The 71,764-nt window shown below is 34.9% G+C and overlaps 5 protein-coding genes, 1 non-coding gene and 1 pseudogene across 9 annotated transcripts in view; 3 read left to right on the top strand and 4 right to left on the bottom strand.

The window, feature by feature from the left end:
• The window catches only part of LOC120195819 (cell division cycle protein 27 homolog B-like), an 8,488-nt gene extending 1,090 nt beyond the window's left edge, over positions 1 to 7,398 (bottom strand). Inside the window, exons 1-15 of the mRNA XM_039197755.1 lie at positions 7,222 to 7,398; positions 7,046 to 7,118; positions 6,828 to 6,937; positions 6,667 to 6,713; positions 6,004 to 6,101; positions 5,458 to 5,759; positions 4,525 to 4,644; positions 3,251 to 3,413; positions 2,927 to 3,153; positions 2,755 to 2,820; positions 2,409 to 2,528; positions 1,454 to 1,530; positions 899 to 1,018; positions 586 to 805; positions 1 to 195 (exon numbers count right to left, since the gene is read on the bottom strand). The exon at positions 1 to 195 is cut by the window's left edge and continues 87 nt beyond it. Of these exons, the coding sequence (XP_039053686.1) occupies positions 1 to 195; positions 586 to 805; positions 899 to 1,018; positions 1,454 to 1,530; positions 2,409 to 2,528; positions 2,755 to 2,820; positions 2,927 to 3,153; positions 3,251 to 3,413; positions 4,525 to 4,644; positions 5,458 to 5,759; positions 6,004 to 6,101; positions 6,667 to 6,713; positions 6,828 to 6,937; positions 7,046 to 7,118; positions 7,222 to 7,326 (2,043 nt within the window). The 5' untranslated portion in view covers positions 7,327 to 7,398. The remainder of the gene's footprint in view (positions 196 to 585; positions 806 to 898; positions 1,019 to 1,453; positions 1,531 to 2,408; positions 2,529 to 2,754; positions 2,821 to 2,926; positions 3,154 to 3,250; positions 3,414 to 4,524; positions 4,645 to 5,457; positions 5,760 to 6,003; positions 6,102 to 6,666; positions 6,714 to 6,827; positions 6,938 to 7,045; positions 7,119 to 7,221) is intronic.
• A 14,451-nt stretch (positions 7,399 to 21,849) lies between these two features.
• On the top strand, positions 21,850 to 24,127 carry LOC120195879 (nuclear pore complex protein NUP35-like). Its single transcript, XM_039197817.1, has 4 exons — positions 21,850 to 21,956; positions 22,149 to 22,750; positions 23,137 to 23,248; positions 23,618 to 24,127. Exons 2-4 carry the CDS (start codon positions 22,185 to 22,187, stop codon positions 23,921 to 23,923), a joined length of 984 nt encoding a protein of 327 aa, XP_039053748.1. The 5' UTR covers positions 21,850 to 21,956; positions 22,149 to 22,184; the 3' UTR covers positions 23,924 to 24,127.
• Positions 24,128 to 31,649: 7,522 nt separating this feature from the next.
• LOC120195880 lies at positions 31,650 to 33,926 on the top strand (annotated as a pseudogene).
• Positions 33,927 to 36,672: 2,746 nt separating this feature from the next.
• TRNAK-CUU lies at positions 36,673 to 36,745 on the bottom strand. Its single transcript has one exon. It is a non-coding gene; the product is annotated as a tRNA-Lys (tRNA).
• A 1,463-nt stretch (positions 36,746 to 38,208) lies between these two features.
• Positions 38,209 to 41,640, top strand: LOC120195878. Of its 3 annotated transcripts, none has more exons than XM_039197814.1 (9): positions 38,216 to 38,440; positions 38,941 to 39,017; positions 39,561 to 39,789; positions 39,888 to 40,042; positions 40,137 to 40,182; positions 40,270 to 40,361; positions 40,495 to 40,591; positions 41,142 to 41,198; positions 41,347 to 41,640. In XM_039197814.1, the coding sequence occupies exons 1-9, from the start codon at positions 38,291 to 38,293 to the stop codon at positions 41,455 to 41,457; spliced, it is 1,014 nt and encodes a 337-aa protein (XP_039053745.1). In that variant the 5' UTR covers positions 38,216 to 38,290; the 3' UTR covers positions 41,458 to 41,640. The 3 variants fall into 3 exon arrangements, with proteins under 3 accessions (XP_039053747.1, XP_039053745.1, XP_039053746.1); XM_039197815.1 differs by lacking the exon at positions 38,216 to 38,440 and adding an exon at positions 38,662 to 38,746 and having other exon boundaries at positions 38,875 to 39,017; positions 41,347 to 41,638; XM_039197816.1 differs by lacking the exons at positions 41,142 to 41,198; positions 41,347 to 41,640 and adding an exon at positions 40,689 to 40,792 and having other exon boundaries at positions 38,209 to 38,440; positions 40,495 to 40,630.
• A 613-nt stretch (positions 41,641 to 42,253) lies between these two features.
• Positions 42,254 to 47,004, bottom strand: LOC120195877 (protein MODIFIED TRANSPORT TO THE VACUOLE 1-like). Of its 2 annotated transcripts, XM_039197813.1 has the most exons (6): positions 46,686 to 47,004; positions 45,573 to 46,316; positions 45,161 to 45,316; positions 43,394 to 44,347; positions 42,625 to 42,680; positions 42,254 to 42,589 (listed from the first exon to the last, which is right to left on the bottom strand). In XM_039197813.1, exons 1-5 carry the CDS (start codon positions 46,890 to 46,892, stop codon positions 42,639 to 42,641), a joined length of 2,103 nt encoding a protein of 700 aa, XP_039053744.1. In that variant the 5' UTR covers positions 46,893 to 47,004; the 3' UTR covers positions 42,254 to 42,589; positions 42,625 to 42,638. The 2 variants fall into 2 exon arrangements, with proteins under 2 accessions (XP_039053744.1, XP_039053743.1); XM_039197812.1 differs by having other exon boundaries at positions 42,258 to 42,680; positions 46,686 to 47,001.
• An 11,861-nt stretch (positions 47,005 to 58,865) lies between these two features.
• On the bottom strand, positions 58,866 to 60,001 carry LOC120195788 (aquaporin TIP2-1). The gene is made up of 3 exons (XM_039197709.1): positions 59,789 to 60,001; positions 59,449 to 59,699; positions 58,866 to 59,337 (listed from the first exon to the last, which is right to left on the bottom strand). The coding sequence occupies exons 1-3, from the start codon at positions 59,913 to 59,915 to the stop codon at positions 58,969 to 58,971; spliced, it is 747 nt and encodes a 248-aa protein (XP_039053640.1). The 5' UTR covers positions 59,916 to 60,001; the 3' UTR covers positions 58,866 to 58,968.
• Between the last annotated feature and the right edge of the window lie 11,763 nt (positions 60,002 to 71,764).

Below are 71,764 nucleotides of genomic sequence, written 5' to 3'. Positions count from 1 at the left end.
TTTATAGATTTCACCCATCAATGCATAGATGCTACTTTCATGAGGGGTGCTCTCTTTGAGTTCCTCCAAAATTTTCAAAGCCTCATTCAGCTTTCCTAGTGTCACCAGCAGTTTTGCTTTGCTGTACTTTGGAAGTGGGTTTTTCTTGTCCGTGACAATAGCTTTCTCCACCATCTCTAAAGCTTCCCCACTCCTCTGCAAAACGAATAAAAGAACATTTGTCAATTGGAAAAATAATATAAAAACAGGACACTGCTACTTTGGTCCTCTTATCGTTTAAACACTAATATTTGCGTTACAATGTATTAAAGGATGAACTTAAAAACTGGTTAGAGAAGATCGGATAAGAACTTTTGTACGGTCAATTACACAAAAGAAGGCACACATTACACAACAAACAAGATAGACCAAAAAGGGTAGCCAGTACCATGGACATAAAATATTTAAACAGATCAAACGTATGTAAGATGCACATGCTGAGCATTTCAGAACTGCTCATTGATAAGAACATATCGGGTTCACTGAGTCCTAAGGTAGCACAAAATGATAATTCGGTACAGAATGATAACATAGAAGTGGTCAAACCTTTAATGCTTCTAAAGTGGTTCCCAAATAGTACATTATAACTGACGAGAAAGGATTTATATGATAGGCCTGGCGGAAATGGTGCTCTGCAAATTCAAATTTCTCTTGGTGGAGATAGATCACCCCAAGCCCATACCAAGACTTATATTGTCTTGCATCAACATTAAGAGATTTCTCGTAGCACTCCGCTCCATGTTTGTAGTCCTCCATAATAACATACCTGCAACAATCACATAATGGGATCCCCTTCCTTTTCTTGAGTCATTCAATTAATGGAGATGAATCTAAAAAACATTCGAGTGTAAGATCATACTCATGACCAGAAAGAGTGAGTGCATATGCAAATCTAGAATTCAACTGCAACGCTCGCTGAAAACTTTTGAGTGCAGTTTCATGATCTTTTCGCAAACTATAGCAGTTCCCGATAGCACACCTGCATTAGGCATTCCATAATTGAAATCATCATAAATAAATAAAAAAATCATTCATAAAGTGTAACTTGAGGTTGTATGAATCCACTAGTGATGTACTTTTCTGTAATCCATCGGATTATCTTGTTACCCACGACCACCAACAACTCCAACCCCACCCCAACCCCCCACCCAAAAAAAAACCCCGCCCAATAAAATAATAATTAAAAATAAATAGACAGCTGAAACATGTTTCTTGACTGTAAATAGAATAATGAACAAGAAAAGTAATGACCGAAGCAAGGCACTAATCTTCAACTACAAAGGGAAATCTAAAGGAATAAATTATTGGGAGTAAAAATGAACTAAAACAGAAGATAAACGTTCAAAACATGCATGGGATTAAAATAACATGATTTTAACTGTTTTAGAGCCTCATAGAAGTCTACAAAAGTTACCAGGTTTGTGGAGCAAAACGATCAACTAATAGCAACTCCTGAGCTAAATATTTCAATTTCATTTCTTCCTTCAAATGCTGCAAAAAAAATTGCGGTAAATATAAAGAAGTAACTGCATATCATCTTATTTTTTTGTCTGCCCTACAAACAGAGGTCATAAAACTATGTATGGGAGAACTGATGTTTTTTTTACGAAACAAACAGACTACACAAGCCATCAGTAAGTCAACTTTCCCATCCTTTCCATAGAAATCACGACGCTGATCCTGAAGAAAACATTGGCAATTTCTCCAAAAACATAGCTTATGGTCCAATATTTGTGATGAAATCGCGTACAGTACAACTAAAGAGGAGGGACGTGGTTTTATTTCCAAAAGATCTCCTATGAAATCAAAGATAGTCTCAAGGGTTTCACAACCCATAAAACTCTCTCCACTCTATAAACTTGGTAACTGGTACGGTGGTTTGATGATTGGAAATCACTCAGGGCTACCGATAGGATGAACAGCAATTGAGAGAGAAAACCAAGAAGATGAAAAAAAAAAAAGCAAATGAGAGTTTAAGAAGAAGAATGAAGTTTCATCATTCATGTCTGTTACTCATGACTTGTTCTCAGAATTTATTTACAATAGACAGTTTCTAACAGAATCAACAGAATAATACAAATCAGCTATTAATAACAGTTGAAAACAGTAATCTGTTAATCCTTACATCAGTAACTATTGCTGAATGCTACTTAAACTCATGCACCTCAGAAAGATAAGAACTTTGCAAAAGAAAAGGTTTCAGAAGGAGAACGAAAAATAAAACAACATGGACCCGTTACTTATTTAACAGAAACTAAAGGATTTCAAATTGCATATAAAATTGAATAAATTTGCATTTAAATGTATAAATTGAAATGGCTATCATGAATTATCTTCGCAAAGCTAAAACAAGGGTAAAGAGTACTCACATAAAGAACTGTGGAGTATACATCCATCTCTTCCACACTGTGAGGAGATATTTGGCGCGCGAGACTAAAGGCATAATCAGCATTTAAATAGTCTACTAGCTCAAAATATGCTTTTCCAACCTGCAATAAAAGATAACTTGAAACTATGAATAAGACAACTGTTTCCTCCAGTGCACCATTTGAAATGAAATAATAGAAATTCTAAGGATGGAAGCATCCCAAAAGAGAAGAAATTTTCTGCTTGACATTCTCAAAGAATTAAATTGCTCATTACTTTTTTTCAAAAGCCAGCAGATAAAAAAAATACAGATTCACACAATGGACAGTTAAGGTACAACTAAATCACCTGTGAAAGAACCCAGCCTGTATTATACTGCTTTGATGAGAGCTTTTGATAGACATTTAAAGCTTCCTGTAATATTAATAAGAAATTATACTCCATCTTTCTAAATTAGAAAATAACTCAAGCACACCATTCAGAATAATAGAAAAACAAGTTTCAGCTGACAGACCAATACCTTACATCTAAACATACACAAATGTCTGTATCCCTCCCCAAGAATTCTCAGGAGCGTCAACGTATCTGATATACCAGAATTAATTGTTGCAGTATCTGAGACAAATCTCCTTAGTTTTGTATTTACAATCTCATGCTGAATGGAATTAACATTAGCAGTTGAAGATGAAGAAGAAGAAGTTGTTTTTAACTCCGATACGGCAACCTCAGAAGTTTCCAGCAATTTCCCTAGAAATGACATCAAGGTGTTTGACTTTAAAAATGAGGCACATATTATATGTAAGAAATAGATCTTGATAAACTTCCTCTTAATTATGAAATTGACCTTGACGAGATGTTGAAGTGCAAGTCTCAGAGTTTAATTTAGTTGAAGCATGAAAACTTTTTTCTTTGTTTTCTGATCCTTTTGAGGTGTTCAATCTTCTCACGGATGCAGCTAATCTTGCACTTCTACGAAGTCCTGAATTGAAAAATAAACTGCCACGAATCTTCAGAATCAAACCAGAAGAGGCAGCACATTTTAGAAAAATAAAAATGTAAGTGGAGAAGTATGATGTACGTTAGCAATGTTGCATAATATTTCTAGAATTAAAAACAAGAAAATAAGAAGGAAAAACTACAGCAAAAAGGTGATTGTTAAAGAAACAAGAAAATATTAAAGTGATGGAAAAAAAAAAGAATGCACACGATCAACAGTAGAGTAAAATTACAAACAAGCGAAATGCCAGCAAAATTACAAAGACAATTAAAGATCCTATTCCCGACAGAAAACAAAATGTGACTAACACTTTCCAATACAACCAAAAATATGAATAGAATAAAATAAGATAGTAAGAGTTGAAAGCAAACAGACAAAACAAGCTCAATATAATAAATAGGAATAAAAATTAACATATGAAATAAAATCAGACAAGACAAGGAGAGTAGAGTAGAGTCAAGAGTGTTAAACAAAACTAGTAAGATTCTCAATTATGACAGGTTTAAGGGATCCATGAAAAGGAACAAGTGAACTTACAGCCTAGGTTTAAACAGGCTGCACGCCAGTGCTCAGCAGCCAGATCGTTTTCAGAATACACTTATTTCCTAATATAGCAAGCTAAAAGTAAAATACCTACCAAACCCATGCATGCAAAGCATACATTCTCTCCTAGTATTTTTATTTTCCAAATAACTAAATGGATTTGAATTAATCTAAAGGTTGCTAACAACTAGACAAAAAGATTCTGATGTCAAAAATGCAATCCTGTATGTATGGCAAAAAAAAAGGTGACTCTTTGATGTCAAGGGCAATCATGGATATCTAGAGTTTTTCTTCATATGCCTTTCTGGGATTTCTTCATAAAAAAAATATAGTGATAATTAATGAATTATACTAAACGACTCTGTAAGACGATGATTTTAAAAATTACTACTGTATGTTGCATTATATCCAATGTTCAAGAGTCAAGCATAGGAGAGAGGTGACTCCAGAAGAATATAACGAGTAAAAATTATTAGGAATGTTTATGACTATGTGGTAACAAACAAAAATGTAGCAAACACTTTTAAAACATAAGAAGGTGATAGAAACATGTTCATAGATGAATGTGCAAATACAACCTGCTCTGATTCATTTTCACAAACAAATTCCTTTTGAGCTTGAGGTCTGGGTCTTAGAGAGCCTTCACTTTGGTGTAGTTGTATGTTTCTAACTGGAGAAGGTGGAGCTGTATCTGATATCTTAAGATTGAAAAATAGAGAGCTTAGAAAGACATCCAACATGGATACAATTAAAGAACATGTTCATATAAAAGAAGAAAGACCATAACTGGTCCTGCAGAACCTAAAGGACCAGCTGCAGTTAGTCTACTATACTTCATACATTATAAATAACTAAACTTTCTTCTATGATATAAGTAAATGCATCAAAGTTCAAGTTAATAGATCTTTCCTATTTGAATCAGCCAAGGCTTCTCATGACATGCAGTTTGAATGAGAAGACAAATGGTCCCATCTCCTTTGAAAACGTGCGGTTGTTTAAGTGATATAACATTGAAACTATAAATCAATAATTCCTCAAATCTGAACTGAAAAATAAAATCAATAATTTCTCCATTCATAGTTGTTAATATCGGTTTTAAATCTTAAAATGTTTTTCATTCTACTTACAGTGCCTTATTTTGAAAATTATGGTTAAGAATACCCTGAAATAATTTGCATGCTTCCAAACCATTCTGCATTATGTTGTAGACAAAAAGTATTCTTGCTTTAGAAGAACTGATGCATCTCAGGTCATGGAAATAGTAGGTCTAAAATCTGAATAGTGCTACTAATTTGAACAGGACAAGACTACGACAAGCTTGCTTAACTAGAATATACTCATCCGATAAAGTAACAAAAAGATGCAGTAAACTAAACTAAGCAAATATATTATATATGTAAATCTACATGCACTAAATGCTAAAGCATTAAACAGGTTAGAGCTAGTACATGGAGATGAAATAAATATCGCACATCAAATCAAACTATTTAATTACCCAAAAAATGTCTTACTTGTGTGCACACAGGGGAAGTACTTAAAGATGGTGTGTTGCAACAGCTGTTTGTTATTTGCCCAACAGCTCCTCTTAAAATAGGTCCTCCATGATTATTCTGACATATATCTCTGGGTTTTTCCTCTTCCTTTTGTTGTAAATGACACAGACTCATATCTTTGAAGCCAAATATTTGAGAAGAACCCAAGCTGTGATCGGTACCAGCAATTAGTAAACAATCGGATGGATTACCTAGGTAATGCTCTTGAACACAAGGAATAGCCGCATCACCAAAATAAACAGCGACTTCTTCTGCCTCGCCTGAAATAAATACACTTAAGCCTTGTCAACAATTTACTAATTATTGATTATGTAGATAGATCCATACGACAGAAAAATATAGTTATAAGTTAATCATAACAATATTCCGACTTTGCAAAGAAATTCATTTTTTTCTTTTCTTTTCTTTCTAAAAGAAACTTTGTTTATTACAAGAAGAAAATAATGCCAAAATATCACGGTATCACCTAATCTTTCTGACTTGATCTGTATAAACATCACTGACCTAGCATACAAAGTTCCTCGTAAGCTGCCCAAAACAATGGATCAATTGACAAAGCCTTCCTAAAGTGTTCAACTGACCTTTTCATCCTAGCGGTGTCCCTGTGGGAAAAAAAATTCCAGAACAAAGATATTGCAGTCAAAGTAGAGACTACAGCAAGCCAATACAAGTAACATCCTAGTCAACTGCGAAGGAAAAGTATAACATAGTATTATATGCTGATTTTGTATGAACAAACCCGGACTCCCTCAAACAGCTTAGAATCAGCATGATTCATAGCTATAAACTTGGCGAGTGAACAAACTAGCTAAGCATTTAGTGTTAGTGGGTTAGTCAGGACTGATAGAAAAATTAAAAGCCAACAGAGGCTGGTTTAACTAATAAGATTTTGGATTCATAAAAGTTTTTTTGAAATTTTTGCCCACTAATTAGGTGGAAAAAGTGATGGCTATCTAATTCTCCTTGGAAGAAAAATATATGATTTCTGGATTAATTTCCAACCAAAATTGAGAGTCCAGGAAAGCCACTACTCTAGTGAAGGAGAAATTTGCATTGAATCCCAGGCCTATGATACCAACTACAATAAAGATTAGGAAAAAACAGTCAGATAAAGAAGCCCCTATGTGTTATGATACATCAACATAAAAATCAAGTGGCAGAAAAAACCTATATATAATGCCAAGAAGATATTGCATAGCGGCACCGTTTGGAACCTACATGCATGTAGCCAAAATTATGAGCATGAAAATTCAATAAACATCCAAGAAGCTGATGTCCGCAACCAACATTTTCATCATTATATCGACAACAAAAAGGTGATAACATACCTCAGTGCAGAGATGTTCAATAGGCATCAATGCAGCTTCCGCTTCACTAAAGAGATCCATTTCTAAGCAGGCAATTGCAAACAGGTAACGAGACTGAGCCATTTCCATACCTTCAAATCGAGACACGTAAACACAAACATCAATACAAAACACCTGCATCATTCCCTCACATCATTAAAACGAAAAATCCAGCGAAAACATTAGAAAACAGGTAGTACCTTTAAGAATGTAATATGCAGAGTGAGGTTGATTTTTAGTCAAGTAACATCTAGCCAACAATTGTGAATTAACCTGCATTAACAGGAAAAATAACAGATTTTAAAGTCTCAAGTCAATTCCTAGAATGAATCGATTATAAAATAAATAATTGATTACAGGAAAATGGAGAGGAAACCTCGGAAGGGAACTCGGCGAAGAGGCGTTCGCTGAGGAAAACGGCGTTTCTTGTCATGTATTGATTCAAGCTTTCCTCAACGTAATTCGACAGTAATGCCTCCATTGTTTTCAGTGAGACCTAGAGAAAGGCGTTGCGATGGGGTTTTATAGTGCGCTGTGATGAGTTGGGCTGAGCTGTTTTTGATCCTACCTGATGAAAGTTGACAGTGACGAACAGAGAAAAGACAACGGAGGCGGGGAGGGTTTTTCTATTATTATATTTTGAAAAGAACCGCGCGTACGTGTGAATAGAATTTGAAGCGTGTGAATTGATGAAAATACTTTGTCTCATCTTCCTTTTATAAATATATAATTCCACTCATTTTGAGCATAACCCGTTTATATCATTAAATATTTAATTTTTTTTAAGTTTAGCATTAACTTTATGTTTTACGTTCAATTATACTTCTAATCTCGACCCTGACAATAGATCACGTAAGCCTATGAGTAGGGATAGAGCCATGATTGAATAATGAAGGGAGAAATTACTTAACTTTAAAATAAATAGGGTCATAAAAATAATTAAACTATAGAAATTAAGAGATTAAGGTTTTAGTTTTACTAAATTTAAAATTTAAAGGTCTTAAAAAGCAATTAAACCACATAAATTTGAGGTAAAGCTTAATTCCATTAATTTTAAAACTAAAAATGTCTTAAAAAGACAATTATATCAAAAATTATTGGGAGGGACAAGGACTTATTTATAATGGTTTTTAAATTATAAGTGACCTAAAATGTTTTAGACCAATTGCCCTTTCCACCTATAACGAACATCCGTCCCTTAATAGCCATAGCTCTACACTTAATACAAGAACTAAAGGTCAATCTATACATCTCTATGACAGACAGAAAGAGTCTCTCCTGACCTTATTTTTGCACTCTTATATTCTCCTTTTTATTTTAATCGTTAACATTATCGTCCAACAAATATGATAATTATATGGAGTTCGTGTTTTGATAATTATGATAGAAGGGATATGATTAGATGCTGCATTATATTATTCAATTATTATATATATACACACACAAATAAGTTTTAACCAGTTGTCTCTTTACCCTTGTTATTTCGCTTACTATAACGGATAGAGGAGAAGAAAATTTGCCAGGAAACTAGTTTTATTTAATTTCTGTCCAAGAATAACAAGTAAAAGTTGCTGGTGTTGTGACCACTTTCACAGCTCACAGATAAAGATTAAAGACTAAAAGATGACGAGGATGAACGTTGATGCATTACCCACCATGAAACTCGAAGAGGCAGCCACGGGATTTACGTGAATGACAGTAAGGCTGTATTTGACTAAAATAATTTTTCAACAATATCCGTGACTCTGATAACAAAAAGGAAATACGGGCATGTATTTATATGTGTTAAGTTATAGCTAACGGGCTGCTCTACGTATTTATGAGTTGAAAAATCAGTGCTGTTGTTGTTTGGTGTCATGGCTAACGTGTGTTGTTCCATTGAGATGGAGCCTAGAACCCTTGATCAAGGCCAACTCAATCATGTCAGGGTATATGTATGCCTCTTGTTTTGTTATCACTGTTGTTTCGAATACTAAAAATGATCAAATGTCATTCTTTGGTTGCAGGAAATGGCTGCTCAGAAGATTGAACCAAATGAAGCCGCACCCCAGGTGTGCTTTCAAATAAACCCTGTATTTTATTTAGTGTCTATTCAAAGACTTTCAACCATTTGATAAAAAACATTCACACTACGTACATAGTGCTCGAACTCGAGACCTCAAGCAATAAAGTCACGTGATTCTTGCAATAAACATGGTATCTCAATTTTAACTGATTTACATGTGGTAATTAAGAGGGATGGGTTTGTTGCAGGGAATTGGAGGTGTTGAAGTAAAACAAGTGGTGAATGAGGAAGAAAAGGATGAAAAGGCTGTGAGCATAGTGGGAAGACCGTGCCAATGTGAAACCCTACACATTGAATCACCAGATCCCCACTTGAACAATCTTGTTAAGGAACCTCTTACTGCCCCTTTTTGATGTTTCTTTTTTCTTTTTTCCCTCTTTTGGGGTTCAAAATACTCTATGAAGATTATAAAGTGTTTTATTTTCTAAGCAGGCTTTGATGCTTTAAATAAGTGTTGTAATTACGTTCAATAATAAAATCTTCGGTTACTATTTTGATGATATATAAAAGTACAGAGATGCTGGGTCAGTTTTTGTTTTATAAAATAAAGACTTGTAAACCCGAACTAAAAACACAACTTTAAAGTTAATGATAAAAAAATTAAGCTCAAAAGTTGATTATGCACGGAAAAGATCAAAACATTCTTACAATATTTAAAATTAACATCTTATTAGTTACATGTTAACTCAAAATTTGAAAATTATAAGGAAAAAAATAAAAACAATGGCGTAGGGTTTTCGAACTTTTAGGAGCACGTAGGGTTTTGTGTTTTGTATGGGTGTTTCTTCGACTGCTAGGGCGATCGGTGACCAAGCGGTGGTAATGGAGGGTATAACAGATGCTCCGATGGTGTTTGAGCAACTGGAGACTTCGATGGAGACGGGGGATCTAGACTTGTCGGGTGGAGATATTTGTGCATTGGATGAGCATCAGATAGTGCAAAATGCTCCAAGCGATGAGCAGGTTGGTAGAGTCTCGTACGTGGATATGGTGACAAGGACTAGTGGAGGATATCAACCAATTAGCAGCGTATTTGAAAACAACGATATGTCGTTCCAAGATGGGATGTTATTATTGATAGGACGAAATCAATCCCTCGAATCCAATTTTCGGATAGGGTGCATGAGTCTATCGATAAAAACATGAGCATGTCGATTATTGTCCGTTTGTTGGGGAAGACAACTGGCTATCGAGCGTTATGGAATAAGATAAAGGCTTTGTTGTAACCTCAAGGTAATTTCCACTTGATCGACTTGGACAATAATTATTATTTGGTGAAACTGGATTGTAGGGACGATTATAATAAAGTCTTCACTAAGGGACCTTGGGTTGTGTTTGGTAGCTACCTGACGTTCAACCTTGGAGTCGTAGCATCTTGACATCGAATGGCCATCCTTCGCAAGTGGTGGTTTGGATTCGTCTCCTGGGGCTTCCGTATCATTATTATACGAGGTCGTTATTTAATGTCATTGCTGCTGAAATTGGTCAGGTAGTAAAAGTGGACTACAACATTGTTGAGAAATGAGAGTTATTTCAAAAACAATTACTACAATTTTCATTCATTAACGAGTGAAGAAGTACATAATTATATAGCACTTGGTTGCTGAACTAAGAAGTAACCTTCTTAACAAACTTTGACAAATATAACCGTGCAACAACAACCTAACAACATGTGGTTCTGATTGCCTACAACACATCGTATATCATCAACTATGAGCTTAACTTCAATCTTCTTGAACCTTCTCCATGCACACCATACGCGTTATCCTGCAGCTCGATCATTCTTCCAACATTCCTCCTATTTCTTCTTCTTCTCCTTTCTTTATTAGACAAACATTCACTTGCTTTCAAAACACTGTAAAAGCTAACTTTGACAAAGGCTTTGTGAACCCATCTGCAAGTTGATGTGCAGCAGGAACATAGCTAACATATAATTGATTTCCAACAATTTTTTCCCCTAACAAAATGCACATCTAAATCTACATACTTAAATTGTGCATGTTGAACAGGATTCGCACTTAATGATATTGCACTCATGTTATCACACCAAACGATTGGTTTTTCCTGCCGTGTTACTCCAATATCATTCAACAATGCATCTATCCAAGTCACCTCTGCAACTGCATCTGCAAGACTGCGATATTCTGCTTCCATGGTGGATATGGAGATAACCTTCTATTTCTTTGTACTCCAGGACACCAAGTTACCACCAAGTAAAGCATAATGACCTGACATAGATCTTCGATCATCCACACAACCACCCCAATCAGCATCTGCGAATACAACAACTCTTAGTGCTTCCTTTGATGGCTTGAAGAGCAAATCATACTCAATTGTGCCAGCTAGGTATCTTAGAATACGTTTGGCAGCCTGCAGATGATTCTCGCATGGTTCATGCATAAATTGAGCAATCTTGCTCACGCTATACACTATGTCTGGTCTTGTGTGGCATGCATAGAGCAATGCACCAACTATACTCCGAAACTCTCGAGCATCTTCAATAAGTTTTCCAGCATCTCTTTGAAGTTTATTAGATACTACCATAGGTGTGCTGGTAGGAGTTGCCTTTGTCATACCTGACTTCTCCAACAATTCTGAAATAAACTTTTTTTGAGACAACATAAGACCAGCAGTACTACGCTGGACTTCAATCCCCAAGAAGTAATCAACGAGAAATTATTTTTGAGTGATTGAACCACTCGTTCAATTGCAGCAACTGATTGACCAATGATCACAATGTCATTGACATAGACAAGTATATAAGTTATTTCCCTTGAGCAAGTGAAATAAACAAGAATGCATCTGCCCTTGACACTTGAAACCCCATCTATATCAGGCTATCTTTCAGTTTGTTGTTCCAGTTCCTGGGAGTTTAACGCAGGACATACAAGGCCTTATGAAGCTTACATACAAGCTTGGTGTCATCCTCAGCTAGCTTCTCAAATCCATGCGGTTGTTGCATGAACTTCCTCATTTAAATCACCATGGAGAAAAGCGTTATTAACATCCACATGTCATAGTGGCCACTTGTTTATTACAGCTATGGATAGAACAACGTTTAAAGTTGGGAATTTGACCACATGACTAAATGTTTCTTTGAAGTCTTGTCCTGGTATTTACAGAAATCCCTTTGCAACTAACCTGGCTTTGTAATGTTGAACTGAGCCATCGGGATTTTTTCAGCTTAAATAGCCATTTGCACCCAACTGATGTTCGTCCAGTTGGCAATGGAACCAATGTACATGTTTCATTTCGTTGTAAGGCAGCAAGTTCATCGTGAACAGCTGATGTCCATTGACTAGACTTCATAGCCTGATGAATATCAGTAGGTATAGCAGTTTCTTCCATAGCAAGGAACACCTAGGTTTGAAAATACCATGCTTGCTTCTAGTAACCATAGGGTGAGTGTTGGTTAGTGGTACCTGATCAGGAACACTAACGTCCTCAACTGAATGATAAACTGACTCATTAATTCCTCTAGCACTGGCCATATAAGGACTATTCATGTATGAATTTTCAGCCGAGTGATCTAAAGATTCAAGTAATTACCCAACTCATCATCATGACCCGTTTCATTCTTAGCATGGTTTGCCTGAGAAGATGCACCAGTATGTTCTAGAATTGGTTCCACTGCAGTAGGACACACATTATGTCTTTGAGGAATGACCTCTAGCGATACTGATCGTGGAGATGGTGCCACGTGATGATCATTACCCTGTTTAGCAACTGCAAAGTGAAACACAAGCTCGTCAAATTTAACATGTTTGCTAATAAAAATACAACATTCGGCTCCAAGACATTAAAATCACGATGCTGAGAGCTATAGACCAGAAATGTATACTCTTGAGATCGAGGCATTAGTTTATGAGGTTGAAATTCTCACAGATGTGGAAAACATCTACAACCAAAGACTCGCATGGCTGTGTAATCGGGTTTCTTGTTAAATAGCTTCTCAAAAGGAGAAATATTATTCAACACCTTAGTTAGCAGTCTATTTACCAAGTATGCAATTGTGGTTACTGCATAGGACCAGAACTTGATTGAAAGAGAGGCTTGTGCTAGAAAAACAAGTGCCAACTCAATTAGATGTCTATGCTTACGCTCAACGACTCCATTTTGCTCAGATGAATGAGGACAAGTGACTCTATGCAAGACTCCTACATGAGCTAACTCATATGTCCAGTTTCTATATCCACCACCTCAATTGCTTTGTACGGCTTTGATTGGCAGTGAGAATTGAGTCTCGACCATGCTCTTAAACAATCTAAAGGCAACTATAGTATGTGACTTATTCTTCAACAAGTATACCCACGTATGCCTAGTGCACGCATCTACAAATGAGATGTAATACCGAAAACCAGCTGAGGGCTCAGGTGAAGGCCCCCAAAGATCTGTGAAAACAAGTTGAAATGGCTCATCATACACCGTGGTTGAGTCAACAAAAGACAGCTTGTGGCTTTTACCCAAACAATGAGCAACACACAACTGATTTGCATTATTTGGAATGTTAACAGCAATGGAATTACAAACCAATTTCAAAGTAGAAAAAGCTAGATAACCTATCTCCTATGCCAAAGCTCAAACGAGTTACAATGACTATGAACTGCATAAGCCTTAGCATTATTACAAGCACTCAGCTGACTATCCAAGGTAAAAGTATAAAATCCCCCTTTCTGCCTTCCTCGAAGAAGTACATTGCATGTTACTTCATCTCGAACACAACATGTATCAACATGAATCTCGAAGAAGATATGATTATCCCTAGAAAGCTTTTACACGAAGATAAGATGTTTAGTGATTTTCGGAACATGCAACATATCAATAAGTAGTAAGGTTTGAAAAGACGACCTTAAAACATATCGACCTACTGATTGAACATTAAGAGAGAAACCATTTCCAACCACGAGATTACTTGGTCCATCAAGATCAGTGGGGTGGTTGATATGAGAAGCATCAGGTGTGACATGATGCGTCGCACCCGAGTCCACAATCCACTGAGCACGAGATGATTTCACACTTGTAGAAGGAGCAAAAACACCCTGTGTAGACACTGAACTAGCTCCAGTCTTACTAGCACAACACGTACAAGCAACACTATCAAGGTTAACATAGTTAACACTGCTCGAGTCATCCTTATATTGTGTTCGAGCATTAGTGGCAATAATTCCTGCAAAGTCACAGTCAAACATGTACCAACATCGATCAACGAATGGCCAACCTTACAACATAAATGACATTGAAACCACGCACGACCTGTACCACCAACTCGACCACCACGCATTGTTGATGACTGTTGTTTGAATTCATGAGAAGTTTCAGATCCAGTAGATCTACCATGAATTTGTCCTTGAGCCACATTAGCACTCATAGGGAGATTCTCAAGCTGCGAATCAAAGCCAGCCAGTTGTGTCTCTGCATCAACCAGTATGGAATATACTTGATCAAGTGAAAGTGTGTCAGGTCTCGATGTTATGACAGCCATAAAAGATTGATATTCTCTTGGCAGTCCTTTCCGAATACTAACCACATGCTCCACCTGCAAAACCGGGCTGCCACATTATGCAAGTGCATCACAAACTTTTTTAATTCGAGTGAGGTACACACACATGGAATCATCACCTTTCCTCAGTGATTGCAGCTTATATTGCAAGTTCATCATTGTAGTTGTGGATTTATTAGCAAAGAACTGAACAACTATACTCCACACAGCTGCCGCAGTCTCAGCTCCAACAAACTATGGCAGGAGGGGAGCACTAATCGTCAATAAGAGCCACAAGGCAAGAGCACTATCATGTGCCATGTAATCCTTAAACGCCTCGTTAACGACCGATGTACCTTCAGCATTGACAGTAAACTCAGGTGGAACATGCATCGTGCCATTGAGGAGCCGCTCTAAACGATGACTACGCAGCGTAAGCAGAACCTACTGCCTCCATAGCAGGTAGTTCGTCTCGTCTAGCACCACATTAACCTTTTTATTGGTAAACATAATGCTCAACAGGAACTAAGGAATTAAGCAGCAACAAGCATAGGAGCCCCAGGACCCTTAGCGAAAGATACCATGTTGAGAAATGAGAGTTATTTCAAAAACAATTAATGCAATTTTCATTCATTAACCAGTGAAGAAGTACATGATTTATATAGCACTTGGTTGTTGAACTAAGATGCAACCTTCTTAACAAACTTTGACAAATATAACCGTGCAATAACATCCTAACAGCCTATGGTTCTGATTGCCTGCAACACAGCGTACATCATCAACTATGAGCTTAACTTCAATCTTCTTGAACCTTCTCCATGCACACCATGCACGTTAGCCTGCAACTCGATCATTCTTCCAACAAACATCAATGTGGGAGAGAGGGGAAAGTTTGTGCGGTTGGCTATTGTTGTTGATCTGAATAAGCCCTTTTTTCCATGTATTGGTATTGACGGGTTTGTTCAACAGATCGAGTATGAAGGGCTGCAATAGATTTGCTTTAAATGTGGTGTTTATGGACACTTCCAGGATTTATGTGGGAAACACTTGGAGGAGACGGATGGGGTGCAGGAAGAGCGGGTTGATTCTGGGACAACACGTGATCCCAATCCATCTTACTCTCAGGATGATTATTATGGTACGTGGATGGTCTGCCGAGTCGTCGTCGTAAACTGAAGAAGAGCATTGTTGAAAAGAATGATTTCAATGAGATTGGTGCAGTGTCACGTAAGTCACGTTTTGAGGCTCTTGCTGACCTTGAGAGGAAGGAAGAAGGTTGAACCTACGCATAATAATGATAATCTGCCTACAGGGGTTACTCATGACCGGCTCAATGGTAGCACGTCCAAGGGGAAGGATGTAGTGAGGGACGAGAGGTTAGGTAGTAAGGAAGGTTCAAAACAGGGTAACTCAAGGAAGAATGGTGCGTTGATTATCCATGATTCAGGTACAGGCACGAGAATGAGTGCCTTTAAGGACATGTCAGGTAATATAATGAATTCACGTTCCACTGATAGTTTGTCCAAAAACTATGTGTTTCAAGCTTCGAGAGTTAATCAAGAATTTCAAGTGACGTTTCATGAACCAATTATACCAACCGGAAAGCATGTCGCTGTCTCGATTGTTGACCAAGGATGTGGTAATCATGAGGGTAACAGGATTCGAGGGGCGTTGGGAGACCTAGTCAAAGTAAAGGTGGGTGTGACGTTTTGTTTAAAGGATTAGGAGTTAAGAAACGGGTTACCCATAAAATACCAGGACGACCTCTTTTGTCAGACTAGGTCCAATCTACTACGACCAGGATTGATTCCCGACTGGCTTCTGGAGCAAATGGAGCGTAAGGGTCTGGCGAGGTGCAAACCATTGTTCGTCATGTCGATGAGTCCATGGTTCATGATGAGACTAATGTTCAGATAGAACCAGCGGTCGAGGATGGCTAACTTTCTCGAGGTGTTATTAATGTTTAATTGTTTGTTTTGGAACAGTAAGGGTGTTGCGAGCCCATCCTATTGTCGTCATTTTAAAAGAATTATACAGAAGTTTCAACCTAATTTTGTGGCTTTAATGGAGATTAGAGTGAGTGACAAGAAACCATATATAGTGATTCGTTATTTGGGGTTCTCTAATTTGTTTCGAATTGAAGCACAAGGCTTTAGTGGGGGAATTTGGTTGCTTTGGACTGATGAGATAGACATTACGATACTCAATGTTTCGAACCAGTTTATTCATTCCTTGGTCCGAGTTATTGGGATGGATAGACATATTTTCGTTACGGTGGTGTATGGGAGTCCTCATATAACCATTCAGAAGGAGTTGTGGAGTGATCTGGAAGATCTTAACCCGGGGAGTAATTGTCCCTGTCCGTTGAGGGGGACTTTAATGCTATTTTAAGGTCGGACGAGCGTCGTGGAGGAGCGGTTGGTATAGATGGGTTAGTCGACGTTTTTCTTCTTTCGTTTTTGACACAGGGTTATTGGAAGTCCATTTTCAAGGGACTGAATTCACTTGGAGTCGTGGTTCTCTTTATCAGTATTTGGACCGATGTTTAATGAATGTGTGTTGGTATAATTTGTTCAAAGATTCGATTGTATTTCACTTGGATAGATTGGGTTCGGATCATTGCACTCTCTTATTCCGTTTTCTGTTTTCTTGGCAACACCATGGAGACTTTGGCGTTAGTTTAGGGATCACTTGGAGGTGAGACGAGGCGATTGGTACTAATTTACATCAATTGCAAAGTAAGCTTGAGTTGTGGACAGGGATGTTTTTGGGTCAATTGGTAAATGGAAGGCTCAATTGCTGGCGCGTATCTGTGGCATTGAAAAAGCTTTAGTGCATCGCCATTCGGAGGCTCTGTTGGATTTAGAGTCTCTACTTAAGGATGATTTGGAGGTTGTGCTGAGTCAGGAAAAAAGCCTTTGGATGCAGAAATCCAGGTGTAATTGGTTTATTCACGGGGATCGTAATACAAAGTTTTTTCACACTAGTGCCAAATTGAGAAGACGACAGAATACAATCGATATGCTTCGTTTAGAGAATGAAAAGTGGTGTACGAATTCGAAGGAGCTGAAACGTGGTGCAGTTCGTTTTTTCAGCTCTATTTGCTAGCTAAAGGTTTTGTAATATTGTGTATCCTGTTCAGGGCCAGTTTCTGATTGTTAGTGGGGAGTGCATCAATGTTTTTGATGCACCGATTATGAACACGGATGTGCGTCAAACGGTCTTTGATATGTGTCCTTCCAAATCACCTGGTGTGGATGGTTTTCGTGCATGGTTCTATTAATAAAATTGGGACGTCGTTGGGGGTAGTGTTTGCCAAATGGTGCGTGAGGCATTTGAGAATGGGACGTTTTCGTAGGATTTGAATCGAACCTTGCTAGTTTTAATTCCGAAGGGCCCGAATCCGGAAAGATTTTCCCAGTTTCGCCCGATTAGTTTATGTACGGTTTTTTATAAGTCTATTACGAATGTCATTATGAATAGACTGAAACCGTTAATGCCTCTTTGGGTCTCTGAAAATCAGACTAATTTTGCACCTGTGAGGAGTATTTCAAACAATGTTATTATTGCACATGAGGAGATACACTCTATGCGCCAAAATAAGGTAAATTGGGTTGGATGACGATCAAAATTGATCTTGAAAAAGCTTATGACCGGTTGGAGTGGATCTTTATTGATGATACGCAGGGTGAAGTTGGATGTCCTCGAGAACTTCGTCGTTTTATAATGTATTGTATCTCGTCTATTTCAACTCAGTTTATTTGGAATGGCTCACCGACTGATAGTTTTATGCCTTCCAGAGGTCTCTGTCAGGGCAATCTATTATCACCTTATTTGTTTGTGTTATTTATAGAGCGATTGGCTCGCTCTATTCAGATTGCGGGAAATGCAGTAAGAGGGAAACCAATTCGGTTAAGCAAACACGGACCTTTGATTTCGCATTTATTCTTTGCGGATGACTTAGTCTTGTTCGCGGAGGCTGGCTACCGACACAACTCGATGTCATTAAGCATATCCTGTCGAAGCTCTGCAGTTGTTCTGGTGAGAAGATTAGTTTAGCAAAGATAATGATCTTCTTTTCCAAAAATGTGAAAAGGGCGGTTCGAGAGTATCTTAGCAATAGGTTCCAGTTTAGTTTGGTGGAAGATTTGGGTCGATACCTTAGGTACCATTACTTCATAAGCGAGTGTCGTGTGGTACGTATAAATATTTGGTTCAAAAGGTCTGAGATCGGTTGGCAAGTTGGAAAGCGGAGTATTTATCTTTGGCAGGGTGTGTCGTCATGACGAAGTCGGTACTTGCCACTATCCCGTTTTATGCAATGCAAACATGCTATTTGCCAAAACGGATTTGTGACGAAATCGAACAATTGATCCGTAATTTCATTTGGGGCCATACTGAGCGTAACCAAGGTATTAACTTAGTTGGTTGGGACGATGTTTGTAGTTCTGTAAATGACGGGGGTTTGGGTGTTAAACGACTTTATGACCAAAATGTTTTTTTCTTAATGAAGTTGGGTTTCCAGCTAGTTGCTACACCGGACAGATTGTGGTGTCGGATAGTCTGGGGCAAGCATAAGCTTTCCCAGCTCGTGCTATCCTCTCTTAAGAGGACTATTTGCTCTCGGATTTGGGCGGGTGTCTCCTCGGTTTGGTCGGATGTTTGTACCGGACTGGCAAGGAACGTGGGTAGTGGCAACACTTTCGATTTTTGACGGGATTCTTGGGTTGGGCAATTGGGTCATTTGATGAAGTTTAGAAAAGACCAGTCGGCTGGTGACCTACCGGTAGAATCAATCGCCTCCATGGTGTCGGGTCAAGGTGAATGGGAATGGGATAAGATTCGTCCGGTTCTCCCGGATGAAATTTTATTACACCTGACTGCCGTGAAGCCGCCCTTGCCTCTTGGTGGAGCTGACAGGCCAGGTTGGGCGTTGGAACTGAACCGTGTTTTCACTGTTTCTAGTGCTTACAACAGTCGTTTGCCTTCTACGAGCACTCTGGGTTATAAGGTTTGGTCTCTTATAAAGCAGTATCCATGATTACCGAGGGTTCGGATGTTTCTTTGGGTACTTTGTAAGGGACACTTAATGACGAATGTAGAACGCATGCGGCGTCACTTGACTGATAATGGTAGTTGCGGATTATGTGGAGCTTTGACGGAGAGCCTCTCCCATATTTTCCGAGATTGTTTGGTGGCGAGGGTCTCGTGGACACAACTTGTAAAACCAGAAAGTTTGGAAGATTTCAATAGCATGCCGATATTGGCTTGGATTTGTAAAAACCTCCAACAGTCGGATCATTTCCCTTCGACTTCGATGGACTGGGTGTTACTGTTTCCTTCAGTTTTGTGGTGCATTTGGATGTGCCGTAATCGAGCTATCTTCAGTCCAGAAGAAGTGGAGACCGAAAGTGTTATCCATCGGAGTCGTCGGTTAGTCCTTGAGGCAACTCAGGCTAGGAATAAAGTGTTATCTACGACAGTCGCTCCAGTGGTGAGGAGGAATGATATTCGCTGGATCCCACCATAATTGGGTTGGAAAAAGTTAATACGGACGGAGCACGCAACTCGCGTTCGGATTGTACGGCTTGCGGTGAGGTTATCAGCAATCATCGTGGACGTTGGTATAGTGGATTCTCCAAAACTATGGTGATTTGCTCGGTCTTGGATGAGAAGTTGTGAGGTGTCCTCGAAGGCTTGGAGTTGACGTGGCAACTCAGTTTGAGACGGCTAATTATCGAGACTGATAGTAGTGAACTATGGAAGCTTTTGCTCTGTGGGGTCAGTATGGATCGGGTGTCAAGTGAATATATATAATTATCGAGACTGATAGTAGTGAACTATGGAATTTTTTTAATTTGAAATGTAACATCATACACATGTCACAACCTTATGATTATAATTTGAATATTATCTATAATATATATATATATATATGGGTTAGGATCCCTTACACAATGTAAAACGTTTTAATTTTACATAGATTTAGGACCATTAGATGAGCGAAAATAGATGGTTCAGGTGGACTCATTTTTTTCTCAAGTGAATATATTCACATATCCTACTGTTAATCTGAGTCATCTATTTTCATTCATCCAACAGTCCTAAACTTGTGTAAAAGAGTTTTTCATTGTGTAACTAGATCATTCTCCTATATATATATATATATATATAATTTGACTATTAAATTATTTTTTAATGATTTCATATATATAATCATTAAAAATATATATGAAAATAGTAAATTTAGTTTTAAAATATTAAAATCTTAAATCAATTATAAATAAATTATTAGATTTATTTTAGTGATTTAAGTGTCATTGTATTCTCAATTGGTCTATAAGTAAGTTCTCACTTTTATTTTATTTGTTTTCATATTCTCAATTGGTCTAGATGTAAGTTTTTTTTACGACACTTAAATAAAATAAAAGTAAGAATTGAAATAAATCTAGGTCACTAATTGAGAATATGACAAAACTTAAATCATTAAAATAAATTTAATAGTTTCTTTATAATTGATTTAAGAATTTAATATTTTTAAATTAAATTTATTGTTTTCATATTTATTTTCTAATAATTATATATATGATCATTAAAAATATTTAATATTCAAATTATATATATATAGGAGCAGGATCTAGTTACACAATGAAAAACTCTTTTACACAGGTTTATGACTGTTGGATGAGTGAAAATAGATGACTCAGATTAACAGTAGGATATGTGAATATATTCACTTGAGAAAAAAATGAGTCAACCTGAGCCATCTATTTTCGCTCATCTAATGGTTCTAAATCTATGTAAAATTAAAACGTTTTACATTGTGTAAGGGATCCTAACCCATATATATATATATATATTATAGTAAATATTCAAATTATAATCATAAAATTGTGACATGTGTCACAATTTGATTGGAAAAATAAATTTATTAAATTAAATTGAAATTAGGACTAATTAAAATTTAAGAATTAAAGTTAATCTTGGTAATCAAATTGATTAATTTTAAATTTAGGGGGTTTAATCCACAAATTTAATGCATGACTAGAATAAAATATTTAAAAGTTAATTCTCAAATTAAGGCATTAGACAAATTAAAAACAAAATCATGATCAAATTGGATTAAATGAAATTCCAATTAAACAAATCATATACAAGTAGTGACCAAAATGAAAGAAAAAAAATAATAGTGACAAAAACGCAAATATGTAACTTTACAAAGATATGTTCCCTAATTATACCAATAGTTTTAACTGTTTCATAAACACCCCGTTGAATGTTAACGGCATGTGGCTGTTTTAAACCCATTTAAATGTTCAGTGGTGTTATTGTCACAAATTTGAAAAGGATGGTTATTTCGCGACTTGATCTATAGTTACGTGGTCATTTATGTAGTTTATCCAATGAATAAAAGCACAATTTAAATAGATGATCGGGAAATTTAAGGATATTTACGAAAATTGAATCCAGGGCTTAGGGTTTCAAAGACAATCTTCTTTCACCGTTATTTTGAAGAGCTCCTTTCAATTTGGGGGAAATCCCCGACGGACCTCTAAGTCTACTCAAGGTACTCTCTTTTTTCTTCGTCCTCTCTGTTTGATTCCATATTTTATCGTTGTTGAGGGAATTGAGCTGCAAAAATGGTATGTGTGGGAAATTGAAGAAAAAATAATAAAGCTTACTGAAAATGAATCAAAGATAGGCTAGTTAAGTTGGTGTATCAAGTTTTGTTAAAGCTAATGACTTGATATGCATACAGAACTCTCTTGTCAAGTGCTCAGATTATCAAAAGGAAATGAGCAATGCGGTTCATACAACTCCAAAATCGGGGAGAAAGTCATTGTTTTTCCAGGATTTAGCATCACCTGTCTCTGCCCGTAGAGGGAAGTTCTCTAGTCCGGGTCAAGCAGCTGCCGTCTTAGCTTTATGGGAGGAGAATTTTGGATGTTCAGATCTTCCACCTCCTCCTATGTACACCTTGGAGGATCGATCGGATTTTTCTCCTGAAGTTGGGATACCGGATTACCCTATGTCTCCCAAAATCAAGTCAGACCCAAGAAGTCCAGTTAAAAGTTCTGGACGTGACTTTTCAACTCCGGCAAAGATCAACTCGGGGGCAAGCACTTCATTTGCTGTGCTTAATGGGCAGCAGAACTCAACGAGTCCGAGTTGGTGGTCACCCACAACGAGAAGTGGTAGTGAGCAGGACGAGAAGGGAAAGGGTTCTCCTGTCGAGGGTGTGGTTCAGCATGGCGCTTTGATCACACTTCCGCCTCCAAGGGAGGTTGCTAGGCCTGAGATACAAAGGAATTCTGTACCCACAGGCAATCTGGATGAGGAAGAATGGGTTACAGTTTATGGGTACGCTTCGCCTTACTTTCATGTTGTACTGAATAATTGACATGTTTGTCTTGTGGACCTCTGTTGTGTTTTGTAGTGTTGGTGCCTCATTCTGCTAGATTAACTTTTGCTTTTATTTATTTGACCGATCACTTCTCTGCATTTTGGCCCCCTTTCTATCATTTTCACATTGCCATAATTTGACCCGTTTATGCCTGGTTAAAATGTAATTATTTAGATGATATATAGCTCTGCTGAGATTTGAACCTTTTCACCTCATTGGTGATTTGGTACATCTCTTCATGTTTCTCTCTTTTAATAGAACAATGTGTTGGGTTAGACTCATGGTATGATCATGCTCTTATATCCATGCAAGACCTATGACTTAAATATTTGCTTCTTTCCAGATTTTCTCCCTCTGATACAAATTTAGTATTGCGAGAGTTCGAAAAGTGTGGAGTGATATTGAAGCATGTTCCTGGTCCAAGGGATGCCAACTGGATGCACGTTCTTTATCTGGTGAATCTTATTTTCTCCCAATACAAGTTTTAATCTGCTCTGCTTATCTATCTTTATGGTCCATTATTGCAGATTTGTGTTTTTAATGTCATGTTCTTTATTTGTTGCATTCGATCCATGCTTGCCAAATCAATACACATCATGAAGATAAAAGAATGTAATCCAGTTGGAGATTAATACAGAAGAAGATAACTGTAGACTGAAAAACAAGTTCAAAACCAGATTTCTATGTTGTCCGAGTTGCAACATGTCTGTTGAATCTAAAACATATATCATCTCCTTTGTTCTAGCGGGAATGTTATAGGCTAAATATCTGAATGGATTTTGCTGAAACCCGAAATATAACTGTTTGCTTTCTTCCTGGTGCAGAATCGGTCTGATGCTCAGAAGGCTCTCAGAAAGAACGGAATGCAAATTAACGGGGCACTAATCGTTGGTGTGAAGCAAGTGGATCCAATGCAACGTGAAGCCCTAAATGAAAGAGTGACCAATCAGGGATTCATGACTCTGCCCCCACCATCGAGTAGAACATCAGAGCTGAACAATTTCCGGCTGTCTCGCCCTTACTATCTTCAAAATGGCAATTCCAATGCGCGCCATTCAGGAGGCACAGCTATCGCAATCCCTACGAAATCACTGGGGACCAAAGTCATGGAATACATGTTTGGATATTAGGAGAAAATGTGTGCTCAGTCAATCGCAGGTCCTTTGTTCTATTACCTGATTGTTTGATCATGTTCCATAACAAAGGAAAGAGGGTATGCCTGAACAATAAATGTCCCTTAGAAGGGGAAGTATTGCAGATTCTGTTGTAATTGCAATTGTAAAAGACTACGGAGTTGAAATGCGAGGATCTACAAGACTTTTGGCCATTAGAAATTGCGAAAAATCATGGTGAAAAAGCAACCTTTTTTCTTTAAAAAAAACACCTGTTGAAGTAACCTTGAATAATTACAATATAAATCAGATTAGATACACACTTTGTAAGATTTAAATAAGTTTTGAATTTATAATAAATATGTTTTAACATCAAATCTAATCTCATTGATCAAAAAAGGACAAATAAAATTGGTATTGAAAATGGTTACTATGTTAAAGTGTAAACTACATTAGTGGTCACTGAAGTATAAATAATTTTTTTATTTCAGCACTGAAATTTCAAAACTAATGAAACGGTCACTAACATTACCTCAAACTCTTCAATACCATTAAATTTTTTATAATTTTTTTAGCTAGATTAATTTGTGTTTACTATAAGTGTTTTTTTTTTATTCGAGTTAAAATTTAATTGGTCTCATGTAGTTAAAAGATAGTTGGGTTTTAATCCTTGATGAGTTTTAGTTTAAAATATGTATTTAATATATTTTTATTAATTCAATTAATTAATTGATTTCGAATCATAACTATTAACCTATATTGAAAAAATCATTTGTTTCTCGACTGAACTAATTTCGATGATTAACCGTTTAACCGAATAAATTCGATTCGATCAATTAATTCAACTAAAACTTAGACTTGAACACCCTTGCAATTGATAGCTTTGGAATCAGAAACATATGTCACAATCCCCATCCCACATTCAGGGTGTCAAACTGCCATCCACCCTCAAATTAAGGTCATTTCACTATGATATCAATAATTATGGATGGATATAAGATTTTATGTTAGGGACGAATTTCTAAAATTTTACAAAGAGATGGATTTTATAAAATTCAATAACCTTTGCCTTCTAACATGAGATTTAATGTTATTTGTCTCTTTATTTTTCTAAGATCAATTAATGTGTAATCCTAGAAATTCATTTTTAAGATACTTGCATCGATAGGTTCAATCTTATTTGAAGTATGACTATGATTATATTATTAAAGAAGACATGAATTTGAACGGATCTAAGTAAATAACATATTTATTTAAGAGCTTATAAATTAAAATAATTTATATATTACATAAAAAAATATTTATTTACACCCTCGTGAACGATATATACATTCGTAAGTATTAAATAAATTCTAATTCAAATTTTTCACCTAATAAATGGCATTCACATTTTCACTCTAAAATCTAAGGTTATAAATTTTAAAAATTCTCATCGAAATTTAAAATTCTAATATATAATGAGATTCAAAATATGATAATATGTTGAAGGTTCTAAGAATATGAGTAACACCAACAGGTTCAAATGGTAAACAGTTTGATAACGCTTAAGTAAAGTCTCAAGTTCGAGTCTTTGTGTATTTAATCATTTTTCAATTAAATAAGAGTTGAATTTACTTATAAAAAAGTTGATCTCACTTCTTATTATGTTATTTTGTATAGAACTCTAAAAAGACACGACCCAATATCGAGTCTTTAAAAATTGATTGACTTAATTGATCAAATCTCTAAAAAGATTTGTAAATTAGTTTCTCAACCTCATAATTGGATGTTCATTAATATCGAGTCATCAAAAATTGATGGACTTAATTGATGTGTATGAAGAAGTTATTAAGTAATATTAAAGACAAATTTCGATCTGATAATACTGATTTGGTACCACATCAATGTGTATTTAAAAACATGGAATCTTTTCTTTAAATGTCAAATCTTTGGAGTGGGTTTACATGTTAACCCAACAGTTATAAGTTGGTGAAATAGAGCAACAACAATGGGAAAAGGGTCCAAATGAGGATGGGTCCGGCTTTGTTGGTTGAAAGTAGATTACAAAACAAACGTAAACAAGTGTCCCTTGCAATGTCTCAAACCCCCAAGTGTCGATGTTTTGTCAGGCTTTGCCATTCATCACATGTCCACGTCTCCCTCGTACTCCCTTCACCCTCTTGGGCTTCCAATCCACTCTCTTTGCCCTCTTTTGTCCTATTCAAAGTTTCATCATCAGCATATAGACGTTGCCTTCTCGTTTGTGGCGCTTATATGAAGAGTAAAATGAGTGAGAAGAGCACGTCAAGTTATCTACATCGTCCTCCGAGGGATCTTCGACTATAAATGCAAGTTTTACATCTCGGTCTACAAATATTGGCCGGAAAAAACACGAACATCGCAGAGGTTTTTAGGAAGAGGTTGGGTGTGTTATTGATTATTTCATTTATAGGGGTATAATCGATTGACTATAGTATGTCACGTGAGTCTGTTAGATATGAAGTCAGTTGTAGGATCATGATAGCTATTCGTAAGTTGATAGTCTTAATATATATGGTCGGTTGATAGTAGATTTAGCTATAATAGATCAAATGAATCTATTAGATATCATATCAAGAGGTCGCGACTTCTCAAGAGATATCAAGTGTTTTAGATCACATCTCCAGAGATATTCTCTTGAAACCACATTGGTGAACGTGTGTTGGAAACTCCACATAGAAATTTGTCAATCGGATCCAGGAGGAAGCTCATGATACCATCGGAACTTGATATTATTTCGAAGTTGAAGAAGCTTTGGCTTCAATGACCTTAAAGATTTGTTCCACTCTCATACTATGTACAAAACTAGCACAAATTTGAGTTTTCGTAACCCATTAATTAGCTGGCCTTATTCCCATATGTAATGGGGTAAGGGGGAGGTAGGGTAGTAGGTTGCCCCCAACGCTAGGTTGAGAGTAACTTCCGTGGAAGATCTCCGGCAATTATGAAGTGCCCACCGTGAGACTCAATCCTACGACCACAAGATTAAGAGTCTTGCGCTCTACCAACTGAGCTGGACGGACAATTGTAACCCATTCATTTAGCTAATCCCATGAAAACACCTGCAAGGTTAAGCGGTCTATTAAACAAGCCTAAGTCCAACCCGAAATTAAATAGGAGCCCAATATCTGTTTAAGAGAGACCTCTCTACCCGATGTTTTGACGACGGGGCTTTTGTGATCGAGTCGTTTCAATATAAACCCGGAGACCTCTTTAACGATACTAACATGAGACGATCTCAAGAGCTCGCAGATCTCTTCTAACTTATAAACGGGTGTTACTTTGTCTTCATCCGAAGTAGCCCCATCGATCATCCGCGATCTCCAATAAGATTCCACCGCTCGTCTGCTCGAATCCATTTCGAAAGGAAAAAAACAAAAAAAAAAAGCCAAATTCTTGGATTGAATTGGAAGGGATTAAGATGGATATATTTCTTGGATTGGTTGGAAGGGAAATCGGTGAATTTGAATGAATAGGGCTTTTTAATTAGGGCAAAGAAAGATTTTGGATTTCGGAAGCAAAGGCGGTGCTAGATAGAGACACAGACCTGTCAGGTTGTTAATTTTGGGCTTTTTGCCGAAATATCACCTGAACCACCAATAATTAGCTGTCAAACACCCTTACCTCTAATATTACTGATATAGCATTCTTTCTTACAATGGTAATAAAGCGTGAATTGTCATCCATTATGCACATTGAATTATTGATACTCCATAATTACACGAGCCTGAAAGCTCGAATTTTAAACCCTCTCTTTCCTTATAAATAAAAACTCCTCTGAATGCAAACATCACCAAACTAAAATTATTTGCTTATTCTCGCTTCTATAAATTCATTCTATCAAACTAAATAGATTTTATTTTTTATAAGGTAAAATTATTTTATTATATTATATTTATTTTATATTTAATTATTTGAATAAATTTTATTTTACTAATTATTTTGTATAATTTTTTGCGGTTGTAAAATTGGAAAGTGAGATAATACCTCGAGATATTTTGCTGATACGATAACAATAAGAAATTATGTTATTTAAGTTATTGTGAAATTTTTTAAATTTATTTGGATTAGTTTATATTTTAATTCATATATTATTTATTCATTTAGTCGTATTTTAGCTATTATTTTTTACATATATAAGACTCTCAGTCTTTAAAACTCTCAAAATTACGCATATTTCAACTATTGTTTACTATGATAGAGAAATTTAGAAAGATGAAATCGGTGTCGTCTTCGCATCAAATCATTATGTCAGAATATCCTTCAAGAGAAACATCACTCTTGAGGAATCGATAACTAAATTTTCAAAGAATATTCATGTTGGAAGTATTAGAAGATTGTCTTCACTTCAGTATAGATTTCCAACCGCAGTGTTTCCGTTAACTTATACAGTATTCGAACTCTCCGACGATGATGATGTTGCTATGATGGTTGATTCTCATAATCAATATTCAGACGCCAATACACAGTTGTATGCGATATTTATTGAAATGTGTGTTATTTGTGATATGTCAATATGCTCCCACTATGGGCTGACTCAGCAAGCTGATCAAGTTGACAACCCAACTCAAGTAATGTGTAATGATTTTAACTCGTTAATGGGAAATCCACATCATGATACGATCCCATCAAGTTCAATGGGGAGATATTTATCAGCAACTTGTTACGATATGTACCGAGGTGAATCCACAAACAATCTGTATGGCAACATCGCTTCTAGTTCAAGGGAAAAACATTCATCTGCCAATTTCTTTGACCTGAATATGGAGATACCCTCGACGCAACAATCTGTGTAGTACCTATTTGACACGATGCCTTCAAGTTTAAGGGGGAAACATTCAACTGAGGGCTTTTTCAATCTCAATGTCGAGATTCCTTTAAGTTCAAGTGGAAGGTATTCAACTACCAGCTTATTCGATCTAAATGTCGACATCATGGAGGAACCCTCATCTCCCCCAGAAGAACTTCTTTGTGAGCGAGGTGCGGATGGTGCTGAGACTGGACTATTCATTCAGCCAGAATCACCGTAGTTCAACATAGCAGATAATGATGATGTAGATGAAATTCCCACAAATACGATACACATCGAACCTCCAGCACACATGTATGAAGTTGACTATGGTACAATGTATGGGTCAAAACTTAAAGATATGCCCAATGTCGGTGACTACGGATTTAACTCATCACTCAATGATGATGAGTTATATAAAGGAATAGAGTTTTCATGCAAAAAAGAAGCGATGATGGCAATTAAGAATTACAACATTCGTAATTTTGTTCAGTCCAGAGTTGACCATTCCACCACCGAAAAGTAAGTCTGTCATTGTGTCAAACGTGATAACGGATGTAACTGGGTGGTTCATGTATCGAAAAGAAAGAGGAAAAACAATATATGGGAAATAACGGTATACAACGGTGCTCACACATGTTGTGTTGGAGGGATCAACAAGGATCATCCCAACTTGGACTCCGACATTATCTGCAAAGTCATCGTGCACATGGTCAAAGCAAGCTCTCAAATAGCTATTGCAGTGCTAATTTTAGCTATACAATCGTAAAATATGTATACTGTCTCATACATGAAAGCATATAAGGCAAAGCAAAATGCTATTAAAAAACTTCACAGCGAGTGGGATGTATCTTACAACGAACTACCAAGTTGGTTTAGGGTAGTGCGCAGATTGAATCATGGGACAATTTTCGACTTTGAAACTTGCCATGATACTACAATGATCGAGTGTTTCACGATCGATGCCAATTCTACTGGCTTTTTTGGACTTACCCACAGTGCATTAATGTTGCAAGCCCATGATCCAAATTGATAGGACATTCTTGTATGGAAAATACAAGCAAGTTTTACTACTGGTAGTTGTCCAATATGGTAATCGCAACATTCTTCCAATTGATTTTGCCATTGTTGAAGGAGAATATACAAATTCTTAGGTTTTTTCCTTATAAACTTACGCTTATATGTTGTCACAAGGGGAAAAATTTGTATCATTTCAGATCGTGAAGCTGAGATCAAAGCAACAATGGATTCTTTGGGTCTAATGTGGCAACCACCCTATTTTCAATATCGGTATTGTATACGACACATTGATGCTAACGTGAACTATGGAATTTTTTTAATTTGAAATGTAACATCATACACATGTCACAAACTTATGATTATAATTTGAATATTAAATAAATATATATATATATATATATGGGTTAGGATCCCTTACACAATGTAAAACGTTTTAATTTTACATAGATTTAGGACCATTAGATGAGCGAAAATAGATGGTTCAGGTTGACTCATTTTTTTCTCAAGTGAATATATTCACATATCCTACTGTTAATCTGAGTCATCTATTTTCACTCATCCAACAGTCCTAAACTTGTGTAAAAGAGTTTTTCATTGTGTAACTAGATCATTCTCCTATATATATATATATAATTTGACTATTAAATTATTTTTTTAATGATTTCATATATATAATCATTAAAAATATATATGAAAATAGTAAATTTAGTTTTAAAATATTAAAATCTTAAATCAATTATAAATAAATTATTAGATTTATTTTAGTGATTTAAGTGTCATTGTATTCTCAATTGGTCTATAAGTAAGTTCTCACTTTTATTTTATTTGTTTTCATATTCTCAATTGGTCTAGATGTAAGTTTTTTTTACGACACTTAAATAAAATAAAAGTAAGAATTGAAATAAATCTAGGTCACTAATTGAGAATATGACAAAACTTAAATCATTAAAATAAATTTAATAGTTTATTTATAATTGATTTAAGAATTTAATATTTTTAAATTAAATTTATTGTTTTCATATTTATTTTCTAATAATTATATATATGATCATTAAAAATAATTTAATATTCAAATTATATATATATAGGAGCAGGATCTAGTTACACAATGAAAAACTCTTTTACACAAGTTTATGACTGTTGGATGAGTGAAAATAGATGACTCAGATTAACAGTAGGATATGTGAATATATTCACTTGAGAAAAAAATGAGTCAACCTGAGCCATCTATTTTCGCTCATCTAATGGTCCTAAATCTATGTAAAATTAAAACGTTTTACATTGTGTAAGGGATCCTAACCCATATATATATATATTATAGTAAATATTCAAATTATAATCATAAAATTGTGACATGTGTCACAATTTGATTGGAAAAATAAATTTATTAAATTAAATTGAAATTAGGACCTAATTAAAAATTAAGAATTAAAGTTAATCTTGGTAATCAAATTGATTAATTTTAAATTTAGGGGGTTTAATCCACAAATTTAATGCATGACTAGAATAAAATATTTAAAAGTTAATTCTCAAATTAAGGCATTAGACAAATTAAAAACAAAATCATGATCAAATTGGATTAAATGAAATTCCAATTAAACAAATCATATACAAGTAGTGACCAAAATGAAAGAAAAAAAAGAATAGTGACAAAAACGCAAATATGTAACTTTACAAAGATATGTTCCCTAATTATACCAATAGTTTTAACTGTTTCATAAACACCCCGTTGAATGTTAACGGCATGTGGCTGTTTTAAACCCATTTAAATGTTCAGTGGTGTTATTGTCACAAATTTGAAAAGGATGGTTATTTCGCGACTTGATCTATAGTTACGTGGTCATTTATGTAGTTTATCCAATGAATAAAAGCACAATTTAAATAGATGATCGGGAAATTTAAGGATATTTACGAAAATTGAATCCAGGGCTTAGGGTTTCAAAGACAATCTTCTTTCACCGTTATTTTGAAGAGCTCCTTTCAATTTGGGGGAAATCCCCGACGGACCTCTAAGTCTACTCAAGGTACTCTCTTTTTTCTTCGTCCTCTCTGTTTGATTCCATATTTTATCGTTGTTGAGGGAATTGAGCTGCAAAAATGGTATGTGTGGGAAATTGAAGAAAAAATAATAAAGCTTACTGAAAATGAATCAAAGATAGGCTAGTTAAGTTGGTGTATCAAGTTTTGTTAAAGCTAATGACTTGATATGCATACAGAACTCTCTTGTCAAGTGCTCAGATTATCAAAAGGAAATGAGCAATGCGGTTCATACAACTCCAAAATCGGGGAGAAAGTCATTGTTTTCCAGGATTTAGCATCACCTGTCTCTGCCCGTAGAGGGAAGTTCTCTAGTCCGGGTCAAGCAGCTGCCGTCTTAGCTTTATGGGAGGAGAATTTTGGATGTTCAGATCTTCCACCTCCTCCTATGTACACCTTGGAGGATCGATCGGATTTTTCTCCTGAAGTTGGGATACCGGATTACCCTATGTCTCCCAAAATCAAGTCAGACCCAAGAAGTCCAGTTAAAAGTTCTGGACGTGACTTTTCAACTCCGGCAAAGATCAACTCGGGGGCAAGCACTTCATTTGCTGTGCTTAATGGGCAGCAGAACTCAACGAGTCCGAGTTGGTGGTCACCCACAACGAGAAGTGGTAGTGAGCAGGACGAGAAGGGAAAGGGTTCTCCTGTCGAGGGTGTGGTTCAGCATGGCGCTTTGATCACACTTCCGCCTCCAAGGGAGGTTGCTAGGCCTGAGATACAAAGGAATTCTGTACCCACAGGCAATCTGGATGAGGAAGAATGGGTTACAGTTTATGGGTACGCTTCGCCTTACTTTCATGTTGTACTGAATAATTGACATGTTTGTCTTGTGGACCTCTGTTGTGTTTTGTAGTGTTGGTGCCTCATTCTGCTAGATTAACTTTTGCTTTTATTTATTTGACCGATCACTTCTCTGCATTTTGGCCCCCTTTCTATCATTTTCACATTGCCATAATTTGACCCGTTTATGCCTGGTTAAAATGTAATTATTTAGATGATATATAGCTCTGCTGAGATTTGAACCTTTTCACCTCATTGGTGATTTGGTACATCTCTTCATGTTTCTCTCTTTTAATAGAACAATGTGTTGGGTTAGACTCATGGTATGATCATGCTCTTATATCCATGCAAGACCTATGACTTAAATATTTGCTTCTTTCCAGATTTTCTCCCTCTGATACAAATTTAGTATTGCGAGAGTTCGAAAAGTGTGGAGTGATATTGAAGCATGTTCCTGGTCCAAGGGATGCCAACTGGATGCACGTTCTTTATCTGGTGAATCTTATTTTCTCCCAATACAAGTTTTAATCTGCTCTGCTTATCTATCTTTATGGTCCATTATTGCAGATTTGTGTTTTTAATGTCATGTTCTTTATTTGTTGCATTCGATCCATGCTTGCCAAATCAATACACATCATGAAGATAAAAGAATGTAATCCAGTTGGAGATTAATACAGAAGAAGATAACTGTAGACTGAAAAACAAGTTCAAAACCAGATTTCTATGTTGTCCGAGTTGCAACATGTCTGTTGAATCTAAAACATATATCATCTCCTTTGTTCTAGCGGGAATGTTATAGGCTAAATATCTGAATGGATTTTGCTGAAACCCGAAATATAACTGTTTGCTTTCTTCCTGGTGCAGAATCGGTCTGATGCTCAGAAGGCTCTCAGAAAGAACGGAATGCAAATTAACGGGGCACTAATCGTTGGTGTGAAGCAAGTGGATCCAATGCAACGTGAAGCCCTAAATGAAAGAGTGACCAATCAGGGATTCATGACTCTGCCCCCACCATCGAGTAGAACATCAGAGCTGAACAATTTCCGGCTGTCTCGCCCTTACTATCTTCAAAATGGCAATTCCAATGCGCGCCATTCAGGAGGCACAGCTATCGCAATCCCTACGAAATCACTGGGGACCAAAGTCATGGAATACATGTTTGGATATTAGGAGAAAATGTGTGCTCAGTCAATCGCAGGTCCTTTGTTCTATTACCTGATTGTTTGATCATGTTCCATAACAAAGGAAAGAGGGTATGCCTGAACAATAAATGTCCCTTAGAAGGGGAAGTATTGCAGATTCTGTTGTAATTGCAATTGTAAAAGACTACGGAGTTGAAATGCGAGGATCTACAAGACTTTTGGCCATTAGAAATTGCGAAAAATCATGGTGAAAAAGCAACCTTTTTTCTTTAAAAAAAAACACCTGTTGAAGTAACCTTGAATAATTACAATATAAATCAGATTAGATACACACTTTGTAAGATTTAAATAAGTTTTGAATTTATAATAAATATGTTTTAACATCAAATCTAATCTCATTGATCAAAAAAGGACAAATAAAATTGGTATTGAAAATGGTTACTATGTTAAAGTGTAAACTACATTAGTGGTCACTGAAGTATAAATAATTTTTTTATTTCAGCACTGAAATTTCAAAACTAATGAAACGGTCACTAACATTACCTCAAACTCTTCAATACCATTAAATTTTTTATAATTTTTTAGCTAGATTAATTTGTGTTTACTATAAGTGTTTTTTTTTATTCGAGTTAAAATTTAATTGGTCTCATGTAGTTAAAAGATAGTTGGGTTTTAATCCTTGATGAGTTTTAGTTTAAAATATGTATTTAATATATTTTTATTAATTCAATTAATTAATTGATTTCGAATCATAACTATTAACCTATATTGAAAAAATCATTTGTTTCTCGACTGAACTAATTTCGATGATTAACCGTTTAACCGAATAAATTCGATTCGACCAATTAATTCAACTAAAACTTAGACTTGAACACCCTTGCAATTGATAGCTTTGGAATCAGAAACATATGTCACAATCCCCATCCCACATTCAGGGTGTCAAACTGCCATCCACCCTCAAATTAAGGTCATTTCACTATGATATCAATAATTATGGATGGATATAAGATTTTATGTTAGGGACGAATTTCTAAAATTTTACAAAGAGATGGATTTTATAAAATTCAATAACCTTTGCCTTCTAACATGAGATTTAATGTTATTTGTCTCTTTATTTTTCTAAGATCAATTAATGTGTAATCCTAGAAATTCATTTTTAAGATACTTGCATCGATAGGTTCAATCTTATTTGAAGTATGACTATGATTATATTATTAAAGAAGACATGAATTTGAACGGATCTAAGTAAATAACATATTTATTTAAGAGCTTATAAATTAAAATAATTTATATATTATATAAAAAATATTTATTTACACCCTCGTGAACGATATATACATTCGTAAGTATTAAATAAATTCTAATTCAAATTTTTCACCTAATAAATGGCATTCACATTTTCACTCTAAAATCTAAGGTTATAAATTTTAAAAACTCTCATCGAAATTTAAAATTCTAATATATAATGAGATTCAAAATATGATAATATGTTGAAGGTTCTAAGAATATGAGTAACACCAACAGGTTCAAATGGTAAACAGTTTGATAACGCTTAAGTAAAGTCTCAAGTTCGAGTCTTTGTGTATTTAATCATTTTTCAATTAAATAAGAGTTGAATTTACTTATAAAAAAGTTGATCTCACATCTTATTATGTTATTTTGTATAGAACTCTAAAAAGACACGACCCAATATCGAGTCTTTAAAAATTGATTGACTTAATTGATCAAATCTCTAAAAAGATTTGTAAATTAGTTTCTCAACCTCATAATTGGATGTTCATTAATATCGAGTCATCAAAAATTGATGGACTTAATTGATGTGTATGAAGAAGTTATTAAGTAATATTAAAGACAAATTTCGATCTGATAATACTGATTTGGTACCACATCAATGTGTATTTAAAAACATGGAATCTTTTCTTTAAATGTCAAATCTTTGGAGTGGGTTTACATGTTAACCCAACAGTTATAAGTTGGTGAAATAGAGCAACAACAATGGGAAAAGGGTCCAAATGAGGATGGGTCCGGCTTTGTTGGTTGAAAGTAGATTACAAAACAAACGTAAACAAGTGTCCCTTGCAATGTCTCAAACCCCCAAGTGTCGATGTTTTGTCAGGCTTTGCCATTCATCACATGTCCACGTCTCCCTCGTACTCCCTTCACCCTCTTGGGCTTCCAATCCACTCTCTTTGCCCTCTTTTGTCCTATTCAAAGTTTCATCATCAGCATATAGACGTTGCCTTCTCGTTTGTGGCGCTTGTATGAAGAGTAAAATGAGTGAGAAGAGCACGTCAAGTTATCTACATCGTCCTCCGAGGGATCTTCGACCATAAATGCAAGTTTTACATCTCGGTCTACAAATATTGGCCGGAAAAAACACGAACATCGCAGAGGTTTTTAGGAAGAGGTTGGGTGTGTTATTGATTATTTCATTTATAGGGGTATAATCGATTGACTATAGTATGTCACGTGAGTCTGTTAGATATGAAGTCAGTTGTAGGATCATGATAGCTATTCGTAAGTTGATAGTCTTAATATATATGGTCGGTTGATAGTAGATTTAGCTATAATAGGTCAAATGAATCTATTAGATATCATATCAAGAGGTCGCGACTTCTCAAGGGGATATCAAGTGTTTTAGATCACATCTCCAGAGATATTCTCTTGAAACCACATTGGTGAACATGTGTTGGAAACTCCACATAGAAACTTGTCAATCGGATTCGGGGAGGAAGCTCATGATACCATCGGAACTTGATATTATTTCGAAGTTGAAGAAGCTTTGGCTTCAATGACCTTAAAGATTTGTTCCACTCTCATACTATGTACAAAACTAGCACAAATTTGAGTTTTCGTAACCCATTAATTAGCTGACCCTATTCCCATATGTAATGGGGTAAGGGGGAGATAGGGTAGTAGGTTGCCCCCAACGCTAGGTTGAGAGTAACTTCCGTGGAAGACCTCCGGCAATTATGAAATGCCCACCGTGAGACTCGATCCCACGACCACAAGATTAAGAGTCTTGCGCTCTACCAACTGAGCTGGACGGGCAATTGTAACCCATTCATTTAGCTAATCCCATGAAAACACCTGCAAGGTTAAGCGGTCTATTAAACAAGCCTAAGTCCAACCCGAAATTAAATAGGAGCCCAATATCTGTTTAAGAGAGACCTAACCTCTCTAGCCTTTACTACTCATCCAATCAAATCGGGTTGACTGAGCCATTTCAAGGGGTCAACTCCGTCAAACAGGATTAAGACAAGCAGTGAACCAATCAATGTTAAAGGTCAATTTATAAATGTAATATGAACGAAGGTGGTGAAATTTGTACTCAAATATTTTAGTACTTAATTTATTATTAGTGGGCTGTATGGGGTGGTTGAAACCATAGGCTGCCTACCAATCTCTTCAACTCAAATCTCCGCTTACGTTTCATTTTACCCTAAAATATTGTAAACTTTACATTTTCTTTAAATTAAATACTTCACATCCATGAGTTTGTTCAACAAATGTCATCTTCTTTTATGTTCTACTTATGCCTTTTATAATTGTTATTTTTATTTATTATTAGGGAATTGTTAATTGGGTCACGATGATACTAGTATATGTGATATTTGTTGGATTAACATCCATAATTATGGGTATCTGATTATTCATTATGTTCTAAAACCATCATTTTTTGTTAAATTTTGACGACAGTCTGAGTTGTATGTTAACCCACTGGCAGGTATATGATAAAATTCGATCTCGTAATCTCAAACGACTATCATATATCAGTTAGCACGTTGAAGTCCAGCCCAGAAGATCGTTAATTTTATAATGGAAAAATTCGAGGTTGGAACATCATGAATAGTCGAGTGATCATTTTATAACATTTAATAGCCGACAGACTCAACAAATCAGCTTCCTATAGCCGAGTGACCATTTTATAACTTTTAATAGTCAAGGGACTCGATAAAATAATATATTATAGTCATGAGCCCATTTGTGTAGTTTACCCTAATTTTTAATCACTTAATGAATTGTTTATTAGAGCTGATTGAAATGATTTGGCAGCTCAAAAATGGAGGCCACTAAAGAGGATGTTTTGGTGGCATGCTTTTGTGACCACCAACTTATTTTCCTCAAAACAATGCCCCCATCCTCTTCACATTCTTTTAACTCTTTTATAAAAAACCAAAAGTCTCCATAGTGGTTATATGCCTAAGCATACACCTTTATTGTCTATAATAAAATATAAAAAAAATGTTTTGGTGAATATTCTTAAAAATGTGAATTATTTTAATTTTGATTTAATTATACAAAAAAATATATAGGCATATGTATCCATATTTTTTGTTTTATATTTAAGAGTTTTAATGATAAGAGAGTATGTTTAAGTATAAATTCAATTATTAATGTGTTTCTACTTTGAAAGTTTGAAGAAAAGAAAATCTACTTCCAACAAAAAGGAAATCTATAGAGAAATCCAAAGTTCCAGCTTAGTATAAAAACCCAAAGTTGAATCGAAGGGGAAGGACAAGGCCGCAACGAGGACGACGATAACAACAACGACATAGTAAAACTGAGACCAAAGCTTTCTCTGCTCCTTCAACCATGAACGTCTCAGCAATCGGTGAGTCGAATCGGGTTGGGCTCGACGAGTCGTATCGACCTTTGCCTGCGCTTTACCTGGGTTTCCTTTCCATCTGGTTCTTCTCCGCTTGCTCTTGGACTTTCAACACTTACAAAAACCGCCACCTCCAGGTTATATCTTTTACTTTTTGATTGAATTTCATTGCTTTCTTTGTTAACTTTCAAGTTTAATGATTTTCTTATCCCATGATATGATGGATAATGAAAAGTTTAAAACTGCCCCAATCAAGCTGACAGCTTTACTCAAATTGTATTTCGTTTGTTTATGCTTTCTATAGATATAAAAAAAATTTGGGTTTAGTTATTGATCCAATTATATAAATACAGAATGAAAGAAAAAAACAGTCTCTAAGAATTTCAATTTCCTTTTTGAGTTATTTTCAATTTGGCCAATGAATTTTAAAGTTTTATCAATTGGTTTTGAACTTCGGATGTTCCTTCCAATCCCAAATATGTTGTTTTTATGTTCTCTAAGGTTAAGGCACATAGCTGTTTAATGGAAATTTTGTATCTTTCAATCCCCCTAACAAAATAATGACAAATTGTTCGATTTTCTTATGATTTTTTATCATTGTTTTAATTTTTGTTTTCTTATTGTTATACTGGAACAGATAAATAATTTACAATGGACTCTTGCTTCTGTACCATTGATTAAAGCCTTGCAACTCACTCTATCTTTCCTTTTCTGGTAAGTTTTGATTTTCCAGCAATACTAGCTTCTCTGTCTTTGAATCAAAAAGTTAGAAATCAGCTTATTGAGCATTTATAAGCAATTCATGTGATTTAGATTCTGCGATTAATACGCGAAGAACTTACGATTGGTAGCATTGACAGTTTCTTTAGTTAATTCAGTGTCACCCTTCTGCACTAATTTTCCTACTATTTGCAAACTTCTAGAATATCGGATCTCTCAAACATAAAAACACTTTCAATCTGTAAGGTTAGGGAAACTTTCCAGGTTACGTCCTAGGCATGAGGATGATTGTAGAGATCAAAGAGATGAAACAAATATATGATATAATGGAGGCAGTGGAAAGTCTCCGCAAGTTAATGGTGTTTGTTTAATCAACAATATCCGAACAATAAGGAAACCCTGCAGGAAAATTTTACCTGTTTAACTACATGTTGCATTTCATGGCTATCTAAAAGAAGTTAAAGTGGTGTTGCTTATTTCGACTGTTCTTTATTTTGTGGAATTTTTTCCCGGATTTCTAAGGGACCGTTCTTGCAGGTATTCATGCTTTTATCTTGAGCTATGCTCACTGTGGATGTCATTCGGGGTGTATATAACTGGAGTGCTCTTTCAGACAGTTTCATTCGTTTCCTTTTTGCTCATCTCTCATGGATACTGCATCACCTGCGAGCGCCTTTCCGTAACGGAGCGTCGAACTACTGCTGCACTCGGATGTGTATTTTACTTAACTCTTGTTGGCTACCGAGCTTCTGTACCTTATTTCACGGTGAGTTTCTTGATTTCATATTCGGTCAACTGTAACTTCGACTTTTTCATCCTTTTAAATAGTGTACTAATAAGATGTATTATTGCACTATTTTACAGGTTCTTTTAATGCTTAATTACATGATTTCTTTCTATGTAATTTTTCACCACATATCACAAAATCTGTTAGTGTTGCGGGAGCAATTGACCTTTATCGAGGATGAGGAGGTCCAACCAATGTTTGATGCTGTTTATATGAAGTACAGAATGTTCAAGTATGTTTTGTTGTTATTTAAATATTTTAACCACATACTGATTGCTTTTAGTGACAATAATCTCATAAGATAAGCTTCTTACGCAACCGGGCAGGAAATTTCAGGGTGCTATGCAAATACTTGCAGTGGCCGAAACTATGGTACGAATATGCCAACCTCACCTTCTCTGGATTTAACAGTTATATAAGTTCATGAGTGATATGATTGCTTGAGATTTTCATTTTCAGATATACATAAACATTGATGACTCCTCGGAGAATTACTGGCTTCGGTTATTGGTTCGAGAATGGGCTCAATTCTGCATCTTTATGTACATTGGGTGTGTATGAACTACTAAGTAGCTCATATATTTTGTTGATCCAAATTACCATAAACAATTCTTAATCTGTTGATTACACGTCAAGTCATTTCAATAAATTATTTAGCGGCTTTTACCTGATTGTCATGTGCAGGTGGACTTTTAGATCACAAGAATTGGCGCCACGTTTTTCTGTTATGCCAACTTTGAAATCTAAAGTGGATTTAATGGTCCCTCCGATCTATCGTATAGTAAGTTAATCCGCCATTTGAAAACTTATCTTTCTTTGATGGATAGCATTTAGTTTGCATGTTGATGGTGTGCTTTAAAACCTTATTTTGCATTTCGTTAATGATTGACTTGGCTTTTACATCACTTCATGCACCTTATCATGTTCCTCATTAACTATGCTTAAAAGACCAAGAAATAACACGTTTTTTTATCGGATAGTTTCCGTTGATATGTCCTTTGTGCCTGGAGGAACATCCATCTTGCAGTTGATATGTCTGCTCTTTACACCGATGCTTTAAGTAGCCGACTTAAGTTCACCGGAGTCGTATAAAGTTTCAGCTTCTGCTTTGCTTTTTGCATTCAGTTTCATTTGATTCTTTTACATCCTAGAAATGAGGACTTACATTGAAATGCCTCGTACTTGGAGTTGAAAATAGACATTCACGTCAGCCTTGTTTTACCCCGATCGATCATTTTGTTGTTAGAGACTGCATAGATGGGTAGTAATCCTAAGAACATCGATTAGCATTTATATTCTATTTCTGATGATATCAAGTCATGCTACTGCAGGAAATGGATGCAACGAGTTTTCAGGAGTTTCAAAGACATGAATGGCACATCGGTGTGGTAAGCTAATTGTATTCAACACACATTTCATTGTTGGTTGTAACTTAATGAATCGGTATTGATCATCTTTGAAGCTCATTAAATTCTCCACTGTGATATTCCATATCTAGCACCTCGTGTTTACCGGAATTCTTTTTTACTGCTGTAGCCAACTTCTGTACGAGACAAAAGCTCAAGAGATTCGGTTTTGGTAATAATTCAGCATCCGAATGCATATCGGCCAAGGACACTAGTTTCGTCGAGAAAACAGCCAGTATAGCTTCTCAAAAACTGCTGATTTTTTCCAGTGCAGGATCATGTATATCCAAAGAAAGCATAGATTAATAAAGCCCAATATGGTGAGGAGCAAAGTTTTATACCATAATTAACAGAGATTTTTCTTACCCAAAAAGAAGAGAAGAATCAAGTGTCAAAATTCATTGAAATGGGGGTAACAGAGTATATGCCACTTCCCATTAATGCATGTTGTATTAAAATATTCATATTAATTACAAATTGTACAGTCTTCTTTCCCATTTCAAGTTTCAATCTTCTTTATAGCGAGAATAATGGCAGAGGTGATAATGGGTAATGATTTGGGAGAATTAAAATCATGTGGTTTCGATATAAATTTAACTTTTTCTTAAAATGGTGTAGTTTTGACACTCATTTAGTGGGATCAGAACCTAAAGCATAATTCTTTTTTTTCCTTTAAAGCTAAATAAAAAGTGTGTTGCAGAATGCAACAACTCCATTACATTCCTTCATTGCCGCCTCTTAAATACTGAGGTCAATGCCTATTTCCTAAATTTTGCTTTATTAATTTTCACATCAAATAAAGAACAAATAATTGAACCTGAAAGCACAATAGATAAATTAAACAAAAGCGACGATGAACAAAACATACAGAGCACAAACATGCAAGAAAAACAGTAACAACAGCGTGCAAACTAACTGTAGAGTAAAATGTATAAATATTTTGAAATTATAGAAATGTAATAAAGATTGGTAGAACATGTGATGATTCATTGCTTTATCTTCGCTTGTCAATTTCCATCTCAAACATCTTTTCCCCTTCTTTTCATTGTTTTTTCACCCTACTATTAATTTTCTTAAACGTATTTTAAAAAACAAAATAAAAACAGACTCAGGAAACAACTGGAGATACAACAACTTTACGTATCCAATACAAGAAATTCATTAAAAAAACAAACTTCAAAAATCATAACGTCTAACTGCAACTGGACAACATTTTCACAATTTTCTGCCATCTCAAATACAAATATGCCTGAAAGTTTATATAGCCTATTCTAAAGGATGTCCCCCCAACTAATATATTGCATGCAATGCAAAGGTCGAATATGCATGTAACATCACTGCTCTGTTATTTGGAAAGAATATTTACCATCATTGTGTGCCCTGGAGATTCTAAGACGGTAGGTCCATTCAGGCACAATAACATTACATCGTCCTCTTTGGATCACGAGCAGCTGCAAGATGATCCTGAAAAATAGAAACCAAATACAAGATGATTCCACAAACAACTCACTTCACAACTGAACCATTTCTCATCCCGGTTTCACAATTTCAACAGCAAGTTATTACTTTTCTCCACATCTGACATCCAGCATAAACAGCAATACTTACTAAGTTCTCACTTTCATCCTTTGGACCACTATTTTAGCTGTCTAACTGCTATAAAGAGTTTGGCACGTAGAGGATTTTAATGGATAAGTACCTGGCCGTTTAATTAGGCTTGACAGCATAAAATAAATAAAATATAGAACAGGTCACAACACAAACAGCAGAAGTCGCTGGAAACAGAGACATGGTTGACCGGAAGCTAAATGTTTCACATCTTTACTTTTTTTTTATTAAGCTAAGATGATTATAAAGTAATATATGTTCTAAATACTCTCAACCATTTGACAATGAACGCTCAATCACCCTGTTGCAGTCATAGGTGCTCGAACCTATGACCTCTAGGAACAACAACGATTCCTTTAACTACTGAGATAAGTATCTTTACTTTATTTTATAGCAGTCAACGAGGCACTCCTATGAGCTTGGCATATCTAATAAAAGGTATTCAAGGGAAAGACCTCATAAATTTTGATAAAGTAACAATCCAATTACTTAAAAGAATATTGCTTATTATGTGAAGAGGAAATTGGTATGACACTACCTTAATTAGCATAGCTAGAACTTAAACTCACCGAAATAAAATCAAATGCTCTGGTATCCTCTTTCTTGGAACTGTTCATCATTGAACTAGGTGTTTGAGTTGGAAAATTAGACAGGAATATATCAGGCAGAGGTGATCCTACAGGTCCACTTGAAACATTATTGAAGCCAGCATTTTGAGTATTAAGATTACCAAAGTGTTGTAAGTTGGACATTGTTGCAAGCAATTGCTGCTGAGCAAAGAAATTCCCCGTAGCACCATAATTCATAGGCTGAGAAAAGGCTGGGTTCAACATTAATCCAGGAGGGATGGCATATGGCATAGTCCCTAAAGAAAACATTGTGTTTGAATCCATCCCAGCTGCTTGGGAACCTAGAAGACCACTCAAAGCATCATTAGAAGCGTGATGGCTAGAATGAGTGTTGATATCGGTAAATATATCTTCAGGGTGTGCCTCAGAAAAGGTTTCTTTCTGCTTCAAATTAGATGGATTCTCATTCATAGATAAGTCAGCCATCAAATCCTTAACATCAGTTTTTTGATTCGCTGGTTCAAATGGAGCATCAGAATTGGTCCCAAAGATATCAATTAGTTCAGATCTTTCATTTGGTGCTGCAGAATTAATACTCACAGTTGATTTGTCATCTACAGTCATCCCAGAGAAGAGATCATCCACATTTTCTCTACTCTCACCATTGGGAAATGAGACATCTGCAAAGGGATCATCATCATTTTTCTGTTCCATGGTGCCGAGACCAGTGTCTATAGCATCTCCAAATAAGTCATCAATAAGAGGCGCCGTTGTCCGTACTTCGGTATTTTGGTGATGTTGGGTTTTTGCGGAATTATCTAGTCCATTGTAATCATCAGAATCACCAGTGTCGATCAGGTCAGGCATTTGAACTGGTGTGATCTCAGTCTTCAAATACTTTTCTGAATAACTTGCCAAAGCATCAGGTTGTTCTCCATTCAAAAGGATCAACACCTGTTTAACAAGCATATCATGTGACATCAACCAAGTTCTATCTTAAAATATCTCAATTTGAAGGTTCAAACAAAAAGTAAATATCTCAAAAGGATCAATAGTGTCATCAAAACATTAAAGCATAACAAGGGAAATCATAAAATGGATCACAACATTTAAAGCAATAAACATGGAAGCACAACAATCATAAGAAGATCAGGACTATGGTCATTTACGCTGAAGGGAAATCAAAACAAGGGAGCCAAAATATAATCTGACATCAACCGAGAGTGTCTTAAAATATCTCAATCTTTAGGTTCAAACAAAAAGTAAATATAAAGCTGTCCTCAAACTATAATAATAAAGAGAAAACAACGGATTGTTCAATAAGAATGTTCTCTTAAATTCTCTATCCTAAATATCAGACTTAACATTATTATATATCACAAGTTTCCTGGAACTTTCCCCATTTAAAAGAACACCACCAGATCAACTTAGATTTGCATAAATACGTCATCAAAAAATGCAAGACTTTTATGAACTCCAACAGGATGGGAATTCAATTAGGCTTCCTGGCGTTAATCATGAAATTGTCCATATTGCTAAAAGCAAGTTCTTAATCATAAGTTGGTTCAATTTTCCTATATCTCCCATGGCACCAGTTTACTAAATTACAGCTTATTGTAGTTGCTTGGTTGGTAAACAAAAGAAAAGGAGAAAGAATCTAAAAGCATGCCACCAAGATCAGCACTCTGAGCTGACCTTAATCATAAACAAATATGATTTTCACCTTTCTGATTAAAAGTAAAACAGAGGGCTGACTAAGATATTTACCTTGTTGGCCTTTTCTCTGAGGGAAGTTTGGGGAGACTCGGAACATCTCAAAACAATATCTTTGTTCTCGGTAAAATAAGAAGCCACGATTAAGAAATGCTCATCTTCCTTTTTCCTCAAAATGGACTCCAGCACACATACAGCTTTCATGCGAACCTGGCCATCATTGTTGAAAGATACTAAAAACACAGATATATCATTTCTTTTTTTTTTCCCTTTTTTGAAAAGAAGTCAATATAAAATATAGAATTATCACCGATAGAAACATGGTCATGTAATCAGCACGGTGTGCTGTGTGCCTCCATGTACACCAAAGTAGTTAGAGCTAACCCAACCACCACCACCCAAAAAACAAACAAACAAAACAGTTGTGCCGCATTGATAATTCATTATATAGGGTGAAGAGATTTACCTGCCACATTGGAGATAGAAGCTTAGATTCAAGGGCATGACTTAAAGCCACAGCATCAAGCTTTGCAGCCTCCACAAGGAAAGCCTGAATTGCATCTCGAGTAGGTTGCAAACGCAGTCCACCAGATGTCACTATTGTTTCCAACAATCTCTCTTCACGAGTTTTAGTCTCTTTATATGAGTTGGATTCTCCAGTCGTTGTTTCTGCCTTTAATACTCTTGAATCTTGGCCCCACGGTCCACTAGCAGAACTCCCAGAAACCCTTTGTGTTTCTTTGTGCAATTGAACAGGTTCATACCTATCAGAAAGGTCAATTTCTCCGGTCAATGACCTTCGAAGTGTAGGGCTTTTGTAGTTTCCATTATCATTCTTTCCAAGAGACTGACCCTGAGTGAAACTACTAATTCCCTGCTTGATAGAAGCACTTCCAATGCCGACGACCTCACTTAGAAATGATTTTTTATCATCCGGTGGCATTTCAAAGTTTGTGTTCCCAAATCCTTGTATTCTTTTGTTAAGTTCATCTGCAGGAGAAGGCTTACTGGGATTATTGTCCTCTGCAAATATAGCAGAAATAGCTTCATGAGCTGTGTCCCGAACAGCCTTATTGAGAGCATCACCCTTCAAAGGATTCGGTTGCCCTCTGTAATGAAATAACTGACGCACAACTGCAGAGTTCCTCTGCATTTCTCTCCTAAACTCCACACCAGACCTTCCCACTAAATATTTTATCAGCCTCAAAGCCTGTAAAAATCCCACTAACAACTCAGTATTGATATGTTCCAATAATTCATTTATAGGATGTGATTTCTCCACCCTTTGAAGAATATTAGGCTCTTCTCATTGTTATTTGTGTTAATAGCTTTTGCTTTAGTTACATTTACATACAAACGCAAGTAATACTTTGATACTGATATTTAAATACATAAAACCTCAGTTAAAATTCTACGACCATTGTTACTTTCACTGCTTGACTAAATTGAGCTCAACTTCAAAATTTTGGATTCATAACTTTACCAGGAAAATTTCCCCAGCCAAAACGACAAATTGATTCAAATTGACTAGATTTAAGCAAATCGAAACGAAGTTCAGAAGGAATTGAAACGAAGTTACCTTTTGTTTGACGACGGGGCTTTTGTGATCGAGTCGTTTCAATATAAACCCGGAGACCTCTTTAACGATACTAACATGAGACGATCTCAAGAGCTCGCAGATCTCTTCTAACTTATAAACGGGTGTTACTTTGTCTTCATCCGAAGTAGCCCCATCGATCATCCGCGATCTCCAATAAGATTCCACCGCTCGTCTGCTCGAATCCATTTCGAAAGGAAAAAAAAAAAAAAAACCCAAATTCTTGGATTGAATTGGAAGGGATTAAGATGGATATATTTCCTGGATTGGTTGGAAGGGAAATCGGTGAATTTGAATGAATAGGGCTTTAATTAGGGCAAAGAAAGATTTTGGATTTCGGAAGCAAAGGCGGATGCCGCGGTGCTAGATAGAGACACAGACCTGTCAGGTTGTTAATTTTGGGCTTTTTGCCGAAATACCACCCGTACCACCAATAATTAGCTGTAAAACACCTTCACCTCTAATATTATTGATATAGCAATAAAGCGTAAATCGTCATCAATTATGCACATTAAATTATTGATACTCCATAATTACACGAGCTTAAAAGCTCGAATTTTAAACCCACCCTCTCTCCCCCTATAAATAAAAACTCTTCTGAATGCAAACATCACCAAACTAAATTTTTTGCTTATTCTCGCTTCTATAAATTCATTCTATCAAACTAAGTAGATTTTATTTTTTTATAAGGTAAAATTATTTTTATTATATTATATTTATTTTATATTTAATTATTTGAATAAATTTTATTTTACTAATTATTTTGTATAATTTTTTACGGTTGTAAAATTGGAAAGTGAGATAATACATCGAGATATTTTGCTGATACGATAACAATAAGAAATTATGTTATTTAAGTTATTGTGAAATTTTTTAAATTTATTTGGATTAGTTTATGTTTTAATTCATATATTATTTATTCATTTAGTCGTATTTTAGCTATTATTTTTACATATATAAGACTCTTAGTCTTTAAAACTCTCAAAATGACGCATATTTCAACTATTGTTTATTATGATAGAGAAATTTGGAAAGATGAAACTGGCGTCATCTTCGCATCAAATCATTCTGTCATAATATCCTTCAAGAGAAACATCACTCTTGAGGAATCGATAACTAAATTTTCAAAGAATATTCATGTTGGAAGTACTAGAAGATTGTCTTCACTTCAGTATAGATTTCCAACCGCAGTGTTTTCGTTAACTTATACAGTATTCGAACTCTCTGACGATGATGATGTTGCTATGATGGTTGATTCTCATAATCAATATTTAGACGCCAATACACAGTTGTATGCGATATTTATTGAAATACGTGTTATTTGTGATATGTCAATATGCTCCCACTATGGGCTGACTCAGCAAGCTGATCAAGTTGACAACCCAACTCAAGTAATGCGTAATGATTTTAACTCGTTAATGGGAAATCCACATCACGATACGATCCCATCAAGTTCAATGGGGAGATATTTATCAGCAACTTGTTACGATATGTACCGAGGTGAATCCACAAACAATCTGTATGGCAACATCTCTTCTAGTTCAAGGGAAAAACATTCATCTGCCATTTTCTTTGACCTGAATATGTAGATACCCTCGACGCAACAATCTGTGTAGTACCTATTTGACATGATGCCTTCAAGTTTAAGGGGGAAACATTCAACTGAGGGCTTTTTCAATCTCAATGTCGAGATTCCTTTAAGTTCAAGTGGAAGGTATTCAACTACCAGCTTATTCGATCTAAATGTCGACATCATGGAGGAACCCTCATCTCCACCAGAAGAACTTCTTTGTGAGCGAGGTGCGGATGGTGCTGAGACTGGACTATTCATTCAGCCAGAATCACCGTAGTTCAACATAGCAGATAATGATGATGTAGATGAAATTCCCACAAATACTATACACATCGAACCTCCAGCACACATGTATGAAGTTGACTATGGTACAATGTATGGGTCAAAACTTAAAGATATGCCCAATGTCGGTGACTACGGATTTAACTCGTCACTCAATGATGATGAGTTATATAAAGGAATAGAGTTTCATGCAAAAAAGAAGCGATGATGGCAATTAAGAATTACAACATTCGTAATTTTGTTCAGTCCAGAGTTGACCATTCCATCACCAAAAAGTATGTCTGTCATTGTGTCCAACGTGATAACGGATGTAACTGGGTGGTTCATGTATCGAAAAGAAAGAGGAAAAACAATATATGGGAAATAACAATATACAATGGTGCTCACACATGTTGTGTTGGAGGGATCAACAAGGATCATCCCAACTTAGACTCCGACATTATCTGCAAAGCCATCATGCACATGGTCAAAGCAAGCTCCCAAATAGCTATTGCAGTGCTGATTTCAGCTATACAATCGCAAAATATGTATATTGTCTCATACATGAAAGCATAGAAGGCAAAGCAAAATGCTATTAAAAAACTTCACAACGAGTGGGATGTATCTTACAACGAACTACCAAGTTGGTTTAGGGTAGTGCACAGATTGAATCATGGGATAATTTTCGACTTTGAAACTTGCCATGATACCATAATGATCGAGTGTTTCACGATCGATGCCAATTCTACTGGCTTTTTTGGACTTACCCACAGTGCATTAATGTTGCAAGCCCATGATCCAAATTGATAGGACATTCTTGTATGGAAAATACAAGCAAGTTTTACTACTGGTTGTTGTCCAATATGGTAATCGCAACATTCTTCCAGTTGATTTTGCCATTGTTGAAGGAGAAGATACAAATTCTTAGGTTTTTTCCTTATAAACTTACGCTTATATGTTGTCACAAGGGGAAAATTTTGTATCATTTCAGATCGCGAAGATGAGATCAAGAATAATGATGTGCACCAATTACTTGTGTGCATGGACATGCCAAAATGTTGTTTTTTTATTTCTAAATCATTTTCATTTCTTTTATGAAAAAGCTTAACTGTAAGTTTTATATTTGATGTTCAGGTTACGAACTATTACCTAAAACATTTGAGTCTATGCTTCAAGATTTGCGACGAAAGAACGAAGAATGATACAATTACATCAGCCTCATCAACAACAAAAAAATGTGGACAAATGCATATGGTAGTGGATATCGATATAGACACATGATGACCAACTTGGATGAGGCTATCAATTTGACCTTAAAGAGTGCACGCCATTAACCAATAATGAATTTAGTTAAAATGACGTATTTTCATTTAGGATGGCTTTTTGCCAGTCTCGGGGGACAAACTGAAACTTGGATGCAAAACGGTCATATCTATCACCCAAGATTATTTACATATCTACCAAAAAGGATTGTTGCATCAAATAGAATGTCTGTATCAATATTATTTAGAACCCGTGAATTACTTGTGCCACAGAGATGCCACGACCTCTTCAAAGGATTCAAGCTAACTCGTTCAGAGTTAATCTACTAGACAGATGGTGTGACTGTGGGTTTTTTCAATCTCTGAAGTATCCATGCTCTCATGTCATAAGAGCTTATTCTCATACTCTTCAAGACTATAACCATTTTGTGGATCTCATATATCGACTTCCAGAAGTGTTTAAGGTATATGAATTTAAGTTCTCCCTCATATGTAATGAGAAATACCCTAATGAGGTTCAGAATTGGCTTCAGATTGTACTAGATCTATCCTTATTGATGGAGCCCGATCGTCCAAAATCCACTCAAATACATTGTGATATGGATATCCGAGAGACATCTAGAGAAAATAAAATATGTGGTCATTTTAGAAATCTAGGACACATAAGAAAAAAATGTACACCTCTTTTGTCATCAAGTAACTGTTGATGTGGTGATGATGTAGTTGTTGTTTATGAAATCTAAGTTTCTATTATTTAATTTTCATTTACTTTTAGTTAATTTCAATTAAATAAAAACATTATATGTAATATCCTAAAATCAGGGTTAGTGACTAAAATAGAATTTTTGAAACTTTGGAGTATGATCTCAAAAGATTGTAAAATACAGGGACTTATTTGTAAATATTTTTGAGGGATTGTTGGTAATTATTAAATGAAGTAAAGGGTAAAATGGTCATTTGACAATAAAGATTTTTATTTTCCCTTATAAGATAAGGAAACCACGTGGGAAGAGGGAAAATGAAGTTCTAGAGTTCTCTTTATCTTTCTTTTTTCTCTCCATCGTGAACCAAGGTTGCAAAGGTAAGTCCTCTTGTTAGATAATTTCTTGTTGAATTCAAGGTTTGTCTGTGATCATTAGATTATAATTAAACTTAAAGAAAGCTTAAATCATCTTAAAAGATGGTGGAGTTAAAAGAGATTAAAGATTAATAGTTTCAAATGAAATCTTGGAATAGAGTTCATTACTCAGATTGAAAGATAAATTTGACTTATCATCAACTTATTGAAGAGACATGAAGTGATGGAATTGAATTTAGAAAATATTGAAAAATTGGTATAATTATTGATTTCCATATGGAGAAAGGAATTTTGAGATTTAAATGGTGATAAAGGAGTAGAAATGAGTTTAAGTATGTATATGAGAATTAATAATATGGTAAAAGATGAAATATGAAGTGTTTAAGTAGAATTGGAGAGATTTTCGTGCTAAAATGACATTTCTGGGCTATGTGCACATTCAATGTGTACCGATGCATCAAGGGTATTTCCAGAAATTGTTCAGTGTGTATCGATGTACAGAAAGTGCATCGATGCACCCATTAAAAATGGAAACATCGAATGCAATTAGTGCATCTATGCACCCCCTTAAAATTAAAACATCGAATGTGACCTGTGTATCGATGCATGGGTAGTGTATCGATGCACATGTTAAAGAATGCATCGATACACTGTAGAATGTAGTGTATCGATGCACTTCAAGGGTAAAATAGAATTATACATTTCTTTTGGTCTCAAAAATGATAGATTAGAATACATCAATTGGATATTAATATGTATCAATGTATGATTATATAGATATCGAGCACGAACAAGTTCCGGAACGATTATCAAGTTAAGATTCGATCGAAAGAAAAGAAATCATAAAAGTGGATTAGAACTTAGTGAGGCCCAGGTGAGTGCATATTAGTTAGTCTATGGTGCTAAATGGAAACAAGACTTGCGACAAGTCTATTTCCTATATTATAATGCATGAATATATGATTATACGTATATGAATAACATGAGTTGTATGTATGCATGGTTATATGTGTTAACATGATTTTGAATGTAATGATATGAGAAGTATGTGCTATGTGACTGCATGAGAAAGATATGAGCCATATGACATGATATATGTGAACGTGAGAAAACAAGGTATAAGATATGAGCTATGTGATACTATGAGAATATGAAAAGAAGCTATGTGACTATATGTATATGTGAAAGAATCTATGAGCTTATATGACATGTAATATGAAAGCGTATATGTAAAATGATATAAGTGAAAATGTCCATGTTATATGATACGAGAGCTATAGGTATAGTTGGCATGCCAAGAGTCAGGATCTACGCAGTCTTTCGGGACATACAGTGATCCTTCGGGATATTTCATAGTGGTCATTCGGGATAAATTTCATAGCCCCTAGTAGGACCCCATACGAGCTGTGGTAACAGTATAGTGCACAACCTTAATAGACTCACATATCTACAGTTCTCACATATGTACATGGGTTAATAAAGAGATAATAGAAATAAATTTGATATGATTGTTATGTAATTGTGTGTTTGAATATGAGTGTAATGGTCGTATGTGTTGCATATGTTATTATCTATGTTAAAAATATGTTAGTTTGATATGTTGGAATATATGAGATTATAATGAACTTTTATGATATGTTTCAAGTAATTACATGAGAAATGTTATGAATTCCATAAGTATAGGTATATGTAATAAAATGATGGATTATAGGATTATATGAATAGAATGGTTATGATTGTATAGTGGGAATACACTTTGTAGATGAACTAGTATAATAGAATTATACTTGGAAATGAGAATTTAGATAAATTAATGGAGATAAATAATTAGTACATCAAATAGGGAATATATATATATAAATATGTTGTATAGAAAATTCCATATGTTTCAATGAAATGATGATTTAAAACTGATTCAATTCTTAAGTGATATAAAACATATTACAGAGATCTAGGAAATGAAATCATATGAGAACATTATAGAAATTAAAATTATAATAGGTTATGATAATATGTTTATGTGACAAATTGTGAAAAAAATGAACTAATAGAATATAAAGAATTAGTACACAAAGATATGATATAGATTAAGTAGCAAGAGTCTATGAGTATATGATAAATAAAAGTAAATGGAAATAAGAAATAAGATAGATGACTATAGTGTAGATATTATATGACTAAGAATTATGAAAAAGGGAATGAGTTAAATGATAACAAGTGAATGTGTTATAAGCTGAGTAAAGAAAAATAAATGATTATATGAACATGAAACAGTACACAATATTATATGATACGATGATATAATTGTATGTACATATTTGTTACATGAATGTGTATATGAGATTTTATGATTTGATTGTATAAATTATGCATTAATTGTTAAGAGTTATAGTTACCTTATATGTTTTATATGCCTCAATAAGTCATCGACTTAGCGTGTGAGTGTTTCACACGTAGGTTTCAAGAAGCAAATAGAGAAGCGAAGCAGCGATAGTCAAGGCAAGACAGGTCAGCCTCTCATTTCCTATGATCAGATCAGAAAAAGAGTTTAGAATTATTTGTATTTGATTATTGGAAATAGTTGGCACGTAATTAATGTTTTGAATTATATACGCTCTGATTAGTTTTGAAGATATTTTTATTTTAATGATATGAATTATGAACTTATATTGAATAAAAGTGAATTTTTTTTATATTGGTATACAAATATAAGTTTTGAAAAGTCAATGTGACACCTTAGACTCGGATCCGGGTCGGACACGAGTTGGGGGTGTTACATTACAAATTAAATATAAGAAAACGATACAACTCAAACAATAAAAAACAACTAAATAATAAAAACAATTCGAACAATTAAATAATAAAAACATTAACAAACCAAAAAAATAAAAAGTTCATAATTAAATAAAAACTTTACAATTGTTGGTAAACAAACAAAATTAAATAAAAACATGACGAACTAAACAACTCTATCGATGCCTGTGTCTTGAATGTGTTTCACAGGGCGGTGGTTGACTGTATCGATGAGGATTTCTTCGTATAACTTGTTCTTTCTCCTCACTCTCATCATCATCATCATCATCATCATTATCATTATGAAAGATATATTTTGTTGATGAGGGACGAATGACAATATAACTCCTCCATAGAATAAGAAGCATAGAGGTGCTTGACTGACTATCCCACCACTCACAGAAAACTACGAAAACACCGACATCAATGATTGAAAAAACTACACCGTAGGTGTCTGTGTATGTGTTGAACCTTCACCCGCCAAACAACCAGTATACGATTCTCAAGTTGGATTTGTAAACATAGAAGTATAATATTCGCCATGAGGGGTCATAAAACTTTGCGTCAGTGGTGCCATTTGGTATGGAAGCGGTGGCGTCTGACTTGCTTGTAGTGGCATATAAAATGGTTGTGGTGTTATCTTATACGGTTGCAATGCCAAATGAAATGGTTGCGGAATGTACACCAGTGTAAATGGTGACTGATGTGATGGTTCTGGTGCTACAGTTGAGGACGAACCGAAAACATCTGCTTTTTGTCCACGAGTCTAGGGACTATGCTACTGTAACGGTGGACATCTTTGTCAACACCAATGAATGTTCTTGCCTCATGTTTCATCGAAAAGTAAGAACGGTTTCCCGTTCATATTGAACCACTCATAATAATCACATAAATAGGCTCCGTACGGTGAATATACCCACGTCGATCCTCTCATAACATTACCCACTCAATGTGCTTCAGTAGCCAGTCGACTTCTTTTTTGCCCCGTCTATCGATGATATGCATATAATCGAGATTCTTAGGTGCTTTCGAAATAGATTGTACAAAACCAAATTGGAGGAGCACGCTATCAGCAAGATGTCACTCGACAATAACATAACATATCAGAGGGACCATCACCATCCAAACATCTAATGGGCCTCTCAAGTGATGCGTGATGTAAATCCTCATTTCTTCAGTACAATAAGGATCTCATTGAAACTAAAATAAATATATATAATTCTTATGAAAATAATATTCTAATTATATAACGATAATTAAAAATAGATAATAATATTTAAATACATACCTTTGTACCAGCCTTCTGATCAATGAGTAGCCTAATTTCTTCTAATTCATCAGGTAAATCTCGATGATCTTTTCTTGCACTTGACCACTTATTCAATGAAATAATTTTCATTATATACTCAACAAAATTATTTATATATGAAATTGGTATTGAAATTGCCTCAATAATAGTAGAAAGACCAACGGGTTTTTCACCACCGGACATAAAAATGACATGTGATACCATGCTCAATACTGGAGAAGAAGGAGATATCCGCCAATAGTATTTTTTAGATAGTCAGTAGCTCGACACGTTTCCCTTATACAGAAATGCCAAAACTGTCAAACCCCAACTAAGTGTGCCAGCATGATGAAAATCTACGATATGATACAACCACATACAATGAACTTGGTTGCACGATTTGTCGGCCATCGGGATCCCTACTATGAACTGTAATATGCAAGTCTGTTCATACATTTTAACCTACTCCTCGGAGGCGTCGCGACTCAAATGTTTAAAAGTTGTATCCAACCAATTTAACGGTATTCTAGCACCATTGAAATTAGGCATGACACCTCCAAGATACTCCTCGCATAAGGAATACCAGTCACATTCTGCCGCCCCAAAAATCACGTCCCCATCTACTGAAAGCCCCAAATGTATGAAAACATCCTCCAGCGTAATTGTAAACTCTTTACATGGAAGATGGAATGTGTGTGTCTCTGGTGTTCACCTCTCAACCAAGGTAGAAATAAGGTTAGCTTCAAGGTTGTAGTGCCCTTCATATTTTGCTACGTAATTGAATCTAACCTCAACTAAATACGACCATACATGAGTAGGTATCTCTAACTTAAGGTTACAAATGAATAGATCTAATATATGATTTTTCTCCTAATTTAATAAATTTATACAAATTAAAATATAAATTAATACTAAAAAAATAAATAAATAAAATATTCACAATAATTAAAATTACAACATAATTTAAAATTATTACCTTATCAGCAAAATTCCTCAAGATATGATTCACATCTAAGCGTAGCAAACCACCTTCCATTTTATAAATGCAAAAAGTAATAAAAAATTAGTATAATAAAACTGAATAAAATAATAAATTATTGATTAATTATAATACAATAAAAATATTTTACCTTATTAATAGAAAGATTGATGCTCGAAAGAATGAGAGAATTTGAGATTTTAGTGTGGTTTGGAGGTTGGGTTTGGAGGTTGTGTTTGGGTGTTGTATTTATAGGAAGAGGGGAGGGGGAGACGAGCTTCCATAAATGTGGGAGGCAGACGGTTCGGGTATTGAAGGAAAGGCACAGATCATGATTTATGCCTTTCGTACGTGTCAAAAACCCCTCGAATGCACAGATTATCATCCGCGTTTTTCCTTACGTGACGTCAGCTAGGGGTGTGCATTATCCAATATCGGATATTATCTTATCCAAATTTCTGGATATCCAAAAATTTCGGATACCTAAAATAATAATCCATATCATAATAGAAAAAATCGAATATCCAAAATTTCAGAACATATATACAAATATCCAGATCCGAATCTGATTTTTTAAAAAAAAATTCAAAAAAAATCAAAAAAATCAAAATATTCATATTTACTTGATATCCTACAAGCATCATCGTCCGCTAGAAGTAGGAGGAACAGTTTGGGGGATTTCAAATCGGTGTCATCTTGCAATAGATGCAAGTCGGCTGTCATAACATCTGAATCCGAAAATGTGGTTAGGACCGTCAAGAATTCGAATACGGTTGTGCCACTATCAGATTCTCATTCATCTGTTCAATCACAGCCAAGGAACTGATGGATGATTTTACGGTTATTCCCTCAGTTAAAGAAGAAAGAGAAGAATGAGAATTCACCGAACCAAACAGAATCCGAGGAGATTGCGCAAGTACTAAAGGACTCCGGCATGTTGTCGATCAAAGCGTTGAAGAAAGAGTTGATAAAAGCACATGCGAATCGAGATATGGCCCTAATGGAAGTTGCCGAGATGAGAAACTCACTAGGAGAGCTCAAGCAGAAGCTGGAGCATTTAGAAAGCTATTGTGAAGATCTCATGAAGGCCTTGAGGCAAGCAACGCAAACAAATGATTCTCGGATCAATGAAAAGCTAGGAGATTGTCCTAGGAAGGGGAAAGCCATTGATGTTAATGAACAAAGCTTGATGCCTGTCAGCGATGAGGTAATGGCAGAGGGTTTCTTGCAGATTGTATCGGAAGCAAGATTATCGGGTTTTCGGATAATCCGAACATGATTTTTTATCGATATGTATCCGATCCGATAATCCAGAAAAAATTTTGGATACCCGATCCGAACTATCCAAAATTGATAAATAGATCGGATATCCGAATTTTTTGATCGGATCAACGGATCGGTTCGGTCGGATAGGATCGGATCGGATTTTTTTGTACACTCCTAGCGTCAGCTCGAACCAAACCCCTCGAAGACGCAGATGACGATATGTGCTTTATTACTACCGTGTCATAAACTGTGCTATATCGATAATGGGTGTTTGATAGGTAATTATTGGAGGTACGGTTATATTTCAATAAAAACACCTTAATTTTGTCTTTGTTTTCCTTTTTTTTCCCTTTTTTTTGGGACAGGCTGAATCTAACTCTTGATATTTCAGATGTAATATTAATACATTTTGGTTAGGTTGTTATTTTGTTAAATCAATTATAAAAACTTATAATATAGTTTAATATTTAAATATTTTTTATTTTATTAATCTCAATTATATATATTTAAAAATCGAATGATTGCACGAATTGATTAACCTCAGTGATAAAATAATTGTATATATTTTTTGATGTTCCGAGTTCGAGTACCAAGAATATCAATAATGTGGGCGTTCAATATCAAATGATTTAGAATTATCTTTGAATAGATATTGTCTTTTACTTATCTTAGATTAATAAAAAATTGAATAATTGGTAAGCGACGACACCAATCATGGTGTTAATCGTTGTTACTGGTATTTTTTTTTCTATATCACATTTTTATTTTTATTCTTTAAGTTTTTAGTAACCGTCTTTGTGACATGTTTTTCTCTATCTATTATGACATATTTTTATATGTCTTTTAACACGTTTGATTATTGTTTTCATTTATCTTTTTTCAAGGTTAGAATTGATATCGTATCGACTGATCAAGATACGCTTATTTGTTATCATACTGATCTTCTAAGTTTTTAGATCATTGAATTGAATTTTGATACACAATTTACATTCGTGGATAATTTTCTAACCTTGCTCGACATTAATTTGTGATATATCAATGGTTTTGGTAGTTTAATCATCTTTTATGATTTACGCTAATCATAAAGAAATCACTTTTATGCCTTATCATAATAAGTCCAATTATTTTTCTTTGATATACTATCATAGTTACTGCTAATGTCATGTTTTGTATATTAATACTACACTCTATAAGGTGGAACCAACATAAGCTACTCTATCTCTCTTCGTCCAATACACAATATTTATAGCCCATTATATAACTAGACCTAACAACCAATCGAATAGCAATTGACCCAAACCACCCATCAGTTAATTCTAAATTTAGTTGGCCCAAAACCAACTTTGACCGACTTTAGTTTTTAAAAAAAATCATTTAAAAATATCGATTAAATTTGATTTGACGGAAATCATTATCACCCTTTTATATATATGAGAATTTGAAATCAAATATATAATATCCTGATCATCATCAGTTCACTATGTTTTTGTTTAATTTCGATATTTTCTTTTGTGGTTGAGAGATATGTGCACCATTTGGTCCAATAACTGCACAAGAGTAGGACCATAAACAACTACAATATAGCAGACCAAAAAAAGATGCTTCAAATCATCAACAGCAAGCTTTTCAAACAATGACAAAAAAGAAAATAGAAACGAAAGCTAAAAAAAAGTAAGAACGGCAACAATGGCCGTTCCTTCCTTTTATTACAACATCCAATGGATTCAAAGATCAAACCAAATTAAACTCGTCGCTTAGATTGAACTTAAAAGTCATTGGACAACGGTTCATGTTCGGAGTTCATGAACACATTTCCATAGATGAGTCCGGCCAAGCCGCCACCGACAAGTGGTCCGACCCAGTAGATCCAGATGCCGCTGAAGTCGCCACTAGCCACTGCCGGTCCGAAGGAGCGAGCCGGGTTCATGGACCCACCCGAGAATGGACCGGCAGCCAGGATGTTGGCTCCAACAATGAAGCCAATGGCAATGGGTGCAATGGTGCCTAGTGAACCCTTCTTTGGGTCCGCTGCAGTTGCATACACTGTGTACACTAATGCAAATGTGATGATGATCTCCATCACCACTCCTTGAATCGCTCCGACTCCGGCTCCGACACCGTGGGTGGGAATCGCCTGCAAGAAAAAACCAATGTACCCAAAACATCAGCCTATGTTACTCGGGTTCGAGTATGTATTCGATTTTGAAATGACAATGTTGTTGTCACTATTGCTATTTAGGCTTACCAAGCCACCAGTGACTGCCTTGAGCAAGAAGCAAGCAACAATGGATCCAAGGAGTTGGGCAATCCAGTAAAAGATGCCGGTGAGGATGGTGATTTGGCCACCGAGAGCCAAACCGAACGTGACAGCGGGGTTGACATGGCCACCGGAGATGTTGGCACCAATGGCAACTGCAACGAAGAGAGCGAATCCATGGCAAACAGCAATGGCGACTAGACCATCAGGATCTAGGGCTGCATCTGCTGTCACCTTGTCTGCACCAAAACAAAGAAAGCATTTCAACAAAAGCAAACAACAAAACTATGTTTAGTTGGTGTAATTGTGTGGGAGGGAGGGTTCTAACTGTAAGCAATGGCGGAGCCAACGCCGGCGAAAACGAAGACCAAAGTCGAGATGAACTCGGCAAGATAGGCCTTTATAGAGACTAAACTGAAGGAATCATCGAAACGACCGAAGGCGATTCCAGCCATGTTTGAATGAAAAAAGGGGAACTAATACTATAGGCTCTTTCTAGAGGAGGAGGATACAGAAATAAAATAGCTCAACTTCATACAACACTCAAACCCTTTTGTTTGGTCACATATAAATACTATGAGCGTATCAAAGAGGAACATGACAGGTGTTCCATAATTTAATATTATTATGGGCTACCTTCATGAAAACGGAGATAAGGGCAACTCTACAGCGACTTATCCAAATTTCATCTATATTCTCATAATATCTAATAAATGAATATAGATTCTATTTCTATCTAATTAAATTTGAATTAAAGATTTAAATACAAATATTTAATCTAATTAAAATAAGATAATCGTTTAACAGTTTGAGACAATTATAAGATTAAACATGTTAAGAATATGTTTTAAACGAATGACAATACACACACATCACAATGACAAAATCATATATAAAAAACAATACTAAGTTGTTGAAATAAGAGAATTAATTGAATTAAATTTGAATTTATTCTAATCATATTGGGATAATACTATTATTTTCATCGACCCTAGCTGTCAATATCATGGGGTTAAATAGAATTGTCGAGAAGGTAATGAATGATTCGTCCATGTGAGATGTGACCCGACCTCCCCTTTTGTGTTTGTTTGAATGTGTGAAGAACGTGATAAAAAAAAAAGGAAAATGGGGAAGACGTGATGAGGTTTGGGCCACAGACTGCACCGCCCATGTCTCAATGGAAAATGAAATCCAAATTGTGTGGACAACATTCAATCGGCGCTTACAGAGACAAGATATCATATATATAAAAAAAGATTTGGCGAGTGTTTTCTCATTTGAATTATGAATTAAGATGGATAGGAGGAATCTTAAGCAACTTTTTGGCCCCTTTGTTGGTTTACTTGTGAAATTTTTTTCTCCTGTACTTTAGGTGTCAATTATTTTACCCATAATTCTACCTATTAATATAGAATTAAATAATAATACATCATCTCAAAATTTAAAAATAAATTTATTTAAATAATATATATTCATCTAATTTATTAATCATATATAAAATTATATAAGGCGTCACATATCCACTCTTTAATTTAATAACATGTTTAATCTATAAAAGGTGGGGTTGAACTCCATTATTTTGATTCTTTTTGTCCTTTCAAGACAGAGGATAACGTTAATTAATAGTTATACTCTCAATTATTATTCTTTCTTCTATTTTATATATCGTCAATTAAGTTTAGAGATGGTAATCGGGTCATTCAAATAGGATACAAGACAATTATTTTGTGTTAAGATTGCATTCCGTTCGGGTCAATGGAAATTCAGTTTAGATCGGGTCAAATCGGGTCGATTGGTTTCGAGTCGGGTCAAGCTTTAGATTTTTGGGACAATTCGGGTAGGTTTCGATTCGGATCAATATTCAGATTTTCGGGTCAATTCGGGTTGACTTTGGTTCAGATCAACTTTTAGATTTTCGAGTTAATTCAGATTGTTTCTGTTTAGATAAACCATCTTCACTCTTTGTGATTATATATTGTCACATCCCAAATTCAGAACTAAATTTTAATTTAAATGAATTAAATTAAATTATAATATTTCAAAGTATAAAAATAACTTTATAAATTATAATAAATTTTAGGATTGCTTTAAAAGTTATTAGATATATAGATGGTCTTTTAAAATAGCAAAGATTATATTAAATTATTAAACTATTACTGAATGTGGTGATGAATTAATTGTACAATATGAAAAGATGATAAAAATTATATCATTATACTATTTACCTAATTACTAAAAATAGATAATAATAATAATGATGATGATGATAAATAGATAAATAAATAAATTATATGTTCACTTAGACTCAATTATTGGGTTAAAATTGGGTCAAAGTTCGGTTCGGTTCGGGTATGGATAAATTAAATTTGGGTTGCTTTCAGTTTGGGTTATTTTCGGTTCGGGTTAATTTTCGGTTCAGGTTACTTTCAATTCCTTTCGGTTTGGATTGATTTCGATTAAAATATAATTCAGGTTGGTTTCGGTTCGATTCGATTTATTTCAAGTTTCGGATTAATTTTTTAGTTCTTGATATTCGTGTCTATACATGATCTCGATTGGGTAATTGAGTACAAGTAAAATTTGTCAGGCCTAATTAAGTTTAACTCAATCGGTATTAAGTATCGATATAATTTATATATTTAAATGTTTAATATCTTTTAAAAGATGAGAGGGGATTTAAATAAACTAGACATTATATAAAAGGGGTAAAATACACAAATAATCTTCTGATTATAAAAAATTGTTTTATTGAGTCCCGAGACTACTAAAAGTTATAAAATAATATTTTGACTATAGAACAATGCTTTGTTGAGTCTCAGCTATTAAAATTTACAAAATAATCACCTGACTATTTGTATGTTCCTAACTCATCATTTTCTGTTAAAAATTAACGTCAGTTTGAGTTAGATGTTAAATTGTTGATTGTGATATGATAAAATATGATCTCAAATTCTCAAACGAATATCATATATCAATCAACAAGTTAACGCAACTTAGATTATCATTAATTTTTTTTAACAAAATAGGACAATTTTTGAACATATGAACCGGTGATCATTATGTAAATTTTAATAGTCGAGTGATTTAACAAAGTAATGTCATATAATATGGGAACTATTTTATAATTTTTTAATAGTCGAAATACTCAACAAAGTAATACCCTATAGATAGAGATCATTTGTGTACTTTACCCTATATATGTATTAAAAAAATTGTATACTTTAATTTCTACGCAATCCGATTTAGAAGTTTTTTTTAAGGAATGTAGGGTAAATCACATTATTTGAAATCAAATAAGAAAAAATGGTATACCATCAAATTACTAAGTTTATTAGTATATTTGATAAATCATTAAACTTTATTTTACTGAAAAATAAAATTTCAATATTTTAATTTTCTAATTGTATTGATAATTTTCTTGAACTTTGCTTATTACAAACAAATCAACAATAAATGGTTGAATATGATAAGTGGATCTCGCTAAGAATATTAAATTGGGTTATATTTTTCAAAGCTTTATATTTTAATCAAATGATTTCTTTTTTTATTAAAAAAAACAAAAACATTCGAATTATTATATTTAATTCTTATTTATAAGTACTCAAAATTATATAAAATAAAATATTAGTAATAAATTTAAAATAATGAAGGAAAATTTTCCATAAATGTAGATCTTCTTTTATTGTCGATAACCACATAAAGACATTATTTTGGTGGTTTGATGGAATTTACAACCCTAAAGTTTAAATCATGTCCCATTCCCCAAATGTATTTGATACTTATTTATTTTTGTAATAACAAAGCTTAATTTTTATTAGTATAGCAAAAGGTTTTATAATATAAATTCAACACTAAAATATTACTTATAGTGTGATATGATATGACTATAGCAGATTCACATCATCTATGAGAATTAAATCTAATATCATATAATTATAATTGTTTTTTCTATCATTCCCCTAGATAGTTATTGTGATCTTGGTCATGAAATCAATATTAAGGGATTGTATATAAACTCTTATGTAAAGGAAAAATTATTAGATTGAATTGATCACGTCATCCATGGTCTCAGTCAATAATATTTGGCCATTTTATTTTTTTCAAGACGAATCTTCACATCTTTTCTACATGTAAATAAGAAGTGGGTAGTCGTTTGAAAGTTATTTTAAAATTTATGAATCTCATCCATCGGGATCCTTGATGATGTGGCGATTCGGATCCATCAAATATTTTTTTCATGTAAAGTTTGTCGATTCTGGATTTTTCTCTCTCTCTATCCATACTATATATCATCTTCTTCGTCTTATTAAAACATTCACTGCAATTTTTCATTCAAAACGAAAGAGATAAACCACCGAAAATTATTATAATCATAATATTTTCGTTAACAGTTTTCTTTTGATTAATTTTCATCAACTGATAGAGTAAATATGAACTAATTTTAATTTAAAATAAATCAATCGAAATAAACCTTTAAAAGTAAAATAACGGACCCGACTCTCCATTATTAAGTGATGCTCACTAGCATTGTACGCATCCTCTCATCTTTATATATTTGATTATATTTTAATTTTATTTAAAGTGTTTTATATTCACTCTCCATTATTGTTATTTTTTAATGTTTTAAGTTAAAATATTAATAATGTTAGGCATGTCAACGTTTAATATCAAATAACAAAAAAATTATTTATAAACATATATTATCTTGTATTAACCTAAATTAATAAAAAAATTATTTTAAAAAATTCAGTCAATTAACGATAAACATATACACATGTTGCAGATTATTTAAATTAATTTTTTTTTAAAAGAAATAACATTTTTTTAATATTCAATATCGCTCAATATATTTGAGAGTAACATATTGCTGATATAAATCACATAAGATTATATCATTATAGGTTCATAGTATAATCTTTACATCTCGATTTATTTTTTTAGTTATTATATTTCTAAAATTATGAATTTCAAGTTTAATTTAAACAATAACCATTATATTCTTCACCTAGGAATCATCGAATTATATAATATAAATTAAATATTTTATATGAATTAATAATAAAATATAATTTAAAATAATTGAATTAATATAAAAAACTACCATTTATACATAATAGGTAAATTTATAACAGTATTTGATCTAAATTTTATTCCCACGAATCTTAATGAACAACAAAAAATCTAGAACCCTTGAGCTTACTCTCTTCTGGTTGATGGTGGCCTCCAGTCAAGTGTCTAGTATCATCATAGGATCTAAATTCTTCTATAACAAGCCGAAGTCACGTGTCACACAGCGGCCGTTAACATGTATAACTCTCACACTTGTATAAGTGAAAATACCTATCAGATCCCTCTATTATAAAAAAATTACATCAATCTAGTCCTTTTATTATAAAATAAATCAATTAAATTCATCTATTATAGAGACCAACTCAAATTAATCCAATTATAAGGTTTGGCTCAAATTATGTAGCACTTAACGTACTATCAGTGGCTTAACAGTCGAATATGATACCTTCATCGCCGCCGACAAGGAACCGTTCACGCTCGAAGGTGTTGATTATGTGCCGGGCGACGCCAAATCTAACTCTTGCTTTTGGATCATTTACCACGTACAGGATCACTCAACATCTAACGTTTGTCTCTCATTTTGCTTTGAGTTTCATCCTAATGGTTATTTTTGCTAAGGATGAGCACTGTGTGATGTTTTGGTGCAAGGACTTTGAACAATGTAATGTACTTGATGATAAAATAATTTCAGTGACCGAAAATGTCTTATAATATACGATTTTAACTATTTTTTTTGAATTTACGAAAATAACCAACAAATTCGCAACGCGAACTTCAATTTCGCAACACAGTTTCCAAATTCGCAACACGGAATTTCAAATTCGCAACTCAATTTCTGAATTCGCAACGCGAATTTCTTTTCGCAACACAAGTTTCATTTTCGCAACAAGATTTTCTAATTCGCAACACGAATTTTGTTTTCGCAACTCGATTTTCGAATTCGCAACACGAATTTTAATTTTGCAACAGTTTTATTTTCGCAACACAAATACGCAGCAGCAACTCATAACCTAAATCCCTAAACCGCAACTCATTCCATCCCCATCTCTTATTCTCTCCGACGACATCCGTTCCTATATCCAACGACATCCTTCCCCATCTCTATTTTTTTTACATAATTTTATTTCTATATAATTTTCAATGATTTCTCTCCCAAATTATCAACTCAACTTAATAAAGGTATTTTTTATCTAAGGTATGATGATATCTAGTTTATAGCTCATTTGTTTAGTAAATCTGTCATTAAAAAAGTTAACTTATGAAACTCTAATGTTACTTGTTTCAAAGAAATTGAATTTAGAGCCTCTAAGTGGATTTAGGCTATCTTATCAGAGAAAAGGTAAAGTTTATTGGTTAACTGACAATGAAGATGTTGAACGATTCATTGCTTATATTAGTGTTTCACAAGATGATGTTACACTGAATGTTGTTGAACCTAGAAGTAGTGAAATTGGGTAATAGCATTTATAATCAACTAAGTAAAAGTTAACTTATGAAACTCTAATGTTACTTGTTTCAAAGAAATTGAATTTAGAGCCTCTAAGGGATTTAGGCTATCTTATCAGAGAAAAGTTAAGTTTATTGGTTAACTGACAATGAAGATGTTGAACGATTCATTGCTTATATTAGTGTTTCGCAAGATGATGTTACACTGAATGTTTGTGAACCTAGAAGTAGTGAATGGTGCTCAGTAGCGGGTTATCAATCTCACATTTAATAGTTCCACCACAATTTCATCACCAAGAAAATTTTGTTTCACCATATTTCCAATACCAAACACAATATCAAACACAATCTCAAAACCCACAACCTTTCCCTAATCCAAATCCCAATCAACTTTCAGCACCAAATTTCGGTTTTTGTATTGACCAGATAGACGAAAATGAGCCAACAGAAAAAAATGTGAGTACTAGTCAGTATTCGAAATTTGATCTTGGTCAATACCCGGCCTTTGATCTTGGTCAATACTCAGATTTTAATGATGTTTCAGAAGAAGAAACAGACCCTGCGTGTAATGATTTTGATATCGGTCAATACCCCCGAATTTTGATGATGAAACAGCCGCTACCGAGAAAGATGTTGTTAATGATAATGATGAGGAAGTTACGGCTGTGAATGAACATGTTGAACATCCATTTTCTAATTCATATAACCTGAAGAAAAAAAGATGAAGTCTCCGAAGAAAATAAAAAGAAGAAAATGACACGGGAGTATAACTGGAATATGCCGAAATTACTTCAGATACCGGAAGAAGAGTTGGTAAAGATAGCAGTTGATTGTTACACAAAAGTTATTATTATCAAGAAAGATGATTGTTTTAATACAAAGGAAGACTTGAAGATAGCTTTGTATACGAAATGTGTGGAAGATGGCTATCAACTAAAAGTTAACAAATCAAACAAAGATCATTTCGAAACAAAGTGTATGATTGACAAAAACTATACGTGGTGTATGATTGCAAAGAGGATAAAAAATTACGAAATGTTTCAAGTTACTTTTATTGATAAACATATATGTTCAAGAACCCAAGTTTTTCCTCACCATAAACAGGCAAACAAAAAGGCGTTGGGTGGTTTTCTGGTTGAGTTAATGTTTTTGAATGGCAGGGTATATCGGGGACATGAAATTATGACTGACATGAATGCTCAGTTCAAGATTAGTATCTCATATTCTCAAGCTTGGAGAGTCAAATGTTATACCTTGGAATTGTTGAGGGGGTCTCCAGAAGCATCGTTTACCCAACTGTCGGCTTATTGTCACAATTTAAAGTTGAAAAATCCTTGGTCGGTAACTCATATCAAAATAGATAGAGATGGATGTTTTGAGTTGCTGTTTATCGCCATTGATGTTGCGATTAGTAAATCAATATAATTTTGTTGACTCATTTTTGTTAGTTACATGCATTTCATATTTAAATGATTATTTCTTGTGTATATTATTTGTAGATTCGTTCGTTTATTACTTGCATGCGCCCAATTATATAGTTGACGGAGCACATTGAAAGGTCGATACCTTGGAGTAAACTTATTAGCAGTAGTCATGGATGCTAACAATGGGACTGCCAATAGCTTACGGGGTTGGCAAATCTGAAACCTCTGATTCATGGACAGAGTTTATGGGGCATCTTAGGGATTGCATAGGTCCTATTAGCAATCTGACAATCATATATGATAGGGCAAACTCAATTCACAACGCTGTTAGAAGGTGTTTCCCAGATACTTTTCATGGACTTTGTGGTGTTCATTTGTACAGAAATCTAAAATCAAGGTCTGTTGGTATAAAAAATTACAAATGGGCATACTGGAGGACTGTAAAAGCTTATCGGGAAGTGGATTTTAATAAGCACATAAATTGTTTAAGACGTGTTTTGCCTTAATGTGCTCAAACACTAGAAGATGTCAGGTTTGAAAGATGATCAAGAGTACATCAACTTGGAGAAAGATATGGTTTCATGACGTCTAATAGTGTAGAATCAATCAACGCTCTAAGTCGTCATTCCAGAAAATTACTCATTACTATGTTAATGGAGTTTTTTCGAGTCTCTATTCAACAGTGGTACTACAAGAAAAGAAACCATGCATGTATTATTTCTTTAAATTCGTAACTTATCATATTTAATAGATTTTACTAAGTATTATTTATTTAAATTTACAGGAACATTAGAACGTCGTGTTACACCATGGACTGAAAAAAAGACAACGAAACGTGTTGTGAAGTCAACGCCATGGAGAGTTGAACCATGTTCAAACACTTTGTTTGAAGTATTGGATAATAACTTAAATGAGCTTATCGATCTAAATGCAAAGACGTGTAGTTGTATGAAATGACAAACATCTGGTTATCCGTGTGGCCATGTTATAAAAGTTGCTCTTCATCTAAACCAAGATGATTCAAGCGCATACGCTATGGATTGCTACACTACAGAAGTATATCGACAGACTTATGTGAGATTGTCTACCCTATTCCACATCCTTCTAAGTGGGGTATACCAAAAGACTTACAAATAGTTTTGCCACCAGTCTTGGACAGAAGGCTACCTGGCCGACCAAAAAATCACGATCGTATATTGTCTAAGGGTGAATAGAAGAAGATATCGACATGTAGTCGGGCAAGGAAAGTGGTCATACAAGGTTGACCTATGGATCACCAGTGCTATCATAATAATCTTTTCCTCTACCAAAATATGGATCCTCATCAAAATCCAAAGCTCATATGGTGCAAAGCAAAAGGAAATCAAAATCGCAATCAAAATCAAAATCCCAATCACAACCGGCTTCACCTTTTGGGACTATTAACTTAGGTGATTTTTAAATGCAAACGTTGTATTATGTGTATTTTATGTGTGAATGCATACATTTTCAATTAGGCATGCATTAGTAACTTGAGTTTGACATTGCTATGATCTGTTTAGTTGTTATCACTTATCAGATTGTTGTTTGTTATCTTTTTGAAGGTGTTTACCTTGAATTGAATTGAAAGTCAAATTCGCAACGCGAAAGTCAAATTCGCGTTGCGATTGCTGCGAAAGTCAAATTCGCAACACAAAAATTGAATTCGACATTCGAAATTAAAAATCACAACGTGAATTTGACTTTCGCGTTGCGAATTCAATTTTCTTAAAGGTAGTGTACGTTCAACAGGTTTTTTTGCCTTCAACATAATGCAGATTGAAATCAAACAACAAATCAATTAAACAAAAAAAACAATTCTTATTTACACTTGACAGCACATTGATACATCAATTTACCCCAGACAGTACATCTAAATGCTCCTAACAATAGGGAGCTTACATCCAAATACATCAATTTCACGCAGCTCACTTGAAGGATTAACCTGCAGAAACGTTATGACCATGAGATTTTCTACACATCTAAAACCAACAAATATGAGCTGAAATTATTAAATTCTAGGTACTTAACCAAACATTTTCAAAATACTTTTGATCAATATTTCATCTAAAACAAAGAGTATATATGTTAATAACACTTGCTCAAACTTACCAATAACAAATGGTTGTTTATGCACACTTTCAGCACCCGGATACAGGTAGGCAACGTCTCACATATATCTCTCTAGCCATAAAATGTCGAAACCACAACCCTACTGCACCTCTATCTCTATCTGTCGGAGGTAGAAACTATTTACCTCCTCTCGTCTTACGTTCCAAGCACATGCATTCAAGAGGACCATAATCCCCTCTAGCTCCCGACGTTTGTTGCGACGATGTCTCGTCTCTCATCATTGTAACTTTTAACTTATTTGGCTTCTTGTTTCCTGAATTAATCCAATAATCAATCGCATCCAAGTATTTAGCCAAATGATCGCTCCATCCCCTACAAATAATATCTTTCAAATCAGACAATGGTATGTAATTCAACATGCTGTCATATACTATCATCTTCAGGGATGGGAGCTAAAGCTCGACAAGAATCCATTGACGACGTTCCATAATAGGGATAAACACCTGCAATATAATAAATAATAATTCAACTGCGCACATCAAATAAATTTTATGAACACCTTTAAATATGCAAAAATTAATACTAACCTTATCGATCTCCCACCACACAGGATATAAATGATAGCTTTGCCATTACCCAACGCATATGAAGCTTCTCTCTGATCCTGCAAGTGAGCTATGTGAAAAGACGAAGGCATAATAGTCCATCGTGTATTTTGATTTTCTTCAATTTCCTTATAACCAGAAGGCGTGACACCCATACATCAATGTGTTGTTTTATAAAAAAAATACATATATTAGTGAATTTAATAAATTTAAAAAAATAATCAAAATCAATATAAGAAGAATATAATACTTACCCCCATTCAAAATAGTCATTCTCTTCAACCCCTAATAAAACACCCCACCAAGACCGCTCAAGAAACAAATGTATATTGTCGATCTTGCATATGTCAGTGTAGCACCCCTGGCTCTACACATCTATATAAAAATCAACTGTGGTATTAACCCAAAGGGTATTATCCATATTGTTCGGTAGTGTGCTCATCTCGTGCTGAGGAATTGTACTGGCCGGTAACTGATACGAAAGCCAACTCTGATTCATTATACCGGACACAAGAGTGGGTTTACCAATATGTCGACATAGTATTCCATGTGGATCATGAACGGTGGGAGGTGGATCCTGAACGATGGAAGAAGTCTCTTGAACGATGAGAGGGGCCACTTGAATGATGACAGGTGAATCCTGAACAATGGGAGGTGGATCGGGCTTCTTCTTACGCAGTCTTGGAACTATTGGGGTGAAAGGAGACGTAATGGCACGTCCACGACATCTGATACGTGAACCCCGTCGTGCAAGAAAAACCCGACATAAAGCACCTACCTTATCGGGCCGCTAAAAATAATTAAATCAGTAAATAAATAATAAATAATACCGAAAAAGGTTATTTGTATTTTTGTATAATATTCTTATAAAATTAAACAAACTTACCTCATTGCGTAGAGTATGAACCTCATTCTGCAACGATAAAATAATCTCACGTAGAGCGGCTACCTCATCACGTAACGTAGATACCTCACCACAAACACCATTATCATCACGTAAAACAGATACCTCACCACATAAAGATCGTACCTCATCACAATACACTATTGTCGTCACGTAAAGTACCGACCTCATCACGCAAAGCACTGACCTCATTACGTAACTCCCCTAACTCATCCCGTGAAGGTGGAGAACGGGGAGAGAAATATCGTGGCATCTTTGTCGGTCGCCTATCATTAGGTGATGGTGGAGAAGAGACTCGATGATGTGATGGAATAGGTGATGACTCTCGGTGTATAAGTGTATAATCGGCTCGATCAGGTGATGGCTCTCGAAGTGGGGGGTGCTCATCATCCGTCCCATAAAAAAAGGCCTATTAGCTTGCCACCAATCAGTGGCAAGCTCAGTCTCTGTGGGTGTCAGCCTCTGTAATGGATAGTTTTCCTCCTAACAATATAAAAGCCCAAACAAATTCAAACGTCTACTAGTAATAACTTGTTTATATATGGTAGTATTTGTGTTAACTTACATCATTCATCATCGTATATGGTAGTAAATCTTCCCAATCCAACAGTCGGATCCTCCTCCAGGTAATAGCCCTAGGAATATCATTTGAATTTTTGATGGCATATGTACGTTGCTGAGAAAAACCTCAAATATCCAAATCTACAAACAATATAATACACAAACATTAATTTTAGTAATTGTTAAATAATTAATTATAATTT

This window comes from Hibiscus syriacus, unplaced genomic scaffold (assembly GCF_006381635.1).
Source record: "Hibiscus syriacus cultivar Baekdansim isolate YM2019G1 unplaced genomic scaffold, ASM638163v2 tig00117021_pilon, whole genome shotgun sequence".
In the NCBI taxonomy this organism is placed as follows: domain Eukaryota; kingdom Viridiplantae; phylum Streptophyta; class Magnoliopsida; order Malvales; family Malvaceae; genus Hibiscus; species Hibiscus syriacus.
The sequence above is the reverse complement of the archived record's forward strand: the minus strand, read 5'-3'. Positions and strand labels throughout refer to the sequence as shown.

What these genes read in the sequence shown, in the direction of transcription:
- LOC120195788 (XM_039197709.1), bottom strand. Translation starts at nt 59,915, where the DNA reads ATGGCTGGAATCGCCTTCGGTCGTTTCGATGATTCCTTCAGTTTAGTC. An exon ending in TGGCTCCGCCATTGCTTACA is followed by an intron (nt 59,700 to 59,788) that starts GTTAGAACCCTC and finishes GTTTTGGTGCAG; the next exon opens with ACAAGGTGACAGCAGATGCA. An exon ending in AGGCAGTCACTGGTGGCTTG is followed by an intron (nt 59,338 to 59,448) that starts GTAAGCCTAAAT and finishes TTTTTCTTGCAG; the next exon opens with GCGATTCCCACCCACGGTGT.
- LOC120195879 (XM_039197817.1), top strand. Translation starts at nt 22,185, where the DNA reads ATGAGCAATGCGGTTCATACAACTCCAAAATCGGGGAGAAAGTCATTG. An exon ending in GAATGGGTTACAGTTTATGG is followed by an intron (nt 22,751 to 23,136) that starts GTACGCTTCGCC and finishes GCTTCTTTCCAG; the next exon opens with ATTTTCTCCCTCTGATACAA. An exon ending in GGATGCACGTTCTTTATCTG is followed by an intron (nt 23,249 to 23,617) that starts GTGAATCTTATT and finishes TTCCTGGTGCAG; the next exon opens with AATCGGTCTGATGCTCAGAA.
- LOC120195877 (XM_039197813.1), bottom strand. Translation starts at nt 46,892, where the DNA reads ATGGATTCGAGCAGACGAGCGGTGGAATCTTATTGGAGATCGCGGATG. An exon ending in TCAGAGAAAAGGCCAACAAG is followed by an intron (nt 44,348 to 45,160) that starts GTAAATATCTTA and finishes CTTGTTAAACAG; the next exon opens with GTGTTGATCCTTTTGAATGG. An exon ending in GAGCATTTGATTTTATTTCG is followed by an intron (nt 42,681 to 43,393) that starts GTGAGTTTAAGT and finishes TCTATTTTTCAG; the next exon opens with GATCATCTTGCAGCTGCTCG.
- LOC120195878 (XM_039197814.1), top strand. Translation starts at nt 38,291, where the DNA reads ATGAACGTCTCAGCAATCGGTGAGTCGAATCGGGTTGGGCTCGACGAG. An exon ending in TTGCAGTGGCCGAAACTATG is followed by an intron (nt 40,183 to 40,269) that starts GTACGAATATGC and finishes TTTCATTTTCAG; the next exon opens with ATATACATAAACATTGATGA. An exon ending in TCCCTCCGATCTATCGTATA is followed by an intron (nt 40,592 to 41,141) that starts GTAAGTTAATCC and finishes ATGCTACTGCAG; the next exon opens with GAAATGGATGCAACGAGTTT.